Below are 72,089 nucleotides of genomic sequence, written 5' to 3' on the forward strand. Positions count from 1 at the left end.
TCCAGTCCGCCTGGACATTCTGGAGACCAGGCAGATACTCCGCCACCACCGTAACCTCCTGGTTGAGACAAAAAGACCAGAACTCCTTGGCCAAATGAGACAACATGCAGGCACTGGCGACGTTCTTGGCAAAACTGCGGATGGCAAAAGATCCGGCCAACAGTTCCAGGGCGTTAATATGGAGTGAGGCCTCTTCCTGCGACCAACGTCCGCCGGTGGAGACCCCCTCGCAGAGCAGACTGGCGTCCGAGTCGATCGTGAAGTCCGGGCGTGGACCGCAAATTGCCTTCCCATTCCAAGCCTGAAGATTCGAGATCCACCAACGCAACTCGTCCCGAGTCTCCGCATCCAGCGAGATCATGTCCACGTATGATGCACCGGTCTGAAGGTGTGCATACTTCAGGCACTGAAAGGCTCGGTAATGGAGAGGAGCCGGAAAGACAGCTTGAATTGAGGAAGAGAGGAGTCCTATGATCCGAGCCAGATGGCGCAGCGTGATCCGAGGGGAAACCAATGTCTTGCGTATCTCCTTGCGGATAGACCGAAGTTTCGACTGGGGAAGACTGAGGGTCTCTGAGGCTGAATCCACCGAGAAGCCAAGGAACTCCATCACTCTGGAGGGGGTTAATGAAGACTTCTCGAAGTTGATGAGGAAGCCCAACCGGGACAGCAGATCCATCGTCACCTGTAACTGTGAAAGAAGGAGAGAAGGATCCTGAGCCAGTAAGAGCAGGTCGTCTAGATAGATGATCAACCTGATCCCGCGGCTGCGGAGCCACGCCACCACCGGGCGCATGAGCTTGGTGAAGCACCAAGGGGCCGACGACAGGCCAAACGGAAGGCAAGAGAAACGCCACGTTTGGTCCTTCCAAAGGAAACGGAGAAGATCCCTGGAAGGAACAGCGACCGGTACGTTGAGATAGGCATCTTTCAGATCCAATTTCACCATCCAATCTCCCTGGAGGAGGAGGTCTCTGAGGAGGTGAATGCCCCCCATCTTGAAGTGCCTGTAGCGTGCAAATCTGTTTAGAGGTTTGAGATTTATGACCGGGCGCATCTGGCCCCCTTTCTTCCGCACGAGGAAGATACTGCTGAGAATGCCCTCCAGGGGACCCGAGGCCAGCTCGATGGCGCCCTTGTGCAACAGTTCTGTTAGTTCCTTGTCTACGGCCCGAGATGCGGCCCCGGAGGACGGGATAGGCGGGGGAAAAGGAATATGATGGGGGTACTGGACCAGTTCTATCTGGAAGCCCCGTACTGTGGACAGGGCCCAACCGTCCGACGTGATTGACTCCCAAACATGAGAAAAATGTTGGAGTCTGCCCCCTACACAAACTGGAGAAAAAGTAAAATGAGGAACACTTACCAAGGGGTTGACGGAATCAGGAACCTCCTCTGAAAGGCCTGCGGCTAGGCGCGCCTCGGGACGGGAAGAAACCCTGCGGTTGCCTGGAGTCCCGGAACGAGGATCGGTGAGCGAAGGGTCCCTGACTGTAGGAGCCTCTGCCCGAACCACGGGCGTGAAATGCAGAGCGGCCGGCTGAACGGCCCCTGTAACCGCCGACCCTTGAGGAAAAACGGCCCTGGAACACTCTCTTCATGGACGACTGTGCCTTGTCCAGGGCAGTAAATGCACCCACAAATCTGCCCATGTCCTTAATAAAGGATTCTCCGAACAGGAGACCTTGTGCCTCTCTCCCGGCCTCAGTGAGGGCTAGATTCACCAATTTGGGCTCTATCTTGAAAAGAATAGCTTTGCGCCGTTCAATGGACAGGGAGCTATTCACATTGCCCGCAATACATATGGCCCGCTGGACCCAACCCCGGAGCTCCTCCGGATCTACAGGCGTATTAGCCTCTCTGGCGATTTCCGCCATCTCGAAAATCTTGGTCAATGGGCCAAAGACATCCAGGAGCTTGTCCTGGCATGCTTTTAATGCTGATTCTAGACCCCTTCTAGGGTTCCACCCAGATTTCGCCAAAAACTGGACCATTTTTGGGTCCACGGATGGGGTCTCGCAAACCTTGTTTGCAACAATAGGTCTTGGGCATTCGGCCTTCAGCTTGTTGCGAGCCTCCTTAGAAAGAGGGCAATAAACCCGCACCTCAAGGTACTGAGCCACGTGGTCAAGAGGAAGCCATTCAGCAGATCTGGGGTGATGGAGACTGTCGGGATCGAAGAGGGGATCACCAAGAGGGTCGGTTAAGACACCAGCTGGTCCCTGTAACGCATCCGAAGCTGAAGCGCCAAGAGGCGCTGGGGTGGGTGTCTGAATAGGATCCGCATGTGCAGAATCGGACAGATCCCCATCGGGGAAGTCAACATCCTCAAATCCAGCCTCCTCCTCAGAGTCGACCTCAGAGTCGATCTCTAAATCAGTTTGCGCTCTAGCGCACTTCCATTTCCTCGCCCTTTCTGTCTGGTGGGATGAGGCTCTTTTGCACGAGATCGCGCTTTCTGGGGTGGCATTGGACTCACCAATCAAAGGTGTTCTGGAGGCGTGAGGTATAGGCAACTCAGGCTGCGCCGTGTCAGTGAGGACAGGAGGGCGAGCTGATAGTGCATCTGAGATGGATTTGGTGAGGGAGGAGGTAACCGAGCCCATAGCGGCCATAATGGCCTCAGAAACGGAGCGTTGGAACGCATCCGCGGAAAAAACAGAGCCACCATGTGCAGGAGATGGAGAAGAGACAGAATCTCTGCCTGCTTCCAAGCTCTGTGATGGAGTATGGCCAGATGGTTGGGACATGACTGCAGCAAGTATAGATCACTCCACAATCAGGCTCCAGCTAATAGTAGAGGATGGCAAGAGGGGCACTGGCTGGTAAATCCCAGGGGCTAACCTAAAAGCAGGGCAAACCTGAGGGAGGAAGAAGGAGCAACCTCACAGTGGGTAGTCACCCAGCAGTGAGTCGGCACAGGGAGAGAGGGATCCAATGCAGACGCAGGGCAGGAGGTGAGGACACAAACCGGAATGAAGAAAAAACCAGGGGGAAAACAACGCAGGTAGTAGAAAACTAATAGGAAGACCACAACAAGATGACCGCCGAAATCGCGCTGCCGGCCATAATCCCGCGAGATTACAGGCGCAGCAGCGAGCGGCGGGAGAAGAGGAGAGGAGAGCGGAGCCGCTCCGAGAACCGAGCGCTCAGACTCTCCCTCCCCGACGAAGTAAGTGTGAAGAGGGAAGGGAGGAAGGGGAGAGTCCACAGGGAATAGAAAAAACTAAACCCCCCCCCGGACACAAGAAGCCGAGCAAGGCAAGAAATACCTCCCCACCCCCAAACAGGGAGAAGGGGAATAAATATAAGGGGAACCAGAAAAAAGGTAAAATAAAACCAAATACCCTACAATAAAGGGAAGAAAAAACCCTAGACCCAGCAATAAGGTCACCAGAAGAAATCTATAAATATAAAAACTCCCCTAAAACAACACAATGACTGCAGAAAATACAATAGATGATATGCTGCAAAAACAAACAGGTACTTATCTTTGTGGCAGCAGCAAAGAAAGAGGAAGTGCTATGGACTAGTGGACATTATATAGGGGACTAAGGTGGGAGGGGACGGTTGCTATGGCAATATGTTAATTTGGTTTCATTTTTTTCTTTGCTGCTGTGGCTGTCAGTAAAGAGAGATTAAGCAATATGAGCCTCCATGTCTTGAAATAAAATTGTCCTGTGAAAAAAGGCCTCATACTGCTATGTGAATGGAAAAAAATATGGCTCCAGAAATCAGGGAGTGAAAAATTAAACCACAAAAATTGAAAATTGCTGCATCATAAAGGGGTTAAACATTATATATAAATATATATATATATATATATATATATATATATGTATATATGAAAAAAAATGCAGCACTTCCAAAAATTTGGAATCCTTTATTCGCCCATGCGACATTTCAGTCTGCTTTCTGGGACCATGCTCAAGGCTTGAGAATGGTCCCAGAAAGCGGACTGAAACGTTGCATGGGTGAATAAAGCCTCAACATTTTCTCACTTATTGGAAGTGCTGCAGTTTTTTTTCTTTTTTGGTATGCTTTGACGGTTGGTCACGTCCGGGCACTCCTTACTCTGGTTACAGTTTGTACTGCCTTGGATTTTTCTATTTTGTATATATATATATATGTATATATATATATATATATATATACCTCCACATCCAGCATGTTCACCTCCATAATCGTCTGAGACCAGCCACCCGGATAGCTGCAGCAACAATTTGTTTGCATAACCAAAGAATTTCTGCACAAACTGTCAGAAACCGTCTCAGGGAAGCTCATTTGTATGCTTATCGTCCTCATCGGGGTCTGGACCTGACTGAAGTTCGTCGTCGTAACCGACTTGAGTGCACAAATGCTCACTGTTCTGGCCTGAACAGTGAAAACCGGGACTCATCCGTGAACAGAACACCTCTCCAACGTGCCAGATGCCATTGAATCTGAGCATTTGCCCACTTAAGTCGGTTACGACGATGAACTGCAGTTAGGTCCAGACCCCAATGAGGACGATAAGCATGCAGATGAGCTTCCCTGAGAACGGGTTCTACAAGTTTGTGCAGAAATTCTTTGGTTATGCAAACCGATTGTTGCTGTAGCTGTCCGTGTGGCTGGTCGCAGACGATCATGGAGGTGAACATGCTGGATGTGGAGGTCCTCGGCTGGTGTGGTTACATGTGGGCTGCGGTTGCGAGGCTGGTTGAATGTACAGCCAAATTCTCTGAAACACCTTTGGAGACTGCTTATGGTAGAGAACTGAACATTCATTGCACGGGCAACAGCTCTGGTAGATATTCCTGCAGTCAGCATGCTAAAATTGCACGCTCCCTCAAACGTTGCAACATCTGTTGCATTGTACTGTGTGATCAAACTGCACATTTCAGAGTGTCCTTTTATTGTGGGCAGTCTAAGACACACCTGTGCAATATTCATGCTGTCTGATCAGCACCTTGATATGCCACACCTGTGCGATGGGATGGATTATATAGGCAAAGAAGAAGTGCTCACTAACACAGATTTAGACAGATTTATGAACAATATTTGAGAGTAATGGGTCTTTTCTGTATGTAGAAAATGTTTCAGATCTTTGAGTTCAGCTCATGCAAAATGGGAGCAAAACTGAAAGTGTTGCATTTATATTTTTGCTGTATATATACAGTATATATATGGGCTTTGGAAACGATTACTCAACTTACAATGGCTTCAACATACAATCGTCGTCCTGGAACCAATATTGTAACTTGAGGGACCACTGTATATATATATATATATATATATAGGAAACGAAAAAAGGACAGCACTCCAAGTAAAAGTGATGATGATTTAATCACCCATGTGCAGGCAACGTTTCAGCTCATACAAGAGCCTTTGTCAAGCAATGAACACAATAAAAGAAGGGGCATATATAGGCCAACCCCTATGACATCACAAAATAATCAATTAACAATAAAGTGCAAATAGTGCATCAATAATGTATAGAAAAAATACACAAAAATGTGAGACAATGTAAAATACAATGACCAATCAATAATATGTCCAATACATCATACAATAAATGCATAATCGCACATAACTGTATAAAGATAAATTGATTGGACAATACATATCAGGTGTATAAGGTATATACTAAGTGAAAAAGACTGAACGATGCTGCAAAAAAAGGAGGAGGAGCGATAGCCTACCCTGTGTTGCCAGCCATGTCACACACGCCATGTATCGCCATTACGGCGTTCAGATGGATCCAGTGCGCAAGCGCCAAGTCATGTGAACAGCAAGATGTAACTTCCGCAAATGACGCAGCCCAAGCATGCGCATAGAGGTAAAGAGCTGCGTCGGCCATCTTGGAAATGGTACAAAACCTCAGATGTAGACAAAAGGCGCAAATAATGAACCAAATTGTACATATGATAATCGTATGGCGAAAATATGCGCAAAGAAGTAAAGAAACAATATTGTTAAGCAATATGTAGTTATTCACCAATGTGTGTGCGCCAGCCTGATAATGGACAGAATAGCGCTAAACGGAAATAATGCCGTTTGCCTGTTAGTGTGCCCATGGGGAACAAGAAAGGGGATGCATACATGAGATGCAGCCCATTTCAAAAAGGCACCAACTGGAACAAAAACCCGCAACACAGCTGCAGGTATGTCGCAAAAGGGCCCATAGTTCCCAATGGACACACAATCATTGAGGACACACAATGAACAACATAATGCATTGGATAAGGAAAAAATGCATCCAAACTATAAAACATGGACAATGTTTCAAGACATGTGGGCAATTGTGGAACACATTGGGTACGCTTCACCTCATCAGCCTGCAGCATCATTCTTGTCTGTGAAAAAAGGAAGAAAAAGAAGAAAATGAGAAACTGGCTTAATAGTGTTCATAATATACTAAGTGGCTCTATGTACTCCCAGGAGGAGACCGATCGGATATTGCATGACATTGGGGGAGATGCTGATTTTCTGAATACCCCCTCTATCCATGAGCTCAAGAAGAAGTTTGAGTTTTTGTCCAAGAAGACGGCTTCACTTCGACTACACATGACCACGCTTGGCGAATATTTTAAAATGCAGAGAATTCCACGTGGCATGAGGTCCAACTTGAGACCCAATTTGTTTTCACATAATGCACTATTCTGCAAAAAGTTTGAATTGTTATCTAACCGATATTCACTGGATTTCATCCTTCTAAACATCCAGTATTTGCAACAAGAATTATCTACAATTGCTGTTGATACGGCTGAGATCGACCTTACATTACGGGCATCGTTGTCTACTGAGGAACATGCATTGTTCAGTGACAGTGTACTTACTCATGTGGCACGTGCCAAAACTGAATTGGAGGAAGGTAAAAGATCTAAATGGAACCGTGACTCCGATGACTACAAAAGGGATGCGGTTTATACGTGGCAGTCTGACACCATGAATTCCAATTTTAAAGATCCCAGGAAGAGAAAAAGGAATACACCAACTACTTCTGCAGCATCCATTCCTTTTTTAGGGAACAATGCGGACACTCAAAGGAAAAACGCGGTCGGACCAGGAGAGGGGGTCGCAGACACCGTAGAATTAACTGTACCCAGAATCAACAAAACCAGAGCTCAGACCGGCAAATCTGTGATGAACAAGAAGAAGTGACTGTCATCAATTTATCCAGCAAGATACTCACTCCATCTCAAGTGAGTGTTCTGAACAAAGGACTTTCCTTTTGCCCTATGTCCTCTCCTAACTGGTTTGACCTGGATACAGATTTGTCTGCATTTTTCCGCAGAATCAAGTTAAAAGTTTGGTTCAATACTAGGGCACGGATCACGGCGCCTCAGACTAGTGAATTCTCTCTGAGACGCCTTGATCTGTCCATTAAGAGCCATTTCACACCCATTGTCAATGAGGCCTCTGTTGATGCGTTTATCTCCGCTGTTACATCTGATATTAATGCTTATAAATTGAGATCTAGGGATTATGTTTTTAAACATCCTAATATCTCCAAAGTGGAGGCTGAGGCACTTGACCAACTTAGGCGTGATCCTTCGTTGACTATTAAACCTGCTGATAAGGGGGGCGCTGTCGTCGTCATGGACACCAGTAAATACATTAGTGAGATTCTACGTCAGCTGGATGACAGGGATGTTTATTCTGTCCTCCAGACTGACCCCAAATTTGGGATTGCTAGACTTATCAGGGAATGTTTGGCTGAGGCCGTGTTGGCTGGCACTATTGATGATGACTTGTGCACCTTTCTAACTGTTGACCATCCGGTCACACCTGTTTTGTACGTTCTCCCGAAAGTGCACAAGTCTCTCCAGGATCCGCCCGGACGACCAATTGTGTCCGGTTCGGATTCCATCTTTAGTTGCATCGCCATTTTCCTTGATAAAGTCCTGCATGACTTTGCTACAGAGGCCGAGTCCTATATACAGGACACCACGGATTTTCTTTGTAAATTGAATGAGGTTGATTTTACTGGTGTCCATGAGGTCCACTTGGCATCGTTCGATGTCACCTCGCTATATACCTCGATCGATCATGATTTGGGTATTGGTGCCATTGAACGTATGCTGGGCTCTTCATCGTATTCTATGGCTGCTAGACAGTTCATTATTGATCTTTTACAGATCATTTTAAGACACAATTATTTTCTTTTTCAGGATGCGTTTTTTCAACAGCAAAGGGGTGTGGCCATGGGCTCTAACGTAGCACCTACGTATGCGAATATCTTCATGAGGTGCTTTGAGGAGGATGTCGTCCATGTGTCACACCACCGCAGCCGATTGCTGCGGTGGTGGAGATACATCGACGACATCTTCCTCATATGGACAGGAAGTGTTGCCCAACTTGATGAATTCCATCAGTTTCTTAATAGTATTAATAGAGACCTTCAGTTTACCTTGGTCCACTCTGAGACTGAATTGCAGTTCTTAGACACCTCAGTCATTTACAATCAGGGTAAGCTTCATACTCGGTTATACACCAAGCCCACGGACAAAAATACCCTTCTTTGTTTTAATAGTGGGCATCCTCGTAGTATGCTTAAAAGTTTGCCATTTTCACAGTTTCTAAGGGTGAAACGCATTGTGTCTGAACCGGATCAGGTTGACCTGGCTTTGGACAACATGTCCAGGAAATTCCAGAGTAGGGGGTATCCCACCCAGCTCCTTGATTCTCACATACTTAAAGTTCGTAATACAGATAGGAACAGTACTTTGGAGAGAAGGGTGTCGGACGGATCTGTCAGTCGGATACCCTTCATCTCCAAATACACGGAGCAAAGCGAGACCATCAATCGCATTATCAAGCGACACTGGGGGATTCTGGGTGGCTGCCACAGTGAGATCCCTGAATTTAGATCCCCTCCCCTTTTCTCCTTTTGTCGATCTCGCAATTTACGTGACCAACTCGTTAGAGCGGACATTGGACCTAGGTCCAAATCTGTCCAAACTTCTTTAACTACACATGGCAAAGGCAGTTTCCCCTGTTTATGTTGCATTGACTGCAAGTATATGGGCAGGGGACCTGCCTTTGTCCATCCAACTACTGGAGTTTCTTATCCTATTCGATTCCACCTCACATGCAGTTCAAACTTTGTGATTTATGTTTTGATTTGCCCGTGTAAATTACTATATGTGGGTGAGACGTCAACGGACCTCAGAACGCGATTGAACAATCATCGATTGTCCATACGCAAAAAAAGAAAAGACCTCCCTATTGCCAAACACTTCACGGAGTTCCAACACTCCGAAAGAGATCTTAAATGTTGGGTAGGGATGAGCGAACTCGAACTGTATAGTTCGGGTTCGTACCGAATTTTGGGGTGTCCGTGACACGGACCCGAACCCGGACATTTTCGTAAAAGTCCGGGTTCGGGTTCGGTGTTCGTCGCTTTCTTCGCGCTTTTGTGACGCTTTCTTGGCGCTTTTTGAAAGGCTGCAAAGCAGCCAATCAACAAGCGTCATACTACTTGCCCCAAGAGGCCATCACAGCCATGCCTACTATTGGCATGGCTGTGATTGGCCAGAGCACCATGTGACCCAGCCTCTATTTAAGCTGGAGTCACATAGCGCCGCCCGTCACTCTGCTCTGATTAGCGTAGGGAGAGGTTGCGGCTGCGACAGTAGGGCGAGATTAGGCAGATTAACTCCTCCAAAGGACTTGATTAACTGATCGATCTGCAGCTGTGGATCATTGAGCTGCTGATCCTCAATTGCTCACTGTTTTTAGGCTGCCCAGACCGTTTGTCAGTCACATTTTTCTGGGGTGATCGGCGGCCATTTTGTGTCTTGTGGTGCGCCAGCACAAGCTGCGACCAAGTGCATTTAACCCTCAATGGTGTGGTTGTTTTTTGGCTAAAGCCTACATCAGGGTGAAGCTGTCACACCAAGTGCATTTAACCAGCAATAGTCTGTTCATTTTTTGGCCATATACAAAATCAGGGGCAAGCTGCGCCTGTCACCAAGTGCATTTAACCCTCAATGGTGTGGTTGTTTTTTGGCTAAAGCCTACATCAGGGTGAAGCTGTCACACCAAGTGCATTTAACCAGCAATAGTCTGTTCATTTTTTGGCCATATACTAAATCAGGGGCAAGCTGCGCCTGTCACCAAGTGCATTTAACCCTCAATGGTGTGGTTGTTTTTTGGCTAAAGCCTACATCAGGGTGAAGCTGTCACACCAAGTGCATTTAACCAGCAATAGTCTGTTTATTTTTTGGCCATATCCCAGTCTAATTCTGTCACTAAATCCATACCGGTCACCCAGCGCCTAAATACTAGGCCTCAAATTTATATCCCGCTAAATCTGTCCTTAGTGCTGTAGCTGGGCGAGTTATTTAGTGTCCGTTCAAGCACATTTCTTGTTCTGGGTTGAAATACAATTCCCAATTTAGCAATTTCATAATTTAGTGGTTTCTGCTATATCAGAGCTATTTGAAATCTATCCCTAAAAGGGTATATAATATTCAAGGTGCACATTGGGTCATTCAGAATAACTTCACACACACCCGCTACTGTGTATTTCCAAGTCTAATTCTGGCACTAAACCCATACCTGTCACCCAGCGCCTAAATACTAGGCCTCAAATTTATATCCCGCTAAATCTGTCCTTAGTGCTGTAGCTGGGCGAGTTATTTAGTGTCCGTTCAAGCACATTTCTTGTTCTGGGTTGAAATACAATTCCCAATTTAGCAATTTCATAATTTAGTGGTTTCTGCTATATCAGAGCTATTTGAAATCTATCCCTAAAAGGGTATATAATATTCAAGGTGCACATTGGGTCATTCAGAATAACTTCACACACACCCGCTACTGTGTATTTCCAAGTCTAATTTTGTCACTAAACCCATACCTGTCACCCAGCGCCTAAATACTAGGCCTCAAATTTATATCCCGCTAAATCTGTCCCTAGTGCTGTAGCTGGGCGAGTTATTTAGTGTCCGTTCAAGCACATTTCTTGTTCTGGGTTGAAATACAATTCCCAATTTAGCAATTTCATAATTTAGTGGTTTCTGCTATATCAGAGCTATTTGAAATCTATCCCTAAAAGGGTATATAATATTCAAGGTGCACATAGGGTCATTCAGAATAACTTCACACACCCGCTACTGTGCATTTCCAAATCTAATTCTGTCACTAAACCCATACCTGTCACCCAGCGCCTAAATACTAGGCCTCAAATTTATATCCCGCTAAATCTCTCGTTACCGCTGTCCTGTTGTGGCTGGGAAAGTTATTTAGTGTCCGTCAAAGCACATTTTTTGTTCTGGGTTGAAATACAATTCCCAATTTAGCAATTTCATAATTTAGTGGTTTCTGCTATATCAGAGCTATTTGAAATCTATCCCTAAAAGGGTATATAATATTCAAGGTGCACATTGGGTCATTCAGAATAACTTCACACACACCCGCTACTGTGTATTTCCAAGTCTAATTCTGGCACTAAACCCATACCTGTCACCCAGCGCCTAAATACTAGGCCTCAAATTTATATCCCGCTAAATCTGTCCTTAGTGCTGTAGCTGGGCGAGTTATTTAGTGTCCGTTCAAGCACATTTCTTGTTCTGGGTTGAAATACAATTCCCAATTTAGCAATTTCATAATTTAGTGGTTTCTGCTATATCAGAGCTATTTGAAATCTATCCCTAAAAGGGTATATAATATTCAAGGTGCACATTGGGTCATTCAGAATAACTTCACACACACCCGCTACTGTGTATTTCCAAGTCTAATTCTGGCACTAAACCCATACCTGTCACCCAGCGCCTAAATACTAGGCCTCAAATTTATATCCAGCTAAATCTGTCCCTAGTGCTGTAGCTGGGCGAGTTATTTAGTGTCCGTTCAAGCACATTTCTTGTTCTGGGTTGAAATACAATTCCCAATTTAGCAATTTCATAATTTAGTGGTTTCTGCTATATCAGAGCTATTTGAAATCTATCCCTAAAAGGGTATATAATATTCAAGGTGCACATTGGGTCATTCAGAATAACTTCACACACACCCGCTACTGTGTATTTCCAAGTCTAATTCTGGCACTAAACCCATACCTGTCACCCAGCGCCTAAATACTAGGCCTCAAATTTATATCCCGCTAAATCTGTCCTTAGTGCTGTAGCTGGGCGAGTTATTTAGTGTCCGTTCAAGCACATTTCTTGTTCTGGGTTGAAATACAATTCCCAATTTAGCAATTTCATAATTTAGTGGTTTCTGCTATATCAGAGCTATTTGAAATCTATCCCTAAAAGGGTATATAATATTCAAGGTGCACATTGGGTCATTCAGAATAACTTCACACACACCCGCTACTGTGTATTTCCAAGTCTAATTCTGGCACTAAACCCATACCTGTCACCCAGCGCCTAAATACTAGGCCTCAAATTTATATCCAGCTAAATCTGTCCCTAGTGCTGTAGCTGGGCGAGTTATTTAGTGTCCGTTCAAGCACATTTCTTGTTCTGGGTTGAAATACAATTCCCAATTTAGCAATTTCATAATTTAGTGGTTTCTGCTATATCAGAGCTATTTGAAATCTATCCCTAAAAGGGTATATAATATTCAAGGTGCACATTGGGTCATTCAGAATAACTTCACACACACCCGCTACTGTGTATTTCCAAGTCTAATTCTGGCACTAAACCCATACCTGTCACCCAGCGCCTAAATACTAGGCCTCAAATTTATATCCCGCTAAATCTGTCCTTAGTGCTGTAGCTGGGCGAGTTATTTAGTGTCCGTTCAAGCACATTTCTTGTTCTGGGTTGAAATACAATTCCCAATTTAGCAATTTCATAATTTAGTGGTTTCTGCTATATCAGAGCTATTTGAAATCTATCCCTAAAAGGGTATATAATATTCAAGGTGCACATTGGGTCATTCAGAATAACTTCACACACACCCGCTACTGTGTATTTCCAAGTCTAATTCTGTCACTAAACCCATACCTGTCACCCAGCGCCTAAATACTAGGCCTCAAATTTATATCCCGCTAAATCTGTCCCTAGTGCTGTAGCTGGGCGAGTTATTTAGTGTCCGTTCAAGCACATTTCTTGTTCTGGGTTGAAATACAATTCCCAATTTAGCAATTTCATAATTTAGTGGTTTCTGCTATATCAGAGCTATTTGAAATCTATCCCTAAAAGGGTATATAATATTCAAGGTGCACATAGGGTCATTCAGAATAACTTCACACACCCGCTACTGTGCATTTCCAAATCTAATTCTGTCACTAAACCCATACCTGTCACCCAGCGCCTAAATACTAGGCCTCAAATTTACAGACGTGGACAAAATTGTTGGTACCCTTTGGTCAATGAAAGAAAAAGTCACAATGGTCACAGAAATAACTTTAATCTGACAAAAGTAATAATAAATTAAAATTCTATAAATGTTAACCAATGAAAGTCAGACATTGTTTTTCAACCATGCTTCAACAGAATTATGTAAAAAAATAAACTCATGAAACAGGCATGGACAAAAATGATGGTACCCCTAACTTAATATTTTGTTGCGCAACCTTTTGAGGCAATCACTGCAATCAAACGCTTCCTGTAACTGTCAATGAGACATCTGCACCTCTCAGCAGGTATTTTGGCCCACTCCTCATGAGCAAACTGCTCCAGTTGTGTCCGGTTTGAAGGGTGCCTTTTCCAGACTGCATGTTTCAGCTCCTTCCAAAGATGCTCAATAGGATTGAGGTCAGGGCTCATAGAAGGCCACTTTAGAATAGTCCAATTTTTTCCTCTTAGCCATTCTTGGGTGTTTTTAGCGGTGTGTTTTGGGTCATTGTCCTGTTGCAAGACCCATGACCTGCGACTGAGACCAAGCTTTCTGACACTGGCTAGTACATTTCTCTCTAGAATTCCTTGATAGTCTTGAGATTTCATTGTACCCTGCACAGATTCAAGACACCCTGTGCCAGACGCAGCAAAGCAGCCCCAGAACATAACAGAGCCTCCTCCATGTTTCACAGTAGGGACAGTGTTCTTTTCTTGATATGCTTCATTTTTTCGTCTGTGAACATACAGCTGATGTGCCTTGGCAAAAACTTCGATTTTTGTCTCATCTGTCCACAGGACATTCTCCCAGAAGCTTTGTGGCTTGTCAACATGTAGTTTGGCATATTCCAGTCTTGCTTTTTTATGATTCGTTTTCAACAATGGTGTCCTCCTTGGTCGTCTCCCATGTAGTCCACTTTGGCTCAAACAACGACGGATGGTGCGATCTGACACTGATGTTCCTTGAGCATGAAGTTCACCTTGAATCTCTTTAGAAGTCTTTCTAGGCTCTTTTGTTACCATTCGGATTATCCGTCTCTTAGATTTGTCATCAATTTTCCTCCTGCGGCCACGTCCAGGGAGGTTGGCTACAGTCCCATGGATCTTAAACTTATGAATAATATGTGCAACTGTACTCACAGGAACATCTAGTTGCTTGGAGATGGTCTTATAGCCTTTACCTTTAACATGCTTGTCTATAATTTTCTTTCTGATCTCTTGAGACAGCTCTTTCCTTTGCTTCCTCTGGTCCATGTCGAGTGTGGTACACACCATATCACCAAACAACACAGTGATTACCTGGAGCCATATATATAGGCCCAATGGCTGATTACAAGGTTGTAGACACCTGTGATGCTAATTAGTGGACACACCTTGAATTAACATGTCCCTTTGGTCACATTATGTTCTGTGTTTTCTAGGGGTACCATCATTTTTGTCCATGCCTGTTTCATGAGTTTATTTTTTTACATAATTCTGTTGAAGCATGGTTGAAAAACAATGTCGGACTTTCATTGGTTAACATTTATAGAATTTTAATTTATTATTACTTTTGTCAGATTAAAGTTATTTCTGTGACCATTGTGACTTTTTCTTTCATTGACCAAAGGGTACCAACAATTTTGTCCACGTCTGTATATCCCGCTAAATCTCTCGTTACCGCTGTCCTGTTGTGGCTGGGAAAGTTATTTAGTGTCCGTCAAAGCACATTTTTTGTTCTGGGTTGAAATACAATTCCCAATTTAGCAATTTCATAATTTAGTCGTTTCTGCTATATCAGAGCTATTTGAAATCTATCCCTAAAAGGGTAGATCATATTGAAGGTGCACATTGGGTCATTCAGAATAACTTCACACACACGCTTCTGTGCATTTCCAAGTCTAATTCTGTCACTAAATCCATACCGGTCACCCAGCGCCTAAATACTAGGCCTCAAATTTATATCCCGCTGAATTTGAATACAATACATTGGGCCAAATAATATATTTGTTGTTGTGGTGAACCATAACAATGAGAAAAACATCTAGTAAGGGACGCGGACGTGGACATGGTCGTGGTGGTGTTAGTGGACCCTCTGGTGCTGGGAGAGGACGTGGCCGTTCTGCCACATCCACACGTCCTAGTGTACCAACTACCTCAGGTCCCAGTAGCCGCCAGAATTTACAGCGATATATGGTGGGGCCCAATGCCGTTCTAAGGATGGTAAGGCCTGAGCAGGTACAGGCATTAGTCAATTGGGTGGCCGACAGTGGATCCAGCACGTTCACATTATCTCCCACCCAGTCTTCTGCAGAAAGCGCACAGATGGCGCCTGAAAACCAACCCCATCAGTCTGTCACATCACCCCCATGCATACCAGGGAAACTGTCTCAGCCTCAAGTTATGCAGCAGTCTCTTATGCTGTTTGAAGACTCCGCTGGCAGGGTTTCCCAAGGGCATCCACCTAGCCCTTCCCCAGCGGTGAAAGACATAGAATGCACTGACGCACAACCACTTATGTTTCCTGATGATGAGGACATGGGAATACCACCTCAGCATGTCTCTGATGATGACGAAACACAGGTGCCAACTGCTGCGTCTTTCTGCAGTGTGCAGACTGAACAGGAGGTCAGGGATCAAGACTGGGTGGAAGACGATGCAGGGGACGATGAGGTCCTAGACCCCACATGGAATGAAGGTCGTGCCACTGACTTTCACAGTTCGGAGGAAGAGGCAGTGGTGAGACCGAGCCAACAGCGTAGCAAAAGAGGGAGCAGTGGGCAAAAGCAGAACACCCGCCGCCAAGAGACTCCGCCTGCTACTGACCGCCGCCATCTGGGACCGAGCACCCCAAAGGCAGCTTCAAGGAGTTCCCTGGCATGGCACTTCTTCAAACAATGTGCTGACGACAAGACCCGAGTGGTTTGCACGCTGTGCCATCAGAGCCTGAAGCGAGGCATTAACGTTCTGAACCTGAGCACAACCTGCATGACCAGGCACCTGCATGCAAAGCATGAACTGCAGTGGAGTAAACACCTTAAAACCAAGGAAGTCACTCAGGCTCCCCCTGCTACCTCTTCTGCTGCTGCCGCCTCGGCCTATTCTGCTGCTGCCGCCTCGGCCTCTTCCTCCGCCTCTGGAGGAACGTTGGCACCTGCCGCCCAGCAAACAGGGGATGTACCACCAACACCACCACCACCACCTCCGTCACCAAGCGTCTCAACCATGTCACACGCCAGCGTTCAGCTCTCCATCTCACAAACATTTGATAGAAAGCGTAAATTCCCACCTAGCCATCCTCGATCCCTGGCCCTGAATGCCAGCATTTCTAAACTACTGGCCTATGAAATGCTGTCATTTAGGCTGGTGGACACAGACAGCTTCAAACAGCTCATGTCGCTTGCTGTCCCACAGTATGTTGTTCCCAGCCGGCACTACTTCTCCAAGAGAGCCGTGCCTTCCCTGCACAACCAAGTATCCGATAAAATCAAGTGTGCACTGCGCAACGCCATCTGTGGCAAGGTCCACCTAACCACAGATACGTGGACCAGTAAGCACGGCCAGGGACGCTATATCTCCCTAACTGCACACTGGGTAAATGTAGTGGCAGCTGGGCCCCAGGCGGAGAGCTGTTTGGCGCACGTCCTTCCGCCGCCAAGGATCGCAGGGCAACATTCTTTGCCTCCTGTTGCCACCTCCTCCTTCTCGGCTTCCTCCTCCTCTTCTTCCACCTGCTCATCCAGTCAGCCACACACCTTCACCACCAACTTCAGCACAGCCCGGGGTAAACGTCAGCAGGCCATTCTGAAACTCATATGTTTGGGGGACAGGCCCCACACCGCACAGGAGTTGTGGCGGGGTATAGAACAACAGACCGACGAGTGGTTGCTGCCGGTGAGCCTCAAGCACGGCCTGGTGGTGTGTGATAATGGGCGAAATCTCGTTGCAGCTCTGGGACTAGCCAATTTGACGCACATCCCTTGCTTGGCGCATGTGCTGAATTTGGTGGTGCAGAAGTTCATTCACAACTACCCCGACATGTCAGAGCTGCTGCATAAAGTGCGGGCCGTCTGTTCGCGCTTCCGGCGTTCACATCCTGCTGCTGCTCGCCTGTCTGCGCTACAGCGTAACTTCGGCCTTCCCGCTCACCGCCTCATATGCGACGTGCCCACCAGGTGGAACTCCACCTTGCACATGCTGGACAGACTGTGCGAGCAGCAGCAGGCCATAGTGGAGTTTCAGCTGCAGCACGCACGGGTCAGTCGCACTACAGAACAGCACCACTTCACCACCAATGACTGGGCCTCCATGCGAGACCTGTGTGCCCTGTTGCGCTGTTTCGAGTACTCCACCAACATGGCCAGTGGCGATGACACCGTTATCAGCGTTACAATACCACTTCTATGTCTCCTTGAGAAAACACTTAGGGCGATGATGGAAGAGGAGGTGGCCCAGGAGGAGGAGGAGGAGGAGGAGGAAGAGGGGTCATTTTTAGCACTTTCAGGCCAGTCTCTTCGAAGTGACTCAGAGGGAGGTTTTTGGCAACAGCAGAGGCCAGGTACAAATGTGGCCAGACAGGGCCCACTACTGGAGGACGAGGAGGACGAGGATGAGGAGGAGGTGGAGGAGGATGAGGATGAAGCATGGTCACAGCGGGGTGGCACCCAACGCAGCTCGGGTCCATCACTGGTGCGTGGCTGGGGGGAAAGGCAGGACGATGACGATACGCCTCCCACAGAGGACAGCTTGTCCTTACCCCTGGGCAGCCTGGCACACATGAGCGACTACATGCTGCAGTGCCTGCGCAACGACAGCAGAGTTGCCCACATTTTAACCTGTGCGGACTACTGGGTTGCCACCCTGCTGGATCCACGCTACAAAGACAATGTGCCCACCTTACTTCCTGCACTGGAGCATGATAGGAAGATGCGCGAGTACAAGCGCACGTTGGTAGACGCGCTACTGAGAGCATTCCCAAATGTCACAGGGGAACAAGTGGAAGCCCAAGGCCAAGGCAGAGGAGGAGCAAGAGGTCGCCAAGGCAGCTGTGTCACGGCCAGCTCCTCTGAGGGCAGGGTTAGCATGGCAGAGATGTGGAAAACTTTTGTCAACACGCCACAGCTAACTGCACCACCACCTGATACGCAACGTGTTAGCAGGAGGCAACATTTCACTAACATGGTGGAACAGTACGTGTGCACACCCCTCCACGTACTGACTGATGGTTCGGCCCCATTCAACTTCTGGGTCTCTAAATTGTCCACGTGGCCAGAGCTAGCCTTTTATGCCTTGGAGGTGCTGGCCTGCCCGGCAGCCAGCGTTTTGTCTGAACGTGTATTCAGCACGGCAGGGGGCGTCATTACAGACAAACGCAGCCGCCTGTCTACAGCCAATGTGGACAAGCTGACGTTCATAAAAATGAACCAGGCATGGATCCCACAGGACCTGTCCGTCCCTTGTCCAGATTAGACATTAACTACCTCCCCATAACCATATATTATTGGACTCCAGGGCACTTCCTCATTCAATCCTATTTTTATTTTCATTTTACCATTATATTGCGAGGCTACCCAAAGTTGAATGAACCTCTCCTCTGCCTGTGTGCTAGGCCTAAATATATGCCAATGGACTGTTGCAGTGGTGGCTGACATGAAGCCTGATTCTCTGCTATGACATGCAGACTAATTCTCTGCTGACATGAAGCCAGATTGTCTGTTACGGGACCTCTCTCCTCTGCCTGGGTGCTGGGCCTAAATTTATGACAATGGACTGTTGCAGTGGTGGCTGTCGTGAAGCCTGATTCTCTGCTATGACATGCAGACTGATTCTCTGCTGACATGAAGCCAGATTGTCTGTTACGGGACCTCTCTGCTCTGCCTGTGTGCTAGGCCTAAATATATGCCAATGGACTGTTGCAGTGGTGGCTGACGTGAAGCCTCATTCTCTGCTATGACATGCAGACTGATTCTCTGCTGACATGAAGCCAGATTGTCTGTTACGGGACCTCTCTGCTCTGCCTGTGTGCTAGGCCTAAATATATGCCAATGGACTGTTGCAGTGGTGGCTGACGTGAAGCCTCATTCTCTGCTATGACATGCAGACTGATTCTCTGCTGACATGAAGCCAGATTGTCTGTTACGGGACCTCTCTGCTCTGCCTGTGTGCTAGGCCTAAATATATGCCAATGGACTGTTGCAGTGGTGGGTGACGTGAAGCCTGATTCTCTGCTATGACATGCAGACTGATTCTCTGCTGACATGAAGCCAGATTGTCTGTTACGGGACCTCTCTGCTCTGCCTGTGTGCTAGGCCTAAATATATGCCAATGGACTGTTGCAGTGGTGGGTGACGTGAAGCCTCATTCTCTGCTATGACATGCAGACTGATTCTCTGCTGACATGAAGCCAGATTCTCTGTTACTGGACCTCTCTCCTCTGCCTGTGTGTGTGCTGGGCCTAAATATATGCCAATGGACTGTTGCAGTGGTGGCTGACGTGAAGCCTCATTCTCTGCTATGACATGCAGACTGATTCTCTGCTGACATGAAGCCAGATTGTCTGTTACGGGACCTCTCTCCTCTGCCTGTGTGTGTGCTGGGCCTAAATATATGCCAATGGACTGTTGCAGTGGTGGCTGACGTGAAGCCTCATTCTCTGCTATGACATGCAGACTAATTCTCTGCTGACATGAAGACAGATTCTCTGTTACGGGACCTCTCTCCTCTGCCTGGGTGCCGGGGCCTAAATATCTGAGAATGGACTGTTCCAGTGGTGGGTGACGGGAAGCCAGATTCTCTGCTATGGAACCTCTCTCCAATTGATTTTGGTTAATTTTTATTTATTTAATTTTTATTTTAATTCATTTCCCTATCCACATTTGTTTGCAGGGGATTTACCTACATGTTGCTGCCTTTTGCAGCCCTCTAGCTCTTTCCTGGGCTGTTTTACAGCCTTTTTAGTGCCGAAAAGTTCGGGTCCCCATTGACTTCAATGGGGTTCGGGTTCGGGACGAAGTTCGGATCGGGTTCGGATCCCGAACCCGAACATTTCCGGGATGTTCGGCCGAACTTCTCGAACCCGAACATCCAGGTGTTCGCTCAACTCTAATGTTGGGCCATTGACCACATTCCCATGCCCAGACGTGGGGGCAATAGGGTATTGATTCTGAGGAAAAGAGAGCTTTTCTGGATCTATACCCTCAATAGTCTGAGACCCAATGGGCTCAATGCGGATTATAATCCGGGGTTATATATTTAGAGTGTTAGTTTGCCCCACAATTGTCATATATGCGTTATGTGCTTCTCTTGGGGATACTTAGTATATTATGAACACTATTAAGCCAGTTTCTCATTTTCTTCTTTTTCTTCCTTTTTTCACAGACAAGAATGATGCTGCAGGCTGATGAGGTGAAGCGTACCCAATGTGTTCCACAATTGCCCACATGTCTTGAAACATTGTCCATGTTTTATAGTTTGGATGCATTTTTTCCTTATCCAATGCATTATGTTGTTCATTGTGTGTCCTCAATGATTGTGTGTCCATTGGGAACTATGGGCCCTTTTGCGACATACCTGCAGCTGTGTTGCGGGTTTTTGTTCCAGTTGGTGCCTTTTTGAAATGGGCTGCATCTCATGTATGCATCCCCTTTCTTGTTCCCCATGGGCACACTAACAGGCAAACGGCATTATTTCCGTTTAGCGCTATTCTGTCCATTATCAGGCTGGCGCACACACATTGGTGAATAACTACATATTGCTTAACAATATTGTTTCTTTACTTCTTTGCGCATATTTTCGCCATACGATTATCATATGTACAATTTGGTTCATTATTTGCGCCTTTTGTCTACATCTGAGGTTTTGTACCATTTCCAAGATGGCCGACGCAGCTCTTTACCTCTATGCGCATGCTTGGGCTGCGTCATTTGCGGAAGTTACATCTTGCTGTTCACATGACTTGGCGCTTGCGCACTGGATCCATCTGAACGCCGTAATGGCGATACATGGCGTGTGTGACATGGCTGGCAACACAGGGTAGGCTATCGCTCCTCCTCCTTTTTTTGCAGCATCGTTCAGTCTTTTTCACTTAGTATATACCTTATACACCTGATATGTATTGTCCAATCAATTTATCTTTATACAGTTATGTGCGATTATGCATTTATTGTATGATGTATTGGACATATTATTGATTGGTCATTGTATTTTACATTGTCTCACATTTTTGTGTATTTTTTCTATACATTATTGATGCACTATTTGCACTTTATTGTTAATTGATTATTTTGTGATGTCATAAGGGTTGGCCTATATATGCCCCTTCTTTTATTGTGTTCATTGCTTGACAAAGGCTCTTGTATGAGCTGAAACGTTGCCTGCACATGGGTGATTAAATCATCATCACTTTTACTTGGAGTGCTGTCCTTTTTTCGTTTCCTATTGATGGGGTAAGCTGCTACATCCCTGGACATAGCACCCTTTTTGTATTCCGGTGCCGCCATTGTTTTCCTTTTATATATATATATATATATATATATATATATACAGACGTGGACAAAATTGTTGGTACCCTTTGGTCAATGAAAGAAAAAGTCACAATGGTCACAGAAATAACTTTAATCTGACAAAAGTAATAATAAATTAAAATTCTATAAATGTTAACCAATGAAAGTCAGACATTGTTTTTCAACCATGCTTCAACAGAATTATGTAAAAAAATAAACTCATGAAACAGGCATGGACAAAAATGATGGTACCCCTAGAAAACACAGAACATAATGTGACCAAAGGGACATGTTAATTCAAGGTGTGTCCACTAATTAGCATCACAGGTGTCTACAACCTTGTAATCAGCCATTGGGCCTATATATATGGCTCCAGGTAATCACTGTGTTGTTTGGTGATATGGTGTGTACCACACTCGACATGGACCAGAGGAAGCAAAGGAAAGAGCTGTCTCAAGAGATCAGAAAGAAAATTATAGACAAGCATGTTAAAGGTAAAGGCTATAAGACCATCTCCAAGCAACTAGATGTTCCTGTGAGTACAGTTGCACATATTATTCATAAGTTTAAGATCCATGGGACTGTAGCCAACCTCCCTGGACGTGGCCGCAGGAGGAAAATTGATGACAAATCTAAGAGACGGATAATCCGAATGGTAACAAAAGAGCCTAGAAAGACTTCTGAAAGAGATTCAAGGTGAACTTCATGCTCAAGGAACATCAGTGTCAGATCGCACCATCCGTCGTTGTTTGAGCCAAAGTGGACTACATGGGAGACGACCAAGGAGGACACCATTGTTGAAAACGAATCATAAAAGAGCAAGACTGGAATATGCCAAACTACATGTTGACAAGCCACAAAGCTTCTGGGAGAATGTCCTGTGGACAGATGAGACAAAAATCGAAGTTTTTGCCAAGGCACATCAGCTGTATGTTCACAGACGAAAAAATGAAGCATATCAAGAAAAGAACACTGTCCCTACTGTGAAACATGGAGGAGGCTCTGTTATGTTCTGGGGCTGCTTTGCTGCGTCTGGCACAGGGTGTCTTGAATCTGTGCAGGGTACAATGAAATCTCAAGACTATCAAGGAATTCTAGAGAGAAATGTACTAGCCAGTGTCAGAAAGCTTGGTCTCAGTCGCAGGTCATGGGTCTTGCAACAGGACAATGACCCAAAACACACCGCTAAAAACACCCAAGAATGGCTAAGAGGAAAAAATTGGACTATTCTAAAGTGGCCTTCTATGAGCCCTGACCTCAATCCTATTGAGCATCTTTGGAAGGAGCTGAAACATGCAGTCTGGAAAAGGCACCCTTCAAACCGGACACAACTGGAGCAGTTTGCTCATGAGGAGTGGGCCAAAATACCTGCTGAGAGGTGCAGATGTCTCATTGACAGTTACAGGAAGCGTTTGATTGCAGTGATTGCCTCAAAAGGTTGCGCAACAAAATATTAAGTTAGGGGTACCATCATTTTTGTCCATGCCTGTTTCATGAGTTTATTTTTTTACATAATTCTGTTGAAGCATGGTTGAAAAACAATGTCTGACTTTCATTGGTTAACATTTATAGAATTTTAATTTATTATTACTTTTGTCAGATTAAAGTTATTTCTGTGACCATTGTGACTTTTTCTTTCATTGACCAAAGGGTACCAACAATTTTGTCCACGTCTGTATATAATGAATACATATAATCCCTCTTTATTTAAGACAAATCATTTTGAAAGGATAGTATAATGTACACTGATTTCAGGCTCATGTGATAGTAAAGGTGTTTTTCAGGAAAAAATATATTTAAAGTGTCTCAGTACGGTCAAAATAAAAAAAGGATATTCTCACCTCAATAATCCCTGGCATCCTGACACAAGAACATGTGACTGCAGAAGCCAATCACTGGCTGTAGTGGGTGAGCATGGTGGCTAGTTATTGGTTGCCGCTGTCACATGTTTCTGTGTTGGTACATCATTGCTGTTGCAGGAAATACAGAACAATGGAAGACCGAGATATTTTAAATATTTTTCTTCCTTGAAAAAACCCTTTAAATCTTGAAATATGAGGTCAATACATCAAGCATTAACCATTTGAAATTATGTTCAATTAAATGCATTGAATCTTTAAGATAAGAATTAAGGGTGTATTAGACTGCCAGATTTTCTGGCAGATGATCGCTAATGAGCATTCCTGTGGATGCTCTTTAGTGATCATCTGGCAGTCTAACACTGCCTCCAGATGCTTAAAAACCACAATGGTGCCAGCGGCAGATTGCTATTAGACAGCATGATCTGCTGCCGGCACACTGCTGCCCTGCATGGGGACAAGCGATGGCATATCGATCACCCTCCCCATGCGACGGAGGACATCACTGCATGTAATAGCAGCAGTGTCCGCCGCTAGTTATCTGACGACTGCCGGGAGGGAAAGCTTCCCTCCTCGACAATCATCTGCGGCATCGGGGTGTCTAAAACATAATCATTTGTTAAATGTAGATAACGTGTTGGGACCCCCAATCTTTTTTATTGTTTTCCTCTTCCTGTTTGCTTACCACAATTTATGGGATTTGTGATGGGAGTCATGAGTGGAAATAGAATTACTTTTCTTCTTTCATCTCACTACATTAAACATCAGGTTTACCTGTAAAATATTAGCATTTTTAATGTTTTTAAAGCTTTATTAAAAATAAAAAAGTATGTCCATTCTTTTAATTGGAGCTTTCCTTTGATTCTAACTAGACATTTCACCATACCTTTTTTTAACATTTTGAATTTTCAATTTGAGTTTAGAAATTTTGTTGATCATTTTCTTTGTTCTCATATGTTTATCATACATTTTCTGGAATTAGTTTAAGAAATGGTATAATACTTTAATACAAACCATGACAGGCCTTCTCATACAACAGCATACTTTCCCTTTCTGTCATCAACCTCTAAATATAAACACACGACCAAAAGTCTTTGCAATCAACAAATATAACTTTACTGCCCAAATGGAATCTGTGTTCTATAAAAATAGCTTTAAAACAAACTAAAAACTGAATCTTACTGTTATGTAATTCACTTAAAATGCTGAATAGTGATTTCTCACAGAGACACAAAGTAAATATTGTTAAGCATAGCTTTTAACCACTTCCTGACCAGCGCCATAATAGTACTGCACAGCGGAATGTGACTTTTACGGCGGGCTGATCAGGCAGGTGCAAGAGGTGTGCCCGCCCGATCAGCGGCAGGGGTCCAGCAGTGACTGATAGCCGGACCTCTGCTGTATGCGCGGGCATCGGTGAAAACACAGATGCCGGCGTATTAATCTTTAATGCACTGACCCAGGCACATGCGATGTATGGGGAGGAAGGGAGCAGCCATTGGGTCTCTGCGCTGCTGTGACGGGGTCCCGATGGCATGGAAGCCCCCTGGATCTCACAGGCAAGCAGGCTGTAAGTGTATTACACTGGTGATACACTTACAGCCAATGCATCACAATACAGAAGTTTTGAAATGCATTGTAAAGGGGATCAGACCCCCAAAAGTTGAAGTCCCAGAGTGGGGCAAAAAATAAAGTGAAAAAAAAGTTACAAAAGTAAAGTTTTACAAAAAGATTAAAAGTTTCAAGAAAAAAACATTCTTTTCCAAAATAAAGTAAAATAATTCTTAAAAAATAGGGAAAATAATAACAGTAGACATATAAGGTATCTCCGCATCCGTATCGACCGGCTCTATAAAAATATCACATGACCTAACCCTTCACGTGAACACCGTCAAAAATATTAAATAAAAACTGTGCTAAAAAAAAAATGTTTGTCACCTTACATCACTAAAAGTGCCAACACCAAGCAATGAAAAAGGAGTATGCCCCCCAAAATAGTACCAATCTAACCGTCACCTCATCCTGCAAAAAAAAATGAGCCCCTACCTAAGACAATCTCCCCAAAAATAAAAATAAACTATGGCTTTCAGACTATGGAGACACTAAAACATGATTTTTTTTGTTCCAAAAATGCTTTTATTGTGTTAAATGTAAAAAAAATAAAAAAAATAGACATATTAGGTGTTGCCGAGTCCGTAACAACAGGCTCTATAAAAATACCACATGACCAAACCCCTCAGATGAACACCGTAAAAAGATAAAACAGAAACAGTGTCAAAAAAGCAATTTTTTTGTCACCTCACATCACAAAAAGTGTAATACCAAGCGATCAAAAATTCATACGCACCCCAAAATAGTACTAATCAAACCATCATCTCATATTGCAAAAAATTAGAGCCTACATAAGACAATCACACAAAAAATAAAAAAAACTATGGCTCTCAGACTAAGGAGACACTGAAACATGATTTTTTTTTGTGCAAAACATAAATAAATAAAAAAGTATACATATTAGGTATCGCCGCACCTGTAAGAACCTGCTGTATAAAAATAACACATAAACTAACCCATCAGGTGAACACCGTAAAAAAATAGAAAAATAAAAATGTTGTCAAAAAGCCATTTTTGGTCACCATACATCACAAAAAGTGTAATACCAAGCAATCAAAAAGTCATATGCACCCTAAAATAGTACTAATCAAACTGTGATCTCATACCAAAGAAAATGAGCCCCTACATAAGACAGTCACCCAAACAATATGGAGACACAAATTTTTTTTTTTTCAAAAATGCTTTATTATGTAAAACTGAAACAAACAACCAAAAAAAGTCATATTTGGTATTGTCACATCTGTAACAAACTGCTCTATAAAAATATCACACGATCTAACCTGTCAGATGAACATTGTAGATAACAAAAAATTTAATTGGTGCCAAAACAGCTATGTGTTGTTACCTTGCCTCACAAAAAGTTTAATATAGAGCAACCAAAAATCATATGTACCCCAAAATAGTACCAACAAAACTGCCACCTTATCCCATAGTTTCCAAAATGGGGTCATTTTTTTGGAGTTTCTACTCTAGGGGTGCCTCAGGGGGTCTTCAAATGTGACATGGCAGCTTAAGATTATCCCAGTGAAATCTGCTTTCTAAAAACCATATGGTGTTCCTTTACTTCTGCACAATGCCGTGTGCCCGTACAGCATTTTACGACCACATATGGGGTGTTTCTGTAAACTACAGAATCAGGGCAATAAATATTGAGTTTTGTTTGGCTGTTAACCTTTGCTTTGTTAGTGGGAATTTTTTTATTAAAATGGAAAATCTGCCTAAAAAGTGAAATTCTGAAATTTCATCTCCATTTTCCATTAATTCTTGTGGAACACATGTAGATATTAAACTTGAATTTAACACTTGCAGATCTGGAAAATGCTGTTTTGAAAATCAGTTTTGAATACCTTGAGGGGTGTAGTTTCTAAAATAGGGTCATTTTTGGGTGGTTTCTATTATGTAAGCCTCACAACGTGACTTCAGACCTGAACTGGTCCTTAAAAAGAGGGTTTTGTTAATTTTCTGAAAAATTTTAAGATTTGCTTCTAAACTTCTAAGCCTTCTAACGTCCCCAAAAAATAAAATGGCACTCACAAAATGATCCAAACATGAAGTAGACATATAGGGAATGTAAATTTATAACAATTTTTTGAGTTATTACTATCTATTATAAAAGTAGAGAAATAGAAATTTGGAAATTTGCAAATTTTTCCAAATTTTTGGTAAATTTGGTATTTTTTTATAAATAAAAATAAAATATTTTGACTCAATTTTACCACTGTCATGAAGTACAATACATGACAAGAAAACCGTCTCAGAATGGCCTGGATAAGTAAATGTGTTTTAAAGTTATTACCACATAAAGTGACACGTGTCAGATTTGCAAAAAATGGCCTGGGCAGGAAGGTGAAAATGGCCCGGGTATAAGGGGCTAAATGCAATTATTAATCAATTCTGCAACAATTTTTAATTTGTAACCTGATTTAATAATTTTTAGAATTTGGTTTCAGCCAAATTTTTTAAAACAGCAATCACCTCGTAAGTAAAATGCTGATTAATTTTATTGATAACTAGTGAATTACCTCTGAGTGAATTACCTGAAATCTGTTATGGGTTCGATTCGCACATGTCGGTCATCTGATTTGATTCGGGTATGATTCGGTGATATTTAGTTAATTGAATATATACAGTTTGTCAGTAGGAAAAAATACCCTTTTTCAATACTACTGATATTATGAGTAGAGTTGAGCGAACACCTGGATGTTCGGGTTCGAGAAGTTCAGCCGAACTTCCCGGAAATGTTCGGGTTCGGGATCCGAACCCGATCCGAACTTCGTCCCGAACCCCATTGAAGTCAATGGGGACCCGAACTTTTCGGTACTAAAAAGGCTGTAAAACAGCCCAGGAAAGGGCTAGAGGGCTGCAAAAGGCAGCAACATGTAGGTAAATCCCCTGCAAACAAATGTGGATAGGGAAATGAATTAAAATAAAAATTAAATAAATAAAAATTAACCAAAATCAATTGGAGAGAGGTCCCATAGCAGAGAATCTGGCTTCACGTCACCCACCACTGGAACAGTCCATTCTCAGATATTTAGGCCCCGGCACCCAGGCAGAGGAGAGAGGTCCCGTAACAGAGAATCTGTCTTCATGTCAGCAGAGAATCAGTCTGCATGTCATAGCAGAGAATCAGGCTTCACTTCAGCCACCACTGCAACAGTCCATTGTCATAAATTTAGGCCCAGCACCCAGGCAGAGGAGAGAGGTCCCGTAACAGACAATATGGCTTCATGTCAGCAGAGAATCAGTCTTCATATCATAGCAGAGAATCAGGCTTCACGTCACCCACCACTGTAAGAGTCCATTTTCATAAATTTAGGCCCAGCACCCAGGCAGAGGAGAGAGGTCCCGTAACAGACAATCTGGCTTCATGTCAACAGAGAATCAGTCTGCATGTCATAGCAGAGAATGAGGCTTCACGTCACCCACCACTGTAAGAGTGCATTTTCATAAATTTAGGCCCAGCACCCAGGCAGAGGAGAGAGGTCCCGTAACAGACAATCTGGCTTCATGTCAGCAGAGAATCAGTCTTCATATCATAGCAGAGAATCAGGCTTCACGTCAGCCACCAATGCAACAGTCCATTGTCAGATATTTAGGCCCAGCACCCAGGCAGAGGAGAGAGGTCCCGTAACAGACAATCAGGCTTCACGTCAGCCACCAGTGCAACAGTCCATTGGCATATATTTAGGCCCAGCACCCAGGCAGAGGAGAGAGGTCCCGTAACAGAGAATCTGGCTTCATGTCAGCAGAGAATTAGTCTGCATGTCATAGCAGAGAATCAGGCTTCACGTCACCCAACATTGGAACAGTCCATTGGCATATATTTAGGCCCCGGCACCCAGACAGAGGAGAGGTTCATTCAAATTTGGGTAGCCTCGCAATATAATGGTAAAATGAAAATAAAAATAGGATTGAATGAGGAAGTGCCCTGGAGTACAATAATATATGGTTAAGGGGAGGTAGTTAATGTCTAATCTGGACAAGGGACGGACAGGTCCTGTGGGATCCATGCCTGGTTCATTTTTATGAACGTCAGCTTGTCCACATTGGCTGTAGACAGGCGGCTGCGTTTGTCTGTAATGACACCCCCTGCCGTGCTGAATACACGTTCAGACAAAACGCTGGCCGCCGGGCAGGCCAGCACCTCCAAGGCATAAAAGGCTAGCTCTGGCCACGTGGACAATTTAGAGACCCAGTAGTTGAATGGGGCCGAACCATCAGTCAGTACGTGGAGGGGTGTGCACACGTACTGTTCCACCATGTTAGTGAAATGTTGCCTCCTGCTAACACGTTGCGTATCAGGTGGTGGTGCAGTTAGCTGTGGCGTGTTGACAAAACTTTTCCACATCTCTGCCATGCTAACCCTGCCCTCAGAGGAGCTGGCCGTGACACAGCTGCCTTGGCGACCTCTTGCTCCTCCTCTGCCTTGGCCTTGGGCTTCCACTTGTTCCCCTGTGACATTTGGGAATTCTCTCAGTAGCGCGTCTACCAACGTGCGCTTGTACTCGCGCATCTTCCTATCACGCTCCAGTGCAGGAAGTAAGGTGGGCACATTGTCTTTGTAGCGTGGATCCAGCAGGGTGGGAACCCAGTAGTCCGCACACGTTAAAATGTGGGCAACTCTGCTGTCGTTGCGCAGGCACTGCAGCATGTAGTCGCTCATGTGTGCCAGGCTGCCCAGGGGTAAGGACAAGCTGTCCTCTGTGGGAGGCGTATCGTCATCGTCCTGCCTTTCCCCCCAGCCACGCACCAGTGATGGACCCGAGCTGCGTTGGGTGCCACCCCGCTGTGACCATGCTTCATCCTCATCCTCCTCCACCTCCTCCTCAGCCTCGTCCTCCTCGTCCTCCAGTAGTGGGCCCTGGCTGGCCACATTTGTACCTGGCCTCTGCTGTTGCCAAAAACCTCCCTCTGAGTCACTTCGAAGAGACTGGCCTGAAAGTGCTAAAAATGACCCCTCTTCCTCCTCCTCCTCCTCCTCCTCCTCCTGGGCTACCTCCTCTTCCATCATCGCCCTAAGTGTTTTCTCAAGGAGACATAGAAGTGGTATTGTAACGCTGATAACGGCGTCATCGCCACTGGCCATGTTGGTGGAGTACTCGAAACAGCGCAACAGGGCACACAGGTCTCGCATGGAGGCCCAGTCATTGGTGGTGAAGTGGTGCTGTTCTGTAGTGCGACTGACCCGTGCGTGCTGCAGCTGAAACTCCACTATGGCCTGCTGCTGCTCGCACAGTCTGTCCAGCATGTGCAAGGTGGAGTTCCACCTGGTGGGCACGTCGCATATGAGGCGGTGAGCGGGAAGGCCGAAGTTACGCTGTAGCGCAGACAGGCGAGCAGCAGCAGGATGTGAACGCCGGAAGCGCGAACAGACGGCCCGCACTTTATGCAGCAGCTCTGACATGTCGGGGTAGTTGTGAATGAACTTCTGCACCACCAAATTCAGCACATGCGCCAAGCAAGGGATGTGCGTCAAATTGGCTAGTCCCAGAGCTGCAACGAGATTTCACCCATTATCACACACCACCAGGCCGGACTTGAGGCTCACCGGCAGCAACCACTCGTCGGTCTGTTGTTCTATACCCTGCCACTACTCCTGTGCGGTGTGGGGCCTGTCCCCCAAACATATGAGTTTCAGAATGGCCTGCTGACGTTTACCCCGGGCTGTGCTAAAGTTGGTGGTGAAGGTGTGTGGCTGACTAGATGAGCAGGTGGAAGAAGAGGAGGAGGAAGTCGAGTAGGAGGAGGTGGCAACAGGAGGCAAAGAATGTTGCCCTGCGATCCTTGGCGGCGGAAGGACGTGCGCCAAACAGCTCCCCGCCTGGGGCCCAGCTGCCACTACATTTACCCAGTGTGCAGTTAGGGAGATATAGCGTCCCTGGCCGTGCTTACTGGTCCACGTATCTGTGGTTAGGTGGACCTTGCCACAGATGGCGTTGCGCAGTGCACACTTGATTTTATCGGATACTTGGTTGTGCAGGGAAGGCACGGCTCTCTTGGAGAAGTAGTGCTGGCTGGGAACAACATACTGTGGGACAGCAAGCGACATGAGCTGTTTGAAGCTGTCTGTGTCCACCAGCCTAAATGACAGCATTTCATAGGCCAGTAGTTTAGAAATGCTGGCATTCAGGGCCAGGGATCGAGGGTGGCTAGGTGGGAATTTACGCTTTCTCTCAAATGTTTGTGAGATGGAGAGCTGAACGCTGCCGTGTGACATGGTTGAGATGCTTGGTGACTGAGGTGGTGGTGGTGTTGGTGGTACATCCCCTGTTTGCTGGGCGGCAGGTGCCAACGTTCCTCCAGAGGCAGGGGAAGAGGCCGAGGCGGCAGCAGCAGAAGAGGCCGAGGCGGCAGCAGCAGAAGAGGTAGCAGGGGGAGCCTGAGTGACTTCCTTGGTTTTAAGGTGTTTACTCCACTGCAGTTCATGCTTTGCATGCAGGTGCCTGGTCATGCAGGTTGTGCTCAGGTTCAGAACGTTAATGCCTCGCTTCAGGCTCTGATGGCACAGCGTGCAAACCACTCGGGTCTTGTCGTCAGCACATTGTTTGAAGAAGTGCCATGCCAGGGAACTCCTTGAAGCTGCCTTTGGGGTGCTCGGTCCCAGATGGCGGCGGTCAGTAGCAGGCGGAGTCTCTTGGCGGTGGGTGTTCTGCTTTTGCCCACTGCTCCCTCTTTTGCTACGCTGTTGGCTCGGTCTCACCACTGCCTCTTCCTCCGAACTGTGAAAGTCAGTGGCACGAAAGTCAATCGTCCCCTGCATCGTCTTCCGCCCAGTCTTGATCCCTGACCTCCTGTTAAGTCTGCACACTGCAGAAAGACGCAGCAGTTGGCACCTGTGTTTCGTCATCATCACAGACATGCTGAGGTGGTATTCCCATGTCCTCATCATCAGGAAACATAAGTGGTTGTGCGTCAGTGCATTCTATGTCTTTCACCGCTGGGGAAGGGCTAGGTGGATGCCCTTGGGAAACCCTGCCAGCGGAGTCTTCAAACAGCATAAGAGACTGCTGCATAACTTGAGGCTGAGACAGTTTCCCTGGTATGCATGGGGGTGATGTGACAGACTGATGGGGTTGGTTTTCAGGCGCTATCTGTGCGCTTTCTGCAGAAGACTGGGTGGGAGATAATGTGAACGTGCTGGATCCACTGTCGGCCACCCAATTGACTAATGCCTGTACCTGCTCAGGCCTTACCATCCTTAGAACGGCATTGGGCCCCACCATATATCGCTGTAAATTCTGGTGGCTACTGGGACCTGAGGTAGTTGGTACACTAGGACGTGTGGATGTGGCAGAACGGCCACGTCCTCTCCCAGCACCAGAGGGTCCACTAACACCACCACGACCATGTCCACGTCCGCGTCCCTTACTAGATGTTTTCCTCATTGTTATCGTTCACCACAACAACAAAAATATTATCTGGCCCAATGTATTGTATTCAAATTCAGCTGAATATAAATTTGAGGCCTAGTATTTAGGCGCTGGGTGACCGGTATAGATTTACTGACAGAATTAGACTTGGAAATGCACAGTAGCGTGTGTGTGAAATTATTCTGAATGACCCATATGTGCACCTTGAATATTATATACCCTTTTAGGGATAGATTTCAAATAGCTCTGATACAGCAGAAACCACTAAATTAGGAAATTGCTAAATTGGGAATTGTTTTTCAACCCAGAACAAAAAATGTGCTTTGACGGACACTAAATAACTTGCCCAGCCAGAACAGTACAGCGGTAACGACAGATTTAGCGGGATATAAATTTGAGGCCTAGTATTTAGGCGCTGGGTGACCGGTATGGATTTACTGACAGAATTAGACTGGGATATGGCCAAAAAATAACCACACTATTGCTGGTTAAATGCACTTGGTGTGACAGCTTGACCAACCACACTACTGAGGGTTAAATGAACTTGGTGACAGGCGCAGCTTGCCCCTGATGTAGTATATGGCCAAAAAATAAACAGACTATTGCTGGTTAAATGCACTTGGTGTGACAGCTTCACCCTGATGTAGGCTTTAGCCAAAAAACAACCACACCATTGAGGGTTAAATGCACTTGGTGACAGGCGCAGCTTGCCCCTGATGTAGTATATGGCCAAAAAATAAACAGACTATTGCTGGTTAAATGCACTTGGTGTGACAGCTTCACCCTGATGTAGGCTTTAGCCAAAAAACAACCACACCATTGAGGGTTAAATGCACTTGGTGACAGGCGCAGCTTGCCCCTGATGTAGTATATGGCCAAAAAATAAACAGACTATTGCTGGTTAAATGCACTTGGTGTGACAGCTTCACCCTGATGTAGGCTTTAGCCAAAAAACAACCACACCATTGAGGGTTAAATGCACTTGGTCGCAGCTTGTGCTGGCGCACCACAAGACACAAAATGGCCGCCGATCACCCCAGAAAAAAGTGACTGACAAACGGTCTGGGCAGCCTAAAAACAGTGAGCAATTGAATTTCAGCAGCTCAATGATGCACAGCTGCAGATCGATCGATTAATCAAGTCCTTTGGAGGAGTTAATCTGCCTAATCTCGCCCTACTGTCGCAGCCGCAACCTCTCCCTACACTAATCAGAGCAGAGTGACGGGCGGCGCTATGTGACTCCAGCTTAAATAGAGGCTGGGTCACATGGTGCTCTGGCCAATCACAGCCATGCCAATAGTAGGCATGGCTGTGACGGCCTCTTGGGGCAAGTAGTATGACGCTTGTTGATTGGCTGCTTTGCAGCCTTTCAAAAAGCGCCAAGAAAGCGTCACAAAAGCGCCAAGAAAGCGACGAACACCGAACCCGAACCCGGACTTTTACGAAAATGTCCGGGTTCGGGTCCGTGTCACGGACACCCCAAAATTCGGTATGAACCCGAACTATACAGTTCGGGTTCGCTCATCCCTAATTATGAGTATTTATCTTAACATCTGTTAACATTACATAAAGAGCTGGGTGCCTGCTGAAATCAATCAGCAGGCACCCTGGTGTTTCTACTTTAGGGGTGCATCAGGGTAGCTTCTAATAGGACATGGTGTAAAAAAAAACAGTCCAGAAAAATCTACCTTCCAAAAACCGTATGGCATTCCTTTCCTTCTGCGCCCTGCCGTGTGCCGTACAGCAGTTTACGACCACATATGGGGTGTTTCTGTAAACTTCAGAAACAGGGCCATAAATATTGAGTTTTGTTTGCCTGTTAACCCTTGCTTTGTAACTGGAAAAAATCTATTCAAATGGAAAATCTGCCAAAAAAGTGAAATTCTGAAATTTTATCTCTATTTTCCATTTAATTCTTGTGGAACGCCCAAAGGGTTAACAAAGTTTTTAAAATCAGTTTTTAATACCTTGAGGGGTGTAGTTTTTAAAATAATCTATTATGTAAGCCTCACAAAATGACTTCAGACCTGAACTGGTCCTGAAAAAGTGGGTTTTAGAAATTTTCTGAAAAGTTTCAAGATTTGCTTCTAAACTACTAAGCCTTGTAACGTCCCCAAGAAATAAAATGGCATTCCCAAAATGATCCAAACATGAAGTATGAATATGGGGAATATAAAATAATAACTATTTTTGGAGGTATTACTATCTATTATAAAAGTAGAGAAATTGAAATTTTGAAATTTGCTAATTTTTAAAATATTTGGTAAATTTGTTTTTTATAAATAAAAAAGATATTTTTTACTCCATTTTACCAGTGTCATGAAGTACAATATGTGCCGAAAAAACATTCTCAGAATGGCCTGGATAAGTAAAAGCGTTTTAAAGTTATTCACACATAAAATGACACTGGTCAGATTTGCAAAAAATGGCCTTGTCCTTAAGGTGAAATATGGCCTTAAGGGGTTAAAGATTACTGGAAAAATACATAAAGTCATAAGCCCATAATTTCAAGCTATCCCCTATGCAAAGGATTATTGATAAATATTAGATTAGTGGAGGTCCTACCTTTGCAACCCCCATTGATCACAAGAATAGGGATCTTGTACCCCACAGGACTAGCTGAAATGAATGGAGTGGCAGATTTGGCATGCACCCTGCTGCTCCGTTCATCTCTACGGGATTACCATAGATAGCTCAATACAGTGCCCTGGAGGGTAGAGTGTCCCCATTCTCTTGATTAGTCCCAGTGATAGGACCCCACCGATCTAATAGTTATCCTCAATCCTTTGGATAGGTAATAACTTGAGGATCTACACTGAAGTTCACAATAGTATCATAGATTCTATTCATGGGGCCATGAGGTAATGTAGGGATCCAATCCTGACTAACATTTAGCCTGTCATGGTTTCAGCGATTTAGAAGATACAAATGACACCAAAGACTGATGTGAAGAGTGATATGAATAAAGCCTTTGGCAGTCAGACAACACAAACAAACATATTCCATATACATAACTACAGGTCTTGTAATATTAATTTAAAACTAAAAACCTAACGTGGTTGTCCGGGTTCAGAGTTGAATATCCCCTTCTCCCCCCACTCAGCCCCTCTGACATGTGCATCAGAGCATTTCATGCTCCGATGCTCTCCCTTTCCCTGCACTAAATCTCACAGGGTAAGGGCTTTTTCTAGACATACAGTGACATACCGGGCTCTCGATGGGTGAGCTAGGTGGATGCTTCCACCTAGCAGTGAGCCTGGTGACATCATCGGCACTAATGGGCGGTTTTAGCATTGCCCTTGCTAAAGCCCGCCCATCAGAGCTGGTGACATCACTGGGAACACTGCTAGGTGGAAGCTTCTGCCTAGCAGTGTAAAAATGTAGACAAAAAAGCCCTTGCCCAGCACAGGGCAAAGGAGAGCATCAGAGCATGAAATGCTCTGATGCTCATTTCAGAGGGGCTGAGTAGGGGAAGAAAGGGATATGCCCGGATTTAGCTCTGAACCCGGACAGCCACTTTAAACATAAAAATTGAACAACTGCGTAGCTCATGAGCCTATTAAATATGTATTAGAAATATGAATGTTGAATCAACATAGGCACTTAGTAAAATGTCTGCGCAGCTAAGAGATGTTATGTGAAATATATTTCAAGTAGTAACACTATGAATAATATTAATGTAAAACAGGATATGCAAATATGCTGCAATTAAAATATATTCAGTTTCTTTGGCCCCACTACTAAAGAATAGCCTGTACAAATATTCTTCAATAATCAGTATTCTTTCAACAGCCGCACAAAGATTGTGGGATTGTGCAGTAAATTTAAAGATGAAATATAAAAGGAATAAACAGTATGTTATTGATATGTGAAGTGATGAATGCGTCCTGTAAGGATAAAGGGTTATGTAAGGACATATTGCTATCATACAGTAATGTATCTGCACTTCAGATCCTGATAAATAGAAAGGACCCTGTATCAATGTTCAATATAAATGTATTTAAAAGAGGACATCTGTCCAGCTGGAATATCTGGTGCTGGTGGATTTTTTACTGTTGCTGACTAGTTCCAGCCTGCGGTAGCCACATAGAAATAATGTAGATTTAAAGGAAATCTGTAAAAAATTGTATGGTGCCCTCGTGAGAGCATAGAGCAGTATAAACTAGTGACAGATACCCTTAGCAACATACTGGGTCACTTTCTTTAATTGCCCTAGCATGGTTTCTTTTCATGGAAAAGAAACCATGGCATGAGACGTGCCATTCTCTGCCAAATTTTGCCACGATTCTGGTGTAATTCTTTTTAGCTTTTTTTAAGCTAACCAGTTGGTGTCACGCTTCGGTGTGGGAGGGCAATGCCACACCGAGCATAAGAGGGAAGGGGGAACAGGGAATCAGGCCTGAGAACTAGGGAAAGAAGATGGACACCTCCTAGTGAAAACCCTAGCCAAAATCCTGACTGACTACCAGTATGAACAGACCCCAAAGGTAGGTGTGTTCATACGCAGGAATACCTAGAGTCCTATCTAGCCCTAAAGTACCCTGGTACTAAAGGCAGGGACGAGACTACCTGTTCCTTCAAAAGGAAGGACGAATAGAAGTCTCCTTCAGGCCTAATACAAACAATAGGGAAATGCAACACACGGGACCCAAGCAAAATACAAAAAGGGAAAGGAAAGACTTAACTTCAAACGGGCTATGGAAGCACCAGGAACTCCGCCGAGATCCACACACCAGCAATCCACAACTGAAACTGAAGCTATAAACTGCACAGCATTGTGGGAGAAGCAACACTAAATAAGTAAGGTTAAATGACCACATTAGCAACACATGAGGCAAGGAGTATGCCCATTACCAGATACAACACAGACGCCTATTGATCCACCAGGAAAACCTGTCAGATCAAACCACGTCTTGCCAGCCTCACCGATCTCCAGCCACCTGTTGCGGGAATGTCTGTGACAGTTGGTTTTGAGCATTGCAAAAGAGCATCACTGGGATGAAACCAGTACATGTCTAGAAGTTTATGCCATCTATAGGTTTAGTAAGTCTGTCCCAGTGTCTCCATATCTTTTCTCAGTGTAGGTTTTCCAGTTTGTTTTTTTCCAACTTTTTTAATGTTATACAACCAAAATGTTCCCTTTAGCAAAGTTCATACCACCTTATTTAAGCTAAAAGTGAAGAATGAGCAATCCTCCAACTCCACACATCTTTCTAGTCGTAGATCCAATCCAATAGGGTCATACTTTAGTAATTTTCATAGGTCATCAATGTTGTAACACCATCAGTCTGGAGATGTCCTGGTGGTGTATTACAGGGTGGGCCATTTATATGGATACACCTTAATAAAATGGGAGTTGGTGATATTAACTTCCTGTTTGTGGCACATTAGTATATGTGAGGTGGGAAACTTTTCAAGATTGTGTTGACCATGGCGGCCATTTTGAAGTCGGTCATTTTGAATCCAACTTTTGTTTTTTCAATAAGAAGAGGGTCATGTGAAACATCAAACTTATTGGGAATTTCACAAGAAAAACAGTGGTCTACTTGGTTTTAACATAACTTTATTCTTTCATGAGCTATTTTCAATAGGAAGAGGGTCATGTGACACATCAAACTTATTGGGAATTTCACAAGAAAAATATTGGTGTGCTTGGTTTTAACGTAACTTTATTCTTTCATGAGTTATTTACAAGTTTCTGATCACTTATAAAATGTGTTCAATGTGCTGCCCATTGTGTTGGATTGTCAATGCAACCCTCTTCTCCCACTCTACGCAACACCGCAGGAGAAATGCCATCACAGGCTTCCAGTATCCGTAGTTTCAGGTGCTGCACATCTCGTATCTTCACAACATCTGCTGTGCAGCACCTGAAACTACGGATACTGGAAGCCTGTGCTAGCATTTCTCCTGCGGTGTTGCTATCAGTGTGTGAAGAGTGGGAGAAGAGGGTTGTATTGACAATCCAGCACAATGGGCAGCAAATTGAACACATTTCATAAGTGGTCAGAAACTTGTAAATAACTCATGAAAGAATAAAGTTACGTTAAAACCAAGCACACCAATATTTTTCTTGTGAAATTCCCAATAAGTTTGATGTGTCACATGACCCTCTTCCTATTGAAAAAACAAAAGTTAGATTCAAAATGGCCGACTTCAAAATGGCCGCCATGGTCACCACCCATCTTGAAAAGTTTCCCCCTTCACATATACTAATGTGCCACAAACGGGAAGTTAATATCACCAACCATTCCCATTTTATTAAGGTGTATCCATATAAATGGACCATTCTGTATATATTGATGTCATATTGTGTTTTTGTTTTAATTATAGAGTCAGTTTAGAATTGTCAACAAGAAGGGTGAAATTAGGATACTTTCTCCCTATGCTGAATTACTTCAATAAACCGTTGCTTGTGGCTAATTTGGTGTCCAACATTTATAAATTAGTTTTCATACTGGAAATACTGTATAAAATTAATAAGGATCTTTATTTATTGTATAATATTTATTATGATACATGTCTATTTATTACTTGTTGATTTAGAAATGTACTAGTATTATTATTTCTTATTATGATAATGTGTATTTCATTATATTACATATTAGTATCATTTAAAATAAATGTAATAATTTCATTATAGTCATGCTCAATATAAACTAAGCTATATAACTTATCACAATATTGTAGAGAGCTTAGATATTTATAAAATGAACGACATATGCTTATCATTTTAAAAGAACCAATTTAATTTATTAGAGAATCCAGGTAAGGAAAGGAGAAATGAAGAACAAGCTCTATGAATCAGTGTCTTTTGAGCCTACATTTCAAGTGACATAATTTTATCAAACAATGTATATCCCATTTTATAAAGACTACAGTAAAGGATAGATAAGATGTAGCCAACCTAAATAAAAATGCATGAGTTTTGGTGTACAGCCTCACAAGGTTATATCAAGCTCTTTCAAGTAAGTGTGCAGCTCAGGAGGATATAAATATTTTATGCTGCACGGTTCACTGCCAGTACAAATAAAGCAAATATTTAATACATTCTTCTGAAAATCTTGGTCATTTCAGAATGACTACAATACAGCTCTATGTTATTGTATTCTAATTTTTCACTAGTAATTGATTCAGAGACATGGGGAAATTAGATTCAAGTATATAAACCATAGCAGGTATTACAATGACCTTAGAGTATGGGAGCTTGTCACCTTGTACTTAAAAAAAAATTGTAGCTGGAATATAAAAAGTGCAAGAACAGAAAATGGAAACTATATTTATTCTTCATAAAAGTAATATGTGACATGAGATCACCCCATATTTCATTCAGATGTGCTAATAAATAGTAAAGTGGCCTAGAGCTGCACTTCGAAAAAGAAGTAAGAATTTCAACAACATCAAGTTTTTTAGGTGCAGATGTGAAAAATGTGTCAAAAAGCTTTTACAATGTAAAATACTTTATCAATTATACATCGGCCAAAAGTCTGACAACTAGAGTATCCACAGAAAAAAGTTAAATTGGTTCAAGCTTGTCAATTTGTATTTAAATGAATATGTCCATTGGGATAGTCGGTGCAAGATTTTTATTGGTTTATTGGTTTTGTGCAATACTCTTCCTGTAATTCAAATAAAAAATAAATGGTAATACGTATACATGTTCTGACAGATATATTAGAATTAGTGTGAAACAAAATTAAAAAAAATCTTTGTATTGCAAAATTGAAAGAAAACAGAATTACGGCAAGGTTTTTTGGGTTTTCACATCACAGCGTTCACAATGTACTAAAAATGACCTGACGTCCTTATTCTGCGGGGAAATACAAATGCAGCAATACCAAACTTGAATTTATTTTTTGTTTTACTACTTAAAAAAAAATAAAAACCTTTGGAAAAATTTTCTTTCGTATCACGCTATTCTGAAATCCATACGTTTTTTATATTTTGGTCTACAGTGCTGTATGAGGGCTTGTTTTCTGTATAACAAACTGTAGTTTTTATTGGTACCATTTTTGTAGTATGTAAGACTCTTTGATCACTGTTATTAAATTTTTTGGAGGGACAAAATGACATAGAAAATGGCAAATCTCATGTTTATTTTCTTTCCATTACGGCATTCACTGCACAGGATTTTTTTTAAATATTTTAATAGTTCAGACATTTGCGGATGCGGTGATACCCAATATGTTTATTTTTTTTACTGTTTATATATTTTTAGATGTAAAATTGGGGGGTGATTTTAATATATTGGTGTTTTTTTGTTATAGAGTTATAGAGCAGGAGGAGCTGAGCAGATTCATATATAGTTTTGAAGGAAAGGATCTAGTAAAACTTGTAGTTTATACATTTATAGCTCTACTTTTATTGAGTTGAATTGTACAAGGGGGAGGTGTAATCAGTGATTGCATTCTGTGTATGTATATATATATATATATATATATATATATATATAGAGAGAGAGAGAGAGAGAGAGAGAGAGATCAGTCAGTCACTGATAGCTGTACACAGGGGAGGTTTTATCAATAATTGATAGAATCCTCTGTGCAAGGGATCATGCGAACAAACTTATTTTCTTTCCGCTTCTGTTTTTTTTTGCAGACCGTATGCAGAACCATTCACTTCAATGGGTCCGCAAAAACAATGGAAGGTACTTCGAGTGCATTCAGTTTCCGTATTTCCGCTCAGCAAAAAAGTAGTGCATGTACTATTATTGTCAGCAAATACAAAAAATACGGAATGCACACTGAACACATCTGTATTTCATCCGTATTTTGCGGATCCAAACTGTAGAAAGGCTATGCCCAGCCTATATTGCTCATGTGTTTGGTGATTAATAAGTTACTGTTTCCATATACGATCTTCAAAAAACGGATCAAATTCGGAAACCATACGGATATGTTTTGTGCAATAATAGAAAGGAAGAGGACTTAAATCAGAGAAAAAAAACTCAAATGTGGAACAACAGATCAGTGAAAAATGGACAGCAAAACAACAACGGTCTTGTGCATGAGTACATAAGTATGTATACATAGATATTTGTCAGTCACTGATAGTTGTACACAGGGGAGGTGTTATCAGTGATTAATAGCATTCTCTATATAAGTGTGTATACATAGATTTCTGTCAGTCACAGAGATATACACGGGGGAGATGTTATCAATGATTGATAGCATTCTCTGTGTAAGTGTGTATACATAGATAGCTGTCAGTCACTGATAGTTGTACACAGGGGAGATGTTATCAGTGATTGTTTGAATTCTCTGTGTAAGTGTGTATATATAGATAGCTGTCAGTTACTGACAGATGTACACAGGGGAGGTGTTATCAGTGATTGATAGCATTCTCTGTGTAAGTGTGTATACATAGATAGTTGTCAGTCACTGATAGTTGTACACAGGGAAGGTGTTATCAGTGATTGATAGCATTCCCTGTGTAAGTGCATATATAGAGAGAGCTTTCAGTCACTGATAGCTGTACACAGGGGAAGTGTTATCAGTGATTGATAGCATTATTGTGTAAGTGTGTATACATAGATAGATGTCAGTCATTCGTAGATGTACACAGGGAGATGTTATCAATGATGAATAGCATTCTATATGTAGGTGTGTGTACATAGATAGCTGTCAGTCAATGATAGTTGTACATCGGAGGTGCTATCAGTGATTGATAGCATTCTAAGTGTAAGTATGTGTTCAGTAGCCTATGACCCCCAGCACCTCATGTAGGTTATACTTACCCCACTCCCTGGCACCTGCGTTACTCCAGATGCTAATGTTGGCACAACAGCCCTTTGTCAACACATGGAGCTTCACCATAAAGTGGCATGGGAAAATCCCACCACTTATTTAGTGTTACAGCCAGATGCAGCAACCACTGCATGACTCAATGGCCCGCACCTCCTCTCAAGGAGTCAGGGCTCGTCAACATCAGCAGAAGGAAGTTGTCGTTCCTTCCCATCTACTTCAATGTCGTCTATTGCTCCTAATGCTCCTCCTCCATCTACTCCTTGTTACTGTACTTGTTTCAACATCAATCGATCACCGAGACGATTGCAAAAAGACAAGAGTATGCATTCACTCAACCAACGGAGCAGAAGCTGAACATGCACCTAAGTTGCTGGTCCTACGGTCCCTCCCTTTCCATGTAGTTGTACATTTCAGAGAACTGATGGCTTGTGCCCACCCAAGGTGGAGAGTCCAAAAAAGCTGTACCAGCCCTGCACACATATGTTGAGCAGTCCTTGGGCCTCTTGGTGTCTGGTAGAGTTCACGCCAGCGCTGACGTATGGAGATGTAACTATGGTCAAGGACAATATATGTTGTTCACAGCCCACTGGGTTAATGTGATTCTGGTTAAGGCACACCAGCTACTTGGCAAGGTGATAGCAATGCTGCCTTCGTGTTGTAATGCTGGGATTTTTGCGCCAATGTCCTTCTCTGCCACTTCATCCTCTACCTTGTCCTCACTCTAAGCACAGTTCACAGTAGTCCTTCATCATATCACCTATGCAAAGCTAGCCGTTGTCAAGGTCAAGGTTCTGCACCTGGTTATCCTTGGCAAATGGAGCCACACCGTGGAGGAACTGCTCTGCGTCATCAATAAAGAAATAGAACACAGGATTAGAGTTGAGCGGACACCTGGATGAACTTGAAAAAAAAAATTGGGGTTCGGGACCCGAATTTGACCCGAACTTGACCCCGAACCCCATTGAAGTCAATGGGGACCGGAACTTTTGAGCACTAAAATGGCTGTAAAAATGTCGCGGAAAGAGCTAGTGGGCTTCAAACGGCAGCAAAATGTGCTTAAGAGCATGGCAAATGCTCTGCAAACAAATGTGGATAGGGAAATGAATAAAAAAAAACATAAAAGACCTTAAAAAAATTTAAATTAGGAATGATGTAGGAGGAAGAGGTTGAGGAGGCGGTGAATGGGTGGACGTGGCCGTGTAGGCTCACGTGGCGGTCTAGGTGGAAGTGGAGGCGAAGGAGGAATAGATAGCCAACACATATGTGTGTTATTTTGCATTTTTACATAGGGGTATCCCCCAAAATATTGGGAGATATAAAAAAAAAATAATAAGGAATAAGTGCACTTGAGTACAAGGATGGACGGTTGAGGCTGTTAGAACTGTCTATTCTGCACAAGGTACAGACAAGTCCTAAGGGATCCAAGCCTGGTTCATTTTAATGAACGTGAGCTTTTCCATGTTGGCTGTGGACAGTTGGCTGCGTCTGTCTGTAATGACGCCTCCTGCCGTGCTAAATACACGTTCAGAGAGTACACTGGCTGAAGGGCAGGCCAGCACCTCCAAGGCATACAGGGCAAGCTCTGGCCATGTGGACAATTTGGAGACCCAGAAGTTGAATGGGGCAGAATCATCAGTCAGTACGTGTAGGCGTGTGCACAGGTACTGTTCCACCATGTTGTTCAAATGCTACATCCTGCTAACACGCTCCATATCAGCAGTTGGGGCTGGTTGTTGCAGCGAGGTGACAAAGCTTTTCAACATGTCGGCCATGTTAACCCTGCCTTCTGAGGTGCTGGCGCTGACACAGCTGCGTTGGCAACCTCTTCCTCCTCCCCTGCCTTCGCCTTGTGCTTCCACTTGTCCCCCGGCATCAGTCGGGAATGCTCTCAGAAGCGTGTCTACCAGCGTGCGCCTGTAGTCACGCATCTTCCGATCAGGCTCCAGTGAGTGAATTAAGGACGGCACATTGTCATTAAAATGTGGGCAACTCTGCTGTCGTTGTGCAGGCACTGCTGCATGTAGTCGCTCATGTGTGCCAGGCTGCCCAGAGGTAAGGACAAGCTGTCCTCTGTGGGAGGCATATCGTCTGCATCCTCCGTATCCCCCCAGCCACGCACCAGTGATGGGCACGAGCTGCGTTGGATGCCACCCCGCTGTGAACATGCTTCATCCCCATCCTCATCCTCCTCCTCATTCTCCTCCTCCTCGTCCTCCAGTAGTGGGCCCTGGCTGGCCAAATTTGTACCTGGCTACTGCTGTTGCAAAAATCCTCTTTCTGAGCCACTTTTAAAAGACTGGCCAGAAAGTGATGACCCCTCTTCCTCCTCCTCATCCTGGGTCACATCCTCTTCCATCATTGCTCTAAGTGTTTTCTCAAGGAGACATAGAAGTGATATTGTAAAGCTGATAACTGTGTCATCACCACTGGCCATGTTGGTGGAGTACTCGAAACAGCGCAACAGGGCACACAGGTCTCACATGGAGGCCCAGTCATTGGTGGTGAAGTGGTGATGTTCCGCAGTGCGACTCACCCGTGCGTGCTGCAGCTGAAACTCCACTATGGCCTGCTGCTGCTCTCACAGTCTCTCCAGCATGTGCAAGGTGGAGTTCCACCTAGTGGGCACGTCACATATGAGGCAGTGAGCGGGAAGGCCGAAGTTACGCTGTAGAGCAGACAGCCGAACGGCGGCAGGATGAGAACGCGCATAGACGGCCTGCACTTTATGCAGCAGCTCTGACATGTCGGGGTAGTTGATAATTTCTGCACCACCTAATTCAGCACATGCGCCAGGCAAGGGATGTGCGTCAAACTGACTAGTCCCAGAGCTGCAACGAGATTTCACCCATTATTGCACACCACCAGGCCGGGCTTGAGGCTCACTGGCAGCAACCAATCGTCGGTCTGTTGTTCTATACCCCGCCACAACTCCTGCGCGGTGTGGGGCCTGTCCCCCAAACACATCAGTTTCAGAACGGCCTGCTGACGTTTACCCCTGGCTGTGCTGAAGTTGGTGGTGAAGGTCTGTCGCTGACCAGATGAGGAGGTGGTAGAAGAGGAGGAGGAAGCCAAGTAGGAAGAGGAGGCAACAGGAGGCAAAGAATGATGCCCTGCGATCCTTGGCGGCAGAAGGACGTGTGCCAAACAGCTCTCCGTCTGGGGCCCAGCCGCCACTACATTTACCCAGTGTGCAGTTAGGAAGATATGGCGTCCCTGGCCGTGCTTACTGGTCCACGTATCTTTGGTTAGGTGGACCTTGTCACAGATGGCGTTGCGCAGTGCACACTTGATTTTATACGATACTTGGTTGTGCAGGGAGGGCACGGCTCTCCTGGAGAAGTAGTGGCGGCTGGGAACAACGTACTGTGGGACAGCAAGCGACATTAGCTGTTTGAAGCTGTCCATCTCCACCAGCCTGAATGACAGCATTTCAAAGGTCAGTAGTTTAGAAATGCTGGCATTCAGGGCCAGGGATCGAGGGTGGCTAGGTGGGAATTTACGCTTTCTATCAAAGGTTTGTGAGATGGAGAGCTGAACGCTTCCGTGTTACATGGTGGAGATGCTTGGTGATGGAGGTGGTGTTGTTGGTGGCACATCCTCTGTTTGCTGGGCGGCAGGTGCCAACGTTCCTCCAAAGGCAGAGGAAGCAGCCGAGGCAGCAGCGGAAGAGGGAGCAGGAGGGGCCTGAGCCCTTTCTTGGTTTTAAAGGTGCTTACTCCACTGCAGCACGTCTCTCGCATGTACAATCGTGGCGAAAGGTTTTGAGAATGACACAAATATTAGTTTTTACAAAGTTTGCTGCTAAACTGCTTTTAGATCTTTGTTTCAGTTGTTTCTGTGATGTAGTGAAATATAATTACACAGACTTCATACGTTTCAAAGGTTCTTATCGACAATTACATAACATTTATGCAAAGAGTCAGTATTTGCAGTGTTGGCCCTTCTTTTTCAGGACCTCTGCAATTCGACTGGGCATGCTCTCAATCAACTTCTAGGCCAATTCCTGACTGATAGCAACCCATTCTTTTATAATCACTTCTTGGAGTTTGTCAGAATTAGTGGGTTTTTGTTTGTCCACCCGCCTCTTGAGGATTGACCACAAGTTCTCAATGGGATTAAGATCTGGGGAGTTTCTAGGCCATGGACCCAAAATGTCAACGCTTTGGTCCCGAGCCACTTAGTTATCACTTTTGCCTTATGGCACGGTGCTCCATCGTGCTGGAAAATGCATTGTTCTTCACTAAACTGTTGTTGGATTGTTGGAAGAAGTTGCTGTTGGAGGGTGTTTTTGTACCATTATTTATTCATGTCTGTGTTTTTGGGCAAAATTGTGAGTGAGCCCACTCCCTTGGATGAGAAGCAACCCCACACATGAATGATCTCAGGATGCTTTACTGTTGGCATGACACAGGACTGATGGTAGCGCTCACCTTTTCTTCTCCGGACAAGCCTTTTTCCTGATGCCCCAAACAATCGGAAAGAGGCTTCATCGGAGAACATGACTTTGCCCGAGTCCTCAGCAGTCCATTCACCATATTTTCTGCAGAAGATCAATCTGTCCCTGATGTTTTTTTTGGAGAGAAGTGGCTTCTTTGCTGCCCTTCTTGACAGTAGGCCATCTTCCAAAAGTCTTTGCCTCACTGTGCTTGCAGATGTGCTCACACCTGCCTGCTGCCATTCCTGAGCAAGCTCTGCACTGGTGGCACTCCGATCCCGCAGCTGAATCCTTTTTAGGAGACGATCCTGGCGCTTGCTGGACTTTCTTGGACGCCCTGAAGCCTTCTTAACAAGAATTGAACCTCTTTCCTTGAAGTTCTTGATGATCCTATAAATTCTTGATTGAGGTACAATCTTAGTAGCCACAATATCCTTGCCTGTGAAGCCATTTTTATGCAATGCAATGATGGCTGCACGCATTTCTTTGAAGGTCACCATGGTTAACAATGGAAGAACAATGATTTCAAGCATCACCCTCCTTTTAACAGGTCAAGTCTGCCATTTTAACCCAATCAGCCTGACATAATGATCTCCAGCCTTGTGCTCGTCAACATTCTCACCTGAGTTAACAAGACGATTACTGAAATGATCTCAGCAAGTCCTTTAATGACAGCAATGAAATGCAGTGGAAAGGTTTTTTGGGGATTAAGTAAATTTTCATGGCAAAGAAGGACTATGCAATTCATCTGATCACTCTTCATAACATTCTGGAGTATAGGCAAATTGCTATTATAAAAACTTAAGCAGCAACTTTTCCAATTTCCAATATTTATGTAATTCTCAAAACTTTTTGCCACGACTGTAGATGCCTGGTCATGCAGGTTGTGCTAAGGTTCAGAACGTTAATGCCTCGCTTCAGGCTCTGATGGCACAGCGTGCAAACCACTCGGGTCTTGTCGTCAGCACATTGTGTGAAGAAATGCCATGCCAGGGAACTCCTTGAAGCTGCCTTTGGTGTGCTCGGTCCCTGGTGACGGTGGCCAGTAGCAGGCGAACTGTTTTGGCGATGGCTGCTCTGATTTTGCACCCTGCTCCCGCTTTTGCTAGGCTGTTGGCTGGTCTAACCACTGCCTCTTCCTCCGAACTCTGAAAGTCAGTGGCACGACCTTCATTCCATGTGGGGTCTAGGACCTCATCGTCCCCTGCATCGTCTTCCACCCAGTCCTCCTCCCTGACCTCCTTTTTGGTCTGCACACTGCAGAAAGACGCAGCAGTTGGCACCTGTGTTTCATCATCATCAGAGATGTGCTGAGGTGGTATACCCATGTCCTCATCAGAAAACATAAGTGGTTGTGTGTCAGTGTATTCTATGTCTTCCACCCCTGGGGAAGGGCTAGGTGGATGCCCTTGGGAAACCCTGCCAGAAGAGTCTTCAAACAGCATAAGAGACTGCTGCATGACTTGAGGCTCAGACAGGTTCCCCGATATGCACGGGGAAGATGTGACAGACTGATGGGCATTGGTTTCAGGCGCCACCTGTGCGCTTTCTGCAGAAGACTGGGTGGGAGATAATGTGAACGTGCTGGATCCACTGTCGGCCACCCAATTGACTAGTGCCTGTACTTGCTCAGGCCTTACCATCCTTAGAACGGCATTAGGCCCGACCAAATATTGCTGTAGATTCTGGCGGCTACTGTGACCTGAGGTAGTAGGTTCAGTAGGACGTGTAGCTGTGGCAGAACGTCCACGTACTCTCCCTGCACCGGAGGCTCCACCAACACCACCACCACGACCATGACCGCGTCCCTTATTAGATGTTTGCCTCATAGTTAGCGTTCACAAAGCAAAGTAAAAAGTGGTTAAGTCTGTTAAAAATAATTAACCGCCAATAAAAACCCTAATGTAGGGTATTGCACTAATTATATATATTTTTTAAACTCTATGTGACAGCGGTATTTGTGGCCTAAATTTCACAGTAATTTATGCACGTCTAATCCCAGATGTGCAGTATATCAGAGGGTTTTTTCACCCCAGTAAGCACAAAGCCGTATTTCTGGCCTAAATGTGCCAGTCACTTATGCACGTCTAATCCCAGATGTGCAGTATATCAGAGGGTTTTTTCACCCCAGTAAGCACAAAGCCGTATTTCTGGTCTAAATGTAACACTCACCTATGCACATCTAATCCCAGATTTGCAGTATATTAGAGGGTTTTTTCACCCCAGTAACCAAAAAGCCGTATTTCTGGCCTAAATGTGACACTCACTTATGCATGTCTACTCCCAGATGTGCAGTATATCAGAGGGTTTTTTCACCCCAGTAAGCACAAAGCCGTATTTCTGGCCTAAATTTCACAGTCACTTATGCATGTCTAATCCTAGATGTGCACTATATGAAACAGATGGGTTTTTTTTTCACCCCAGTATGCCCCAGTATGAGAAAGCGGTATTTGTGGCCTAAATTTCACAGTCACTTATGCATGTCTAATCCCAGATGTGCAGTATATCAGAGGGTCTTTTCACCCCAGTAAGCAAAAAGCTGTATTTCTGGCCTAAATGTGACACTCACTTCTGCACGTCTAATCCTAGATGTGCACTATATGAAGAAATTTTTTTTTTTTAACCCCAGTAAGCAAAAAGCTGTATTTCTGGACTTGCAGACATGTAGATATCCTGTGCTGGTGCACTATCGTTGCATAAAATGGCTGCTGATTATGTATTGATATTGACAAACTGAAGTAAAAAAAAAAGTTTTTTTTCAGTAGTAGTTGGCTCAGGGCAGGCTTAAAAAAATTGTGCCCTGCACCCACAAAACACATTTGCTATAGATCGCTGAGTAAAAAAGCAGTTCTTCATAAGATTTCTCTGATCTCTCCCTCACAGCAGCTGCAGCCTATCCCTACACTAATCCGAGCAGAGTGACGGGCGGCGCTACGTGACTCCAGCTTAAATAGAGGCTGGGTCACATGCTGCAGTTGGCCAATCACAGCCATGCCAATAGTAGGCATGGCTGTGATAGCCTTTTGTGGCAAGTAGTATGACTCTTGTTGATTGGCTGCTGTGCATCCTTTCAAAAAGCGCCAAGAAAGTGACGAACACCGAACCCGAACTTTTACGCAAATGTTCGGGTCCCAGTGCCGAAAAACCTAAAGTTTGGTACGAACCCAAACTTTACAGTTCGGGTTCGCTCAACTCTACACTGGATATCTCCTCTCCAAATTAATAAAGGAACCATGGTTACTGATAACGTTAAGAACATTTTGTCTGCCCTGCGTGACTGAGGGATGACCCATGTGCCCTGCATGGCGCTCATCTTCAATATCTTTGTCACCCGGTTCATCAAGTCATCGACTAAAGTGCAAGAGCTGTTAAAAATGTCTAGGAAACTGTGTGTCCACTTCAGCCACTCTCACCATGCAGAACACACCGTGCTTGAGCTGCAAAGGCAAAATTATTTTCCCCAACTTCACCTGATATGCAACGTTTGCACTTGTAGGAACTCCACAGTCCATATGTTAGACTGCATGTATGAGCAGAGGAAGGCGGTCAACGATTTCGTAGTGCAACAGATAGATTTACTGGTGTAACTTCCACGTTAGCCAGTGGCATCTCATGCGTTGCTGAGTTTGCATGGGCATTCTTTCCTGCCCAGCCAGTAGCGTGGCATCAGAGCAGATGTTTAGTGTGACGGGGGCATAGTTACCCCTAAGAGAATTCGCCTTTCCTCCCAAGATGTTGAGATACTAATCTTCATAAAGATGAAACAGGTGTGGATCAACCAGGAATTCCAGACACTGGTGCCTGATGCAACAAAATAGATCATTATGCCACTAATAAACATACTGTAGTGTGCAAAATGGGCCATTACTCCTGGCCATGTGCTACTGCCACCATTCTGATGGTGCCACCCACCTGCTGCCACTACTGTCATTTCTACAAAGGGGCTTCTTGGCCTACTGATATGTACATGTTACATTTTTACAAGGATATACATACAACTGGCCCTTTCTATCACACTGCTGTTGTTGGGTTCTGCTACTACTGTGATTTACCACAATATTGTGCTGTATGCTACTGCTGCTGCCTCCCCTCCACACTCTGTCATGGGTCCACTACTGTCACTGCTACTGCCATTGCTGCTGCTTCCACCCTCCCCACTCTGTCATGGGGCCCCTATTGTCACTGCCACTGCTGCTGCTGCTGCCACCCTCCCCACTCTGTCATGGGGCCACTACTGTCACTGCCATTGCTGCTCCTGCCACCCTCCCAACGCTGTCAGGGGGCCACTGCTGTCACTGCTACTCCCACTCTGCCATGGGGTCACTACTTAAGAATGGTAATTTCCCTTGCCTCTCCTGCTGCAACTGCAGTTGCATCATGAGAGGTGATGGTTTTACTCATCCCTATAGTGGTAAACGGTTTAAGATCAAGGGACACTTCACATGCAAATCCACAGATGTGGTTTACATGATACAGTGTCCATGTAGCCTAATATATGTGGGTGAAACCACAATGGAACTGAGGGAAAGAATTAATAAGCATAAGAGTACCATTAGAACAGGAGCTATTGACAAACCGGTTGCCAAACACTTTATCGATTGTAAACATGCTATTAATCAACTAAGATTTCGAGTAATTGACAGCGTTGGGTATCTGAGAAGGGGTGGTGACAGGAAGGCGATTCTGAGGAAAAAGGAACTCAAGTGGATCCATACCCTTAGATCCCTTCAACCTTATGGGTTAAACTTGGAGTTTAACGTTACATCCATCGACTGATGTGGGTCGTTTGATGGTCCTCTTTAGTATAGGGACATCATTAATTAATTTTTTATAATTAATTTTTTATATGTGATAACACATCCCCAACATAGAGATTGCTATATTTGTATGATATAATGCCTCTTATTGTCTGATGGGAGTTATTTTGGAGAATGTATATTATATATAACGGTTGTGGTATGTGACGCAGGACATGGTCTCCACCTCCGTTTGATATGTGCATCATCTAGGGAGAATGTGGCGATCACTATTGTGATCTTGATCTGACAATATTAATCCAGCCACCTATATGCATTGATCGAGTACATGTTATCATATGGATCATGCATATTACTTTAGGGTAAGTTGCGCTGGTCAAGGCGTCGCGGTTACCATGGCTCCGGTACTTGGACTGTGTCTCCATTGGCTGCGCCACCCATGTGACCTATGAGATTGACGCACGGTTGTGCGCACCATATGGGTTGTCACGTGAGAGTCGCGCAGATGATGACGACAGTGTTCTCTTCTGGCTGCCTATTGGCCGGAGACGTCAGTGCCGGCCGTAGTCATGGTGACTGATGACACTTCCGGCATGTGAAGCCGGCGAGCCGCGGCTGCGCAGTGGAGTAAACAACACGCTGTGGCGCACATGATGAGGATGGAGGCCATGCCGGCTTCAGTAAGTAGCAACTTGTACAGATTCATTCCATTACAATAATTGGCTATGTTGATTTAATGTGGGGCATGTTTTTTAATGTGGGGGGTATTTATATGCCTACCAACACTGATGTCATTAGGCTTGATAAAGACTGGTGAACAGTCGAAACGTTGCCATTTGTGTCTGGAGGTACAAATAAAGAAGTTTTGATACTGCTACATGCTGCCGAAGCCATCTTCCTTTTTATACACGTATTCCAAGGCCTGATGGATCAAGGGCCTACGGCTAGGCTGCTGCATTGATCAACGCATTATCTTGAGACCGTAAGGTGCTGCTTCTACACTTTTTCGTTTATCTATTGTTGATCCGGGAAGCGTGCACCAGGGGGTTGCTAATCGTGGAGTTATACACACCATGGAGGGTCCCCCAGGTCCAAGTAAGAACATGGATACCTCGTTAAGACACATGTATGTTTATACTGAAGAGGACATTCAGCGGCTGATTTATGTCGATGGAGGTGATGTAACCTTTTTAAGTTCCCCCTCGGTTGATATCTTGAAACGTAAAGCTGAACAAGATCTTAAGAGATTAAATACCATGGAGTTACACCTAATAACTCTGAGAGAGTATTATAAACAGCAAAGAATACCAAGGGGCCTCAGGTCCAATCTTCGCCCGAATCTATTCCCTACCAACGGCGACTTTTGCAAAGCTTTTGAAGCAATAAATAATCAATACTCTTTCGAGTTGATGCTGCTTAACATAGATTTTCTACAGAAAGAAGTGGATAACCTGAAGTTAATTACAACCGATTTGGAAACCCAGATTCAGGACCTGATGAGTGGCGAGGAGTTTACAACCTACAAAGAAAAGACGACTCAACACGTTATGCGGCACAAATCTGAGGTTGAACACATTAAAAGGGATAAGTGGCACAGAGACTTAGATGATTACCAATCTGGCAAAATATACAATTGGCAGACATCTCAATCACAAAGATTCAACAGGCGGAGACGTGGGAAACGCTTTGATCAAGGCAAATTTGGCTTCAGCACTGGTGAGTCAGATTCTGCTGATGAGTCAGGTGCGTCTAATAATTTTTTAGGCCATGGCCGAAAAAGAGGCGAGGGCGATACAGAAGGGGTGGTAGGAGACACCATCGATCCAGCAAGGGCCCTTCCCCCTATGCCTATGGAGGCCTCTTCCCATCCACAGGGGAGAATAACGAGACGCGGGCTACGGAAATGAACCTAGTTGTGAACATTTCATCTTCTCAACTTGATAATATACAAACCAATGTATTGAGCCGGGGTCTGACATTCTGCCCCACTACCCCACGTGATTGGTTCGAACTTGAACTGGACTTACAAAAGTTCTTTAGACGCCTTAGGTTGAAAGCCTTTTTCTCAATGAGAGACATTGATACATCTAAGTGTCTACCAATTGTATCCACTGATATACTTATGTGTAAAGATTTTGATCTACGTAACAAAAGTCATTTTTCGCCGCCGCAAAATAACCATGTGGTTGAAACATATATCAGCTTTGTCAGGAAACAAATTGACCAATTGAGGGAGGGTAGCACTGACCAGTTCAGGCATAATCTGTCCCATGCTGAGAGGCGGGCTTTGTCTGAGCTGGAACGGAATAAAAAATTAACCATCAAGCCAGCTGACAAGGGGGGTGCCGTGGTCGTCATGGATACCTGTAAATATATCAATGAGATCACACGACAGGTAGGGGATGTTAATGTTTATGAGATATTGAACAAGGATCCCAAGTTTGATATAGCATGTGTTGTAGGGGTATTATTGGATGAGGCACTTAGTCAAGGAGTCATCGATGATGAACTATATAATTTTCTACATGTGAGCCACCCGATTACCCCTGTAATATATGTTCTACCAAAGATCCATAAGAGTTTGGTGGATCCTCCTGGCCGACCCATTGTGTCGGGCAGGGGCTCCATCTTTAATCCCATATCCATTTTTTTGGATAAGGTATTGCGGATCCATGCGACCACGGCCCCCTCCTATATCAGAGATACTGGCCATTTCCTGACTAAGCTGAACGCACTGGTTTTGCCTGCGGAATTTTTACTTGTAAGTTTTGATGTTGTATCGTTGTATACATCCATCGACCACTCCTATGGTTTAAGTGTCGTCGATGTGGCCCTGGCCAGCACAGAACTCTCTCCTGGGGCGTGCCGGCTGATCCTCGCCCTCCTGGAGGTGGTCCTGAGGAGAAATTACTTTCTCTTTGGGGACACCTTCTACCAACAAAAGCGTGGTGTGGCGATGGGGTCCAATATGGCCCCCACCTACGCTAACATCTTCATGGCGGAGGTCGAGGATCGGCTTGTGTATCGCTCCACATTTTTTGAGAGGGTTCTGTGCTGGTGGCGCTACATCGACGACATTTTCCTGATTTGGACAGGCACTATACCTGAACTGGAGGATTTCCATGTGCACCTGAACTCTGGGGTCCGGGACCTGCAGTTCACCGTGATGCACTCTGCCCGTGAGCTGCAGTTCCTTGACATCCGGGTTCAGGTGCACAATGGAAGGATCAGCACTGATCTATTCCAGAAACCTACAGATAGGAATACCCTACTAATGTACGATAGCAATCACCCTCAGACCATGGTGAATTCTCTTCCGTGGAGCCAACTACTCAGGGTACGTCGGATCGTATCCGATGACACCCAGTTTGACTACAGAATAGATGAGATGTGTATGAAATTTGCAAAGAGAGGCTACCCTAATCAGTTGATCAACCGTACCAAATATAGGATTACATCCATGAATCGTGGATCTACATTGGTGAGGAAACCACTGAAACAAGAGTCTGCCCGTATCCCTTTTGTGTCCACCTTTGGGGGTGACAGCCGCAATATTGCTGCCATCTTACGCCAGGATTGGCAGATCCTTCAGAAAGGACTGCCAACAGTTAAAGAGTTTTCTGTCCCCCCAATGATGGCATATAAACGGACCCGTAATTTACGTGACAGATTAGTTAAAGCGGACATAGGGGGTAAGGATTTAGACAAACAGAAAAGACTGGCACCACTTAAGAATGGTAATTTCCCTTGCCTCTCCTGCTGCAACTGCAGTTGCATCATGAGAGGTGATGGTTTTACTCATCCCTATAGTGGTAAACGGTTTAAGATCAAGGGACACTTCACATGCAAATCCACAGATGTGGTTTACATGATACAGTGTCCATGTAGCCTAATATATGTGGGTGAAACCACAATGGAACTGAGGGAAAGAATTAATAAGCATAAGAGTACCATTAGAACAGGAGCTATTGACAAACCGGTTGCCAAACACTTTATCGATTGTAAACATGCTATTAATCAACTAAGATTTCGAGTAATTGACAGCGTTGGGTATCTGAGAAGGGGTGGTGACAGGAAGGCGATTCTGAGGAAAAAGGAACTCAAGTGGATCCATACCCTTAGATCCCTTCAACCTTATGGGTTAAACTTGGAGTTTAACGTTACATCCATCGACTGATGTGGGTCGTTTGATGGTCCTCTTCAGTATAGGGACATCATTAATTAATTTTTTATAATTAATTTTTTATATGTGATAACACATCCCCAACATAGAGATTGCTATATTTGTATGATATAATGCCTCTTATTGTCTGATGGGAGTTATTTTGGAGAATGTATATTATATATAACGGTTGTGGTATGTGACGCAGGACATGGTCTCCACCTCCGTTTGATATGTGCATCATCTAGGGAGAATGTGGCGATCACTATTGTGATCTTGATCTGACAATATTAATCCAGCCACCTATATGCATTGATCGAGTACATGTTATCATATGGATCATGCATATTACTTTAGGGTAAGTTGCGCTGGTCAAGGCGTCGCGGTTACCATGGCTCCGGTACTTGGACTGTGTCTCCATTGGCTGCGCCACCCATGTGACCTATGAGATTGACGCACGGTTGTGCGCACCATATGGGTTGTCACGTGAGAGTCGCGCAGATGATGACGACAGTGTTCTCTTCTGGCTGCCTATTGGCCGGAGACGTCAGTGCCGGCCGTAGTCATGGTGACTGATGACACTTCCGGCATGTGAAGCCGGCGAGCCGCGGCTGCGCAGTGGAGAAAACAACACGCTGTGGCGCACATGATGAGGATGGAGGCCATGCCGGCTTCAGTAAGTAGCAACTTGTACAGATTCATTCCATTACAATAATTGGCTATGTTGATTTAATGTGGGGCGTGTTTTTTAATGTGGGGGGTATTTATATGCCTACCAACACTGATGTCATTAGGCTTGATAAAGACTGGTGAACAGTCGAAACGTTGCCATTTGTGTCTGGAGGTACAAATAAAGAAGTTTTGATACTGCTACATGCTGCCGAAGCCATCTTCCTTTTTATACACGTATTCCAAGGCCTGATGGATCAAGGGCCTACGGCTAGGCTGCTGCATTGATCAACGCATTATCTTGAGACCGTAAGGTGCTGCTTCTACACTTTTTCATTTATGGGGTCACTACTGTCACTGCCACTGCTGCTGCTGCCAGCCTCCCCTCTCTGTCATGGGGCTGCTTTTTTTTACTGTTACTGGCGCTGCTGCTGCCGCCACCATCCCCACTCTGTCATAGGGCAACTACTGTCACTGCCACTGCCATTGCTGCTGCTGCCACCCTCTCCACTCTATCATGGGTCCACCATTGTCACTGTTACTGCCACTAAAGCCACCCTCCCAACTATATAATTGGGCCACTACTGTCACTACTACTGCCATTGCTGCCACCCTCCCCACTCTATCATGGGACCACTATTGTCACTGCCACTGCTGCCACCAACCTCCCAACTCTGTCATGGGGCCACTTGCAAGCCTTTACACTGATAATGGGCCACCAAGTGGGAAGAATCTGGATTAGGCTGATTGGCCTGGGTATACATGATTTATCGCAATTCGTGATTACGTTGAAACAAATCAAATTTGTTGTCGAACTCCGGAGAAGCTTCCAAATCGAATTTTTAAAAACTTGGCTCATCTCTAGTTAAGAGCAATAAAAAAACTCAAAATGTATTACCATGATTCTGCAGTTTACAGAAAAATCCCACACGTGGTCATAAATCTCTGGGTACTCAGCAAGGTTCAGAAGGAAAGGAGCACAATATAGTTTTGGGGGGCATATTTTGCTGAAATAGTTTTTGGGTGCCATGTCATATTTATATAGTCCCTGAAGTACTCCTGGAAAGGAAGCCCCCAAAAAGTGATATTTTGGAAACTAAATTTTAGAAACACTTGGCTATGAAAATGAAGAATTATTTTTAATACCAAAAGATATTGCTTTAGCCCCAAAATGTTTTACAAGACGTAACAGGAGAAAAAGCACCCCACAATTTGCTATGCATTTTGTCCTGAATATACAACACTCAATATGTTGTCGTAAACTTGGCATTGGGATTTTCTAATATGGAATTGTTGTTAAGGGCCATTTTTTGTTGTTGACTGATCTGTGTGATAGCTGTAGGTTTTTTTTTTTGTTCCATTTTGGGGTACAAATTACTTTTTGATCTCTTTGTATACCATTTTCTAGGAGGTGAGGTGGGCAAAATTTTCAATGTTTTTTTTATTTTTTATGTGGTATATATGATATAACTTTATTCTGTGGGTCGATATGGTTATGAGGATAACAAATTTGTATAGTGTTTTTCATGTTATACTACTTTTGCAACACAACATCACATTTTTATTAAAAATTGGTTATATTTTGCATTGCCATATTATAACCCATAACATTTTTATTTTTCCACCAACATAGCTAGCTGTGTGAGGACTTGTTTTTTGTGGGACATGCTGTAGTTTTTGTTTGTTATTGGTACCTTTTTGGTTACATACCTGTATAACTTTTTGATCACATTTTAGAGTTTTTGGGGGGGAGGTGAGGTAACAAAAAAAGTAATTATGTCTTTTTTTTATTGTTTTAAAGGTTTGATGCAGGATTAGTAACTTTTATAGATCAGGTTGTTATGGATGCAACAATACCAATTATGTGTAGTTTATTTAATTTTTTTATCAATTATAAATCAGAGGATACGGTAAAAAGTTTTTTTATTGAAATTTTTTATATTATTTAACCCCTCCCCGACAGCCACTGTTCATGTACGGCACAGTGGGAAGTGACTTCCCAACAGCCTCCTTACATTTACTGTGTGCTGATTGGGCGGGTGCAGAAACTGTGCTCGCTCGATCAGTGGCAGGGGCCTGGCTGTCCCTGACAGCCAAGCCCCTGCTGCATCCACTAGCATTGGTAAAAGCTCCGATGCCAGGTCATTAACACTTTGTAAGCTACAGTCAACGTTGACTGCAGCATGCACAGGGTTTGCAGAGGGAAGGGGCTCCCTCTCCGACCCCATCGGTTCCCCACACTGTGTTGACGGGGACCCGATGGCTGGTATGGCAGCCCAATGCCTTCCCCAGGCATCAGGCCTTGCCTCCTATGGAAGCCTATGAGTCTCATAGGCACTCTATCAGTGTATTACACTGAGGGTCAATGGCTTACTATACACCATGTATCGTAATGCATTGTAGAGCCCCCAAAAGTTAATGTCCCACACTGGGACAAAAAAGTAACAATAAAAGTTTAAAAAAGTGTATTTAAAAAATAAAAAAATGAATGTTTCAATTAAAAAAGAACCCTTTCCCCTTATCAAGCAATATACAATAAAAATAAATGAAATAGACATATTAAGTATCTCCATGTCTGTAATGACAGGCTCAATAAACATATCACATGATTTACCCTGTCAGATGAACACCATAAAAAAAAGGTGCCAGAATAGCCATTTTTGGGTTGTTTTGCCTTTAAAATAGTGTAGTAGCGAGCGATCAAAAATTACTATGTATCCCAAAATTGTACCAATGAAAACATCACCTCATCCCGCAAAATATGAGCTCCTACACAAGAAGATTGAGAGAAAAATAAAAAAATATATATGGCCCTCAGAAAATGGAAACACAAAAACAGCATTTTAAAAAAAATGCTTTCATTGTGTAAGATTGCAAACAAAAAAATAAAAATAGATATATTAGGTATTGCTGCATCCGTAATGACCTGCTCTATGAAAATATCTAATGGTCTACCCCATCAGGTGAATGCTGTAAAAAAAACATTTAACCACTTGCCATCTGGGCCATTTGCCCCCTTCCTGACCAGGCCTAATTTTGCAAAACTGACATATCTCATTTTATGTGGTAATAACTTTGGAACACCTTTACTTATCCAAGTCATTCAGAGATTGTTTTCTCGTGACACATTGTACTTCATGATAGTCATAAATTTGAGTCAATATATTTCACCTTTATTTATGAAAAAATCCCAAATTTACCAAAAATTTTGAAAAATTTGCAATTTTCTAAATTTCAATTTCTTTGCTTTTAAAACAGAAAGTGATACCTCATAAAATATTTATTACTTAACATACCTCATATGTCGACTTTATGTTGGCATCATTTTGGAAATGTCATTTTATTTTTTTAGGACGTTAGAAGGCTTAGAAGTTTAGAAGCAATTCTTAACATTTTTAAGAAAATTGCCAAAACCCACTTTTTAAGGTCTGAAGTCACTTTGTAGGGCTTACATAGTAGTTACCCCCATAAATGACCCCATTGTAGAAACTACACCCCTCAAGTTACTTAAAACCGATTTTAAAAACTTTGTTAACCCTTTAGGCATTCCATAAGAATTAAAGGAAAATGGAGATCAAATTTTTTAATTTCACTTTTTTGGCAGATTTTCCATTTTAATCCAATTTTTTCTTTAACACATCGATGGATAACAGCCAAACAAAACTCAATATTTATTACCCAGATTCTGCGGTTTACAGAAACACCCCACATGTGGTCATAAACTGCTGTATGGGCACACGGCAGGGCGCAGGAGAAAAGGAACTCCACGTGGTTTTTAGATGCCATGTCCCATTTGAAGCCCCCTGATGCACCCTTACAGTAGAAACTCCCAATAAGTGATCCCATTTTGGAAACTAGGGGATAAGGTGCCAGTTTAATTGCTACTATTTTTGGGTACATATGATTTTTTGATCATTCATTATAACACTTTATGGGGCAAGGTGACCAAAAAATGGGTTGTTTTAGCAGTTTCTATTTATTTATTTTTACAGCGTTCACCTGAGGGGTTCAGTCAAGTGACATTTTTATAGAGCAGATTGTTACGGACGTGGCGATACCTAATATGTATACTTTTTCTTATTTATTAAAGTTTTACACAATAATAGCATTTTAGAAAATGTGTCCATGTTCCGAGAGCTATATATTTTTTTTTTTTTTGAGAAATTTTCTTATGTAGGGGCTCATTTTTTGCAGGATGAGGTGATGGTTTTACTGGTACCATTAAGTGGGACATACGCATTTTTGATCACTTGGTGTTGCACTTTTTGTGATGTAAAGTGACAAAAATTGCTTGTTTTGACACAGTTTTTTTTTTTTTTACGGTGTTCACCCGAGGGGTTAGGTCATGTGATATTTTTATAGAGCTGGTATTTACGGACGCGGCAATACCAAATATGTATATTTTATTTTATTTGTTTCGCTTTAACACAATAATAGCATTTACTTGAGAAATGCAGCGGGCAACCCGATCAGCAGCTGCACGATTAGCGTGCAGCTGAAGTTTCTGAACGGACATTTTAAAACGTCCATTCAGAAATAGAGATCCACCCATAGGATGTTTATATCCTATGGGCGGACGGAAGGAGGTTAAAAACAGTGTCAAAACAACACATTTTTGTCACCTGATTCACCTTGTCTTACAAAAGCATTATAGCAAGCGCTCAAAAAGTACTATGTACCCCAAAATGGTATCATTAAAAACATTACCTCACCTTACATAAAATAAGCCACTACACAAAATAATTGGCAGAATAATTAAAAAATCTATCTTTCAGAATATAGTAACACAAAAAACTAGATTAAAAAAACAACTTATTCTGTAAAATAAAATAAAAAAATGTAGGTATCACCACATCCATAATGACCTGAACGCCGTAAAAGACAAAAAAAAAACACGGTGTCAAAGTCATTTTTTAGCATTATACAAGACAATTGGCAGAACATTTAAAAAAAATATGGCTCTCAGAAAATGGCGACATAAAAACAAGATTTGTTTTCAAAAATGCTTTGTGTAAAAGTGGTAAAATGTAAAAAAAAACTATGCAAAATTGGTATCTCTGTAATCGTACTAACCAGCAAAATAAAGATAACTTGTCATTTTTCCACACAGTGTTTGCCTCAATAACAAAACCCAAAAAGCAATGGCAGAGTTGCTGCCTTTTCTTTTTCCTGCTTCCCAAAAAGCGAAATAAAAAGTGATCAAAAAGTTGTAGGTACCACAAAACAGAACCAATAATAATGGCTCCGTTGAGAGAAAAATAAACGTATGGTTGTCAGGAAATGGCTGTACTGGTCTCCAGATGTGATCAATAGCAACATGGCCCCCATAAACCATTCCACCAAAATCTGCCCTCCAAAAACAATATGCTGCTTCTTCTCTTCTGATCCCTGCCGTGTGCCCAAACTACAATTTACGACTAAATATGGGGTGTTGCTGTGTTTAGGAGAAAATATTAAAAAAAATTGAGGTGCATTTTCTCCTGTTACCCCTTGTGAAAATGAAAAATGGGGAGCTTATTCAACATTTTATTAGAAGAAATGAACATTTTCATTTTCACAGCCAGTGTTTCTAAATTCTATAAACATCCTTTGGAGTCAAAGTGGTCAGTACACCACTCAATAAATTCCTTGAGGGGTGTAGTTTCCAAAATGGAGTCAATAGTGTGCCTTCAAATGTGATAAGACACCCAAAAATCATTCCAGTAAAATCTGCTCTCCAAAAACCATATGGTGCTCCTTTCGTGCTGAGCTCTACCATGTGCCCATACAGCAGCTTACACCTACACATGGGGTGTTTCTGTAAACTGCAAAATCAGGGTAATAAATATTGAGGTTTGTTTTGCTATTAATCCTTGTTGTTTTACAGGAAAAAATTATTAAAATGAAAATTCTGCCAAAAAAAGTACAGTCCACAATGCTGTGCTGCGGATGCAGGCCCATTGACTTGAATGCGTCCAGGATCCACAAAATACGGCAAAGGATAGGAGATGTCTAATCATTTGCGGAGCAAAGGCATGCATCGGAAGCCCACTGAAACACTTCTGTGGGCTTTCGGGTCTGTGCTTCCGCACCACAAAAGACAGGGCGTGTCCTATATTTTGCTGTATTTTGTGCATCGCGGACCCATTCAAGTCAAAGGGTCCACACAGCAATACAGGATTCACACAGCCGGTACATGTGTACTGCAGTCTGCAACACGGGCATGTTGACTATACGGTCGTGTGAATGAACCCTTAGGCCCCTTTCACACGGGCGAGTATTCCACGCGGGTGTGATGCGTGAGTTAAATGCATTGCACCCGCACTGAATCAGGACCCATTCATTTCTATGGGGCTAGTCACATGAACGGTGATTTTCACGCATCACTTGTGATTTGCGTGAAAATCGCAGCAAGCTCTATTTTGTGTGTTTTTCATGCAATGCAGGCCCCATAGAAGTGAATGGGGTTGCGTGAAATTCGTAAGCATCCGCAAGCAAGTGCGGATGCGGTGCAATTTTCACGCACGGTTGCTAGGAGACAATCAGGATGGAGACCCGATCATTATTATTTTCCCTTATAACATGGTTATAAGGGAAAATAATAGCATTCTGAATGCAGAATGCATAGTCCAATAGCACTGGAGGGGTTAAAAAAAAGATATATTTTTAACTCACCTTAATCCACTTGATCGTGCAGGCCGGCTTCTCTTCTGTCTTCTTTTTTGCTGTGTGCAGGAAAAGGACCTGTGGTAACGTCACCCCATTCATCACATGGTCTGTCACATGATCTTTTACCATGGTGAGGGGTCATGTGATGGCCCATGTGATGACCAGAGTGCCGTCACCACAGGTTCTTTTGATGTACACAGAAAAAAAGACAGAAGAGAAGCCGGGCTGCGCGATCAAGTGAATAAAGGTGAGTTTAATTATTATTATTTTTTTAACCCCTCCAGCGCTATTGGACTATGCATTCTGTATTCAGAATGCTATTATTTTCCCTTATAACCATGTTATAAGGGAACATAATACAATCTACAGAACACCGATCCCAAACCTGAACTTCTTTGAAGAAGTTCGGGTTTGGGTACCAAACATGCCGATTTTTCTCACGCGTGTGCAAAACGCATTACAATGTTTTGCACTCGTGTGGAAAAATCGTGCATGTTCCCGCAACGCACCCGCACCTTTTCCCGGAACACCCGTCTGAAAGAGGCTTTAGACTCTGCATCCTGTTTTTTTCCAGTCTGCGTGTAATGTAGCGGACCATATTTATATATTTCCCTCAGGCTGTTCCTCCAATGCATTGAATGTAGACTCTAACAGATATAGTTTCAACTCGTGTCCCCAGGACACATGTTGGAGAAGGACAGACGGCTGGACTGACCGAAGGAAGGAAGGGGAGGATTGAGGGAGGAAGAGAGGGAAAAGTGAAGGAGGAAGAAGGAAGGTTGAAAGGAAGGAAGAGATGTATTTTTTTTTCTCTTGGAATACAAGGAAAACTGAAAGGTATAGTTCGATGGTGATGCCACTGAGAGACTGATAAATTACTTAGGTTCTCCTCATACTTGGGTTTTTAATTCAGATCATAGTGGATTGCATCACTTAAATTAGAATTTTTTAAGAAATATAGTGATCATACTATATATCCAGAAACTCATAATCAAATCAATGATTATGAAGTATGCAGTATGGTATTAAGCAATATACACGTAATCTGTATCCAGTTCAGTGTGGAGTCTGCTATGCTGTTCCTTGAAGCTCAAATCAGGAGAATTAAAGTAAACACACATTCAGGGAGATAGTTGCCCATCAGATTTGGCAGCATGTGATATGTATTTCGAAATACTAAATTCCATTTATAATAAGAGGCTCAAATGATTTCTAATTTGTTTAAATAATCTAGTAAAATGGTAGTGTCCTTAAGGAAACTGTGATTCTTCACTGGAAATATGATAATCAAAGTGCAATTGAGGAAGACACATCAAACTGTAACTGGAGTTGACATTTTGTACATGCAGCAGAAATAAAATTTTCAGAGTCAACAAAATGAGAAATTAAATCTCCTTCAATGAATTCAAAGGCTTAGTCGTGCATATGTTATAGTTTTCAGTGTCCTATCCATCAAGCATCAGCTTCAATAAATATCGTATTCTATGTATTTGGTTTTAATGCAAATTATCCACAAATCACATGTGCGTACCGCTTAAAATACAGTATTTGCTCCATAAACCACTGAACCTACAATGCTCAGAAAATAATTCATTCCAGATTGCTTTATAATCTTAATTTAACACAGTATACAAAGTGATGCAATGTCTACGTAAACAGAGTCCAAGAATAACTTTACATATATCCATAGACTGCTGGTTACTCTCTCTGACAGAATAAGACAGTATCAAGAAAGACCCTTTTAAAATTGTGGGTCCACTGAAAGTAAGCTGATTGCATTCCTGCTGCTGGGAGATCTTATATTTACTTGCTATAAACAGTGTTCATTTTCCCCTACATACATTTTTCGGTAATAAGTAGAGATGAGCGAATCAAAGCTGATGAAGTGGAATTCAATCCGAATTTCAGGAAAAATTCTATTCACAACGAATGCGAATTTCCTAGCGCTTTGTGGTAACGAATTGCAATTATTCCTAAAATGGCGGCTACACATGTGAGAACATGGGGCAAGGAACTCTGGGAAGGCGGGCTGACCCATAATGCCATGCAAGCAGCCAATCAGCAGCCAGCCCTGTGATGTCACAGCCCTATAAATACCTGCAGCCATCTTGGATTCAGACATTTCCCAGCATTCTGAGTGCAGGGACAGACGTTGCAGGCACTAGGGAAAGTTATACTGAAAACCTCATTGTGAAAAAAATGCGATTTATAAGTGCAGGGAAACATTATTCAAATTGCAGGGAAAAGATAGGGAGGAATCATTTCACAGCATCTTAGTGCGGGGAGAGACGTTTAAAGTCGCTAGTAGGGTTACAGGCATAATTTTCTGGGCAGAATTTTGCTAACGAGTATTTGTACGAACTCTTATTAATGATAATATGCCTGTGTAAGGCTACATGCACACGACCGTGGTGTGTTTTGCGGATGGCGTCCGTGCGCGTTCTGTAATTTGCGGAACGGCACGGACAGCCTTTATTGTAACTGCCTATTCTTGTCCGCAAAGTGCGGACAAGAATAGGACATGGTTTTTTTTTCTCAGGGCCACGGAACGGAGCAACGGATGTGGCCAGCACTCCGTGTGCTGTCCACATCTTTTGCTGCCCCATTGAAGTGAATTGGTACGCATCCGAGCCGCCAAAACTGCGGCTCGGATGCGGGCCAAAACAACGGTTGGGTGCATAAGGCCTAAAGGTGACACTGATTACCTGATAATAAGATTGTTCACATGGACACCTAAACCATTATTTGCTGGCAGCAGATTATGCTGTCTAAACAAGACTCTGCTGCCGGCAAACAGATCAGGTAAAGGTGGGTTCACACTAGCATTAGGGATTCCATTATGGCTTTTCGTTATAACAGGGTTATAACGAAACATAACGGAATCCATAAGATGGAAGGGCGGATCCATTTTGCTGTCCATAGACTTGCATTATGACGGAATGCAAAATGGACACCTTTAACCACCTCCCGTCTCGCTAACGCCGAAAGGCGGCTCCCTCAGGTCACACTAACGCAGTGGGCATCATCTCGTGGGACGCGCGTGTTCACAGGATCGCGCAGTTCAGAAGTTTATCTACAGCCTGCCGGCCGCGATCATTGGCTGGCAGGCTGTGGATTTTTGAAATGACCAATGAAATGGGTATGTCAGATGCTATTTTGAAAATAGCGTCTGATATACCTGCTACCTGCTCCTCTGGTGGGGTTCTTTTGATTGGATCGACCACCAGAGGACACAGACAACTCTGTAAGTAGCACCAATCACCACACATACACATTACACATTATCCTGTCACTTTATTAACGCCTTATTAGCCCCTGATCAACCATATTAGACTCCCTGATCACCCCCCTGTCACCCCCCTGTCATTGATCACCCCCCTGTAAGGGTCCCTCATCACCGCCAGGTAGTTAGCTACTTGCTAGGTAGTTAGCGCCCAGCCCTCCGCACCGTAGTCACTGATTACTCGCTGATTAGCGTCATCGCTGTCACTAATCAGCACTAGTACTATATAGTATCTGTAAGTGATCAGGACTGATTGCAATCAGATCTACATTAGGGTCACCTTAGGCTCTACAAAAAACGCAGTGTTCGCCCGATCAGGCCTGATCTTGTGCGCACACTTGCGTTCAGTCCGCCCCACCGCAGTGACAGAATTTTTTTTTCTGATCACTGCAAAAACACTGTAAAATCGCTGCGGCGCTATAAAGATCACTTTTGAGCTTTTTGGATCTTTATTAGCGATCGCAGCTTTACGTCGCAAGCACTCCTTTTTACTAGGCAGGTTTGCTCTTTTTGCTGGATAGTCTCAGAGGAATACCCCCTAAATTTAGTGAGCCCAAAATGTCAAACAAGGGGTATTCCGCTTAAGAGGCCTACAGGATTCTGGCCGTAATGGATGAAAGCTATGGGGACGCCTCACCCGCTGAATCCAGTGGTTCAGAATATGAACCTGTAGACAGCAGTGGCACTCTAACCGCTAGCGAGGATGACGAGGTTGAGGTCCCTGCTACGGTCAGGCGTACCCGATCCCATGTCAGGGTTCTGCATACCCCGCATGATGAGCCTCATTTGCAGCAGAGTGGTGCTAGCGCTGATCTTTTTTATGGTGCGGCATACACCAGCAGCGCAGCACATCCTGGACCTTCTACCAGCACTGCCATATTCCCTGGTGAAGTGGCGAGCACCAGAAGGGCAGTTCAAGCTGGTACGGTGGTACGTGCAGTAACTCCCTCGTCGCAGCCACCGCGTTCACAGGCCCGTAGAACCCTTAGTCTCCCAGAGGTGCTGGCAAATCCTAATTGGCACTCCCCTGCTTCCGCCGCACCGTATTGCCCCCTTTCACCGCCCAGTCTGGAGTTTGCATGGAGACCACTCATTTAGGATCAGCCCTCGAGTTTTTTGAGCTGTTCTTCACCGTGGATCTCTATGACTTAGTTGTGGCAGAAACCAACCGCTACGCCACACGGTTTATTACCGCCAATCCGGAAAGCTTCTATGCCCAGCCTTACTGGTGGAAACCAGTCACAGTTTCCGAATAAAAATTTTTTTGGGGGCCTTATCCTCAGCATGGGTCTAACAATTTTTTTTTTATTGCGGTCATATTGGTCTAAAGACCCAATACATTACATGCCCATGTTCTCTGCTGCAATGTCCAGGGCATGTTTTGAGGTCATCATGTGCTTTACGCATTTCGCTGAAAATAACACCTGTCATCCAAGAGGCCACCCTGCTTATGACCGGCTCTACAAAATTCGGCCCCTCATAGACCATTTGTCATCCAGATTTGCAGATGCGTATACCCCTAATCAAAACATCTGCATAGACGAGTCCCTAGTACATTTTACCGGGCGCCTTGGCATCAAACAGTACATCCCCAGCAAGCGTGCCCGGTATGGGGTCAAACTGTATAAGCTCTGTGAAAGGGCCACAGGCTATACATATTGTTTTAGGATCTATGAGAGAAAAGACTCAAAACTAGAGCCGGTTGGATGTCCTGACTACCTGGGGAGCAGTGGCAAGATTGTCTGGGACTTGGTGTCACCCTTACTCTACAAGGGGTACCACTTATACGTGGCCAATTTTTACTCAAGCGTGGCCCTCTTTCGGCTCTTACATCTAGTCGGAATTCAATGCTGTGGCACCGCGCGACCTAGTCACCAGGGCTTCCCCTAACGGCTCGTTAGTACCCAACTTGCACGGGGGAAGAGGGCTGCCTTCTGTGACCAAGAACTGCTCGCGATGAAGTGGAGGGACAAGAGGGACGTTTACCTTCTGTCCACCATTCACGCAGACACGACAATTGAAAGGGCAACTGGAGTCATTGTGAAACCCCTCTCTGTCCACGACTATAACCTTCACATGGGATGGGTGGATTTCAATGACCAGATGTTGGCCCCCAATTTAGTGTCCCGCCGCACCAGTCGCTGGTATAAGAAGGTGTCTGTATATTTAATTCAATTGGCTGTATATAATAGTTTTGTTCTCTACAGTAAGGCTGGGAGAACAGGATCCTTCCTAAAATTCCAGGAAGAGATCATTTCGGAAATTCTGTATCCAGGAGGGTCCATGGCCCAAGTCCCTGATGTAGTGAGCCGGCTACATGGCAGACACTTCCCCAGTGTCTATCCTGGTACCCCAACTAAACATTCCCCCCCAAAAAATGTTGTGTCTGTAGCAGGGGTGGAATAAGGCGTGACACCACCTTTTTTTGTCCTGACTGTCCTGACCAGCCTGCCCTATGCATAGGGGAGTGTTTCCGCAAGTACCACACACAGGTACACTATTAGTGTAGGGATCGCGTGACACAGGACAGGAACACAGGGGTCTTAGGGCCCTTTCACACAGAGCTGCCACCAACCTCTCCTTTCCCCTGGGACAAAGTGCATGATGTACTTCGCCACATCTCTTGCGCTTTGCACATTGTCCCATGGGGAAGGAGAGGTTTGTCCTCTAAAGGTAAAAAATAAAAATAAAATCACAGGTAAGCAAAAAAGTTAATGTTCTGTTTAAATGTTATATAAAGTTAATGTTAATAAATTTATTGCGTTGCGGCCTGTTTTTTTTTTTTTTTTTTACCTTCTAGGTGGACCAAGCGATCAACCAGCTGCAGCACTGATGTGCATTCTGACAGAAGCATTGCGCTGCTGTCAGATTACACAAAAGTCGGTGTATGTGGCGCTGCAAGATGAGATTTCTCCTCTGCAGTAAAAAAGATACGTTTGCTGAGGCTTATGAGCTGAGGGGCGGTGTTCATACACTTTGTGTCAAAAAATAAAACAAAATTCCGGCAATGATTTATTCATCCACATCGATTGATGTGAATGGAGAAATCGGGTTTTCCAGGGCATACGAGTGGGTTTGGATGTTGGGCGGAGCTCCTATGTCCTGGCAGACGCCTTTCCCCTCCTTTTCTTTGTTGCACATTTTTTGGCAGAGATTTTTTCATCCACATTGATCGATGAGAATGAAGAAATCTGTGCCGTTCATTTTTTCTTTTAGCCCAGAGGCTGAACGGAAAAAAAAATCTCATTACCTGTATGCTCAATATAAGGAGAATAGCAGAAACTCCTAATGCTGGCCATACATGTAATGATTGTGGAGACCCTCAAATGCCAGGGCAGTACAAACACCCCACAAAGGACCCCATTTTGGAAAGAAGACACACCAAGGTATTCGCTGAGGGGCATATTGAGTCCATGAAAGATTGAACTTTTTGTCCCAAGTTAGTGGAAAGGGAGACTGAAAGGGATTTTTCATAATCTTACTTTTGACACATCACAGATTAGACATATATTATACAAGCCTCATCTCTTGTGGAAAGCAGTACCTTGCATTAACATATCTCACACCCTCTGCCAGTCCTGGACACAATAGCAGCCTTCCTGACCAAAAGGCTATTTAACATCTCACCTCACATACATTGACAGGAACCTGTGATTTCCTATTTAACTTGTTAGCATGGAGAGAAAAACCTGTTCAATGTAAAATAACCCTTTCATGTATTGTATATAGCAGATATCAGCATTGTTTAGCAAAGTTTTAACTGTATATTGACAAACACATGTTTCCCAAGGCCTGCGGAGATCTAGCAGGATTGGTGCAATTGGATCTGGAAGGACACTATGTTCCCACCCCCAACAAGCCCTATAAACTATGTGCTGGGAAAATAAAGATTTCAGATATTGACAACTTATGTTGAGTCAGGGCTGTCTTATCTCTCTGATCAGAAGCAAATGGGATATTCGTTGCACAGGGAAATATTAACGGGTTGGAGGTCTGAAGCTTCATCATATAACTATCATAAACCTGCCTGAGAAAAAACGCTAACAGAGAAAAAAAAAAACAATTTCCGCTAACTTGTGCCCCTCATGGACTACCTTGGGGTGTCTTCTTTGCAAAATGGGGTCACATGTGGGGTATTTATACTGCCCTGGCATTTTAGGGGCCCTAAAGCGTGAGAAGAAGTCTGAAATCCAAATGCCCTCCTATAAGGTACTCATTGGAATTTGGGCCTCTTTGCGCACCTAGGCTGCAAAAAAGTGTCACACATGTGATATCGCCGTACTCAGGAGAAGTAGGGCAATGTGTTTTGGGGTGTCTTTTTACATATACCCATGCTGGGTGAGAGAAATATCTCTGTAAAATGACAACTTTGTATAAAAAAAATGGGAAAAGTTGTCTTTTACAGAGATATTTCTCTCACCCAGCATGGATATATGTAAAAAATACACCCCAAAACACATTGCCCTACTTCTTCTGAGTATGGCGATAGCACATGTGTGCACCTTTAGGATTTCACAGGGCATTTTTTATGCATTTGGATGCCAAACTACTTCTCACGCTAGAGGTCCCCTAAAATGGCAGGGCAGTATAAATACCCCACAAGTGACCCCATTTTAGTAAGAAGGCACCCCAAGTTATTTCGTGAGGGGCATGGCGAGTTCATGTAAAATTTTATTTTTTGTCACAAGTTAGTGGAATATGAGACTTTGTAAGAAAAAATAAATAAAAATACATCATTTTCCACTAACTTGTGCCAAAAAAAAGAAATTCTAGGAACTCGCCATGCCCCTCACGGAATACCTTGGGGTGTCTTCTTTCCAAAATGGGGTCACAGTATTTATACTGCCCTGGCATTTTAGAGGACCTAAAGTGTGAGAAGTAGTTTGGAATCCAAATGCTTAAAAAATGCTCTGTGAAATCCTAAAGGTGTTCTTTAGAATTTGGGCCCCTTTGCGCACCTAGGCTGCATAAAAGTGTCACACATGTGGTATTGCCGTACTCAGGAGAAGTTGGGCAATGTGTTTTGGGGTGTCTTTTTACATATACCCATGCTGGATGAGAGAAATATCTTGGTAAAATGACAGCTTTCTATAAAAAATGGGAAAAGTTGACTTTTACAGAGATATTTCTCTCACGCAGCATGGGTATATGTAAACATACACCCCAAAACACTTCTCCTGAGTACGGCGATACCACATGTGTGACACTTTTTTGCAGCCTAGGTGCGCAAAGGGGCCCAAATTCTAAAGAGCACCTTTAGGATTTTACAGGGCATTTTTTTTATGCATTTGGATTCCAAACTACTTCTCATGCTTTAGGTCCCCTAAAATACCAGGGAAGTATAAATACCCTACAAGTGACCCCATTTTGGAAAGAAGACACCCCAAGGTATTTCGTGAGGGGCATGGCGAGTTCATGTAAAAAAGTTTTTTTGTCACAAGTTAGTGGAATATGAGACTTTGTAAGAAAAGAAAAACAAAAACATAATTTTCCGCTAACTTGTGCCAAAAAAAATAGTAATTCTAGGAACTCGCCATGCCCCTCACGGAATACCTTGGGGTGTCTTCTTTCCAAAATGGGGTCACTATGTAAATTAATGCCGGATCAGGCATTCTGGCAACTGATCCGGAATTTTGGACAGAGATAATACAGCAGCATGCTGCGGTATGCCCTTCGTCCAAAACGTCGTTCAGTGACTGAACTGAAAACATCCTGATGCATCCTGAACGGATTTCTCTCCATTCAGAATGCATAGGGATAAAACTGATCAGTTCTTTTCCGGTATTGAGCCCTATGAA

Source organism: Bufo gargarizans, chromosome 2, assembly GCF_014858855.1.
Source record: "Bufo gargarizans isolate SCDJY-AF-19 chromosome 2, ASM1485885v1, whole genome shotgun sequence".
Taxonomy (NCBI): domain Eukaryota; kingdom Metazoa; phylum Chordata; class Amphibia; order Anura; family Bufonidae; genus Bufo; species Bufo gargarizans.